This window comes from Rhinichthys klamathensis, unplaced genomic scaffold, assembly GCF_029890125.1.
Source record: "Rhinichthys klamathensis goyatoka isolate OS25496 unplaced genomic scaffold, OSU_Roscu_1.1 h1tg000169l_1, whole genome shotgun sequence".
NCBI lineage: Eukaryota > Metazoa > Chordata > Actinopteri > Cypriniformes > Leuciscidae > Rhinichthys > Rhinichthys klamathensis.
Genome location: NW_026606700.1, coordinates 2,420,729 through 2,492,817, shown reverse-complemented (window position 1 = coordinate 2,492,817; position 72,089 = coordinate 2,420,729). Strand labels below are relative to the sequence as shown.

At 38.2% G+C, this 72,089-nt stretch overlaps 4 protein-coding genes across 6 annotated transcripts; 2 read left to right on the top strand and 2 right to left on the bottom strand.

The window, feature by feature from the left end:
- Positions 1–2,478: 2,478 nt before the first annotated feature.
- Positions 2,479–13,670, bottom strand: ccdc124 (coiled-coil domain containing 124). The gene is made up of 5 exons (XM_056259679.1): positions 13,577–13,670; positions 12,251–12,422; positions 7,743–7,935; positions 6,790–6,895; positions 2,479–3,429 (listed from the first exon to the last, which is right to left on the bottom strand). Exons 2-5 carry the CDS (start codon positions 12,407–12,409, stop codon positions 3,228–3,230), a joined length of 660 nt encoding a protein of 219 aa, XP_056115654.1. The 5' UTR covers positions 12,410–12,422; positions 13,577–13,670; the 3' UTR covers positions 2,479–3,227.
- Positions 13,671–15,540: 1,870 nt separating this feature from the next.
- On the top strand, positions 15,541–22,193 carry slc5a5 (solute carrier family 5 member 5). Its single transcript, XM_056259529.1, has 15 exons — positions 15,541–15,977; positions 16,364–16,429; positions 16,674–16,725; positions 16,866–16,933; positions 17,273–17,427; positions 17,522–17,662; positions 17,842–17,971; positions 18,075–18,163; positions 18,244–18,356; positions 19,564–19,634; positions 19,732–19,818; positions 19,922–20,124; positions 20,257–20,351; positions 20,988–21,073; positions 22,185–22,193. Exons 1-15 carry the CDS (start codon positions 15,624–15,626, stop codon positions 22,191–22,193), a joined length of 1,719 nt encoding a protein of 572 aa, XP_056115504.1. The 5' UTR covers positions 15,541–15,623.
- Positions 22,194–22,819: 626 nt separating this feature from the next.
- Positions 22,820–49,013, top strand: jak3 (Janus kinase 3 (a protein tyrosine kinase, leukocyte)). 3 transcript variants are annotated; one of them, XM_056259678.1, is made up of 25 exons: positions 22,820–22,925; positions 29,339–29,545; positions 29,862–29,979; positions 31,288–31,405; positions 31,595–31,740; positions 31,889–32,189; positions 33,360–33,482; positions 33,675–33,832; positions 33,922–34,033; positions 34,934–35,114; positions 35,274–35,398; positions 36,507–36,638; positions 37,312–37,399; positions 37,618–37,742; positions 40,508–40,646; positions 41,228–41,376; positions 42,324–42,474; positions 43,204–43,337; positions 43,784–43,973; positions 44,055–44,179; positions 44,284–44,456; positions 46,596–46,713; positions 46,922–47,035; positions 48,188–48,347; positions 48,934–49,013. In XM_056259678.1, exons 2-24 carry the CDS (start codon positions 29,362–29,364, stop codon positions 48,305–48,307), a joined length of 3,324 nt encoding a protein of 1,107 aa, XP_056115653.1. In that variant the 5' UTR covers positions 22,820–22,925; positions 29,339–29,361; the 3' UTR covers positions 48,308–48,347; positions 48,934–49,013. The 3 variants fall into 3 exon arrangements, with proteins under 3 accessions (XP_056115653.1, XP_056115652.1, XP_056115651.1); XM_056259677.1 differs by having other exon boundaries at positions 33,922–34,096; positions 48,937–49,013; XM_056259676.1 differs by having other exon boundaries at positions 33,922–34,096.
- An 8,666-nt stretch (positions 49,014–57,679) lies between these two features.
- On the bottom strand, positions 57,680–58,839 carry LOC130091580 (N-acetyllactosaminide beta-1,3-N-acetylglucosaminyltransferase 3-like). Its single transcript, XM_056259523.1, has one exon. The coding sequence runs from the start codon at positions 58,834–58,836 to the stop codon at positions 57,694–57,696; it is 1,143 nt and encodes a 380-aa protein (XP_056115498.1). The 5' UTR covers positions 58,837–58,839; the 3' UTR covers positions 57,680–57,693.
- Positions 58,840–72,089: the final 13,250 nt, after the last annotated feature.

Below are 72,089 nucleotides of genomic sequence, written 5' to 3'. Positions count from 1 at the left end.
TATTGGTTTTTGATTTGATGTTTGTCATAGAAGTTACACTACAGGACTGTGCGTCAAATCTTCTGACACTTCCAGAATTTATTCTGAGGTACAACTTGATCACCTTGATCACAATGGTCAATAATCGGCTGTCAAAATAACGATCAAACACTTCAGATATTGGCCTAGGATCCGAGGAATTTGTCTCAGACGACCAAATCGCAGCCAAAATCATAGTGTGAACCCGGCTTAACTGATTCCATTCACAAACAACCAGAATCCCGACTGTGAACACGGGAAATCTTGCAAAATCTCTCCCAGTCAAACGTGACTTAGAGTAAACGAAGATGGCGGACGATGGGCAAGAAGAAATGGCGATAACAGTGTTTGGACTGCTTTTTACGGAAAACGTTGCAGGAAAAAAAGAAAAAGGTTTGGATGAAGTCATGGAGACGGCGTGAACATGGACTTTACGTTTTCGTTCCACGTGACAATCGTCAGAGTGCTTGCACGTTTCAATTTCTGATCGCAATTTTCAACATGTTGGATAGTCACTATTTGAGATCGGTGCGGCCCCGTATGGTGTACATGCGGACATTTCAGTCATGTGACTGAAAGGCATCATGCCTCAGACTAAAAGGCTTCAGAAACTGCATCGCGCCTCAGACCAGTGTTGCCAAATCCGGGGTTTTACTGTGGAATTGGGCTACTTTTACACAGTTGTTATTTTTAGTCTGCGAGTTGAAGCGGTTGCATGAAAATGCAAATCCACTCTCTGACAGTAGGTGGCACTTTATGTCTGACGCCTTTTTGTATGAGTCCATTTCGCCCGATGCCTTAATGTCTGATGCCTTTTAATAAAAGGCTGTTTCGTCTCATGCCCGATTGTATGAGACCTGACGTTGTTTTTTCTGAGACCTGAAGCCTTTCAGTCTGAGGTGCAATCCCCTTTCGTCCAATGGCTGAAGCCTTTTAGTTTGATGCATGATGCCTTTTCATCATATGACTGGTCTGAGGATGTCCTAAAATGTACACCGTAGTCCCGACATTCTTCCAAGCAGATTCAGTTACTCTTAACACACCTAACACCACAGGATGAGCTGATTCGGGAATCGGCCTGATTATCTTGTAGTGTGTGGGTGCCTTTAGATTCATCTTCTCATGCTGCGCAGATTATCAGCTCTTTTATTGAATTTGATCCTACGACATAACCACTCATTCAGCAAAGAATTTTGCTCTTAAGAAACCTGGTCTCCAAAACGATCTTGATAAAATGATCACGAGTCGAACCAGCGCTGCTAATAAAGATTAGCCAAATATAGTCATTGCCCTTGAGTGCAGGAAGGGGATGTTTTTTAATTAACACTCTCAGTGGGTCACAACTAATAATGTGCAAATAGGTTTAAAAATAAAACGACATACTTACGCAAGTAATATCTTTGCTATTAAACACCCCTGTTCAGAGATTTTTAGGTTGATTAAGAACAGCTATTGTTTCACAATTGTACTTGAGGTCTTCATATGTTGTCATTATGATTGTTTTATAGGAAGTCATGTCGAAGTTATGAAAAGGACACATTCATTAAAACATTGTGGATGGGAGAGATGTTTAATAGAAGGTGAGTAAACGGGAGAGGTTATCGCATGGCATAATCTCTAGATGACCTACAGTTCTTCCACTGTGACGCTGCTTGATGACACATTATGGTCATAAATTACCTTAAGTGGTAAAGAGTGTTCTTGCCGAGGATAAAGGTGGCTACTGGGAATTATCCAGCCTGCAGGCTAATTTCCTTTCCATCTGGAACGTCCCATAGGGGTCAGTGACCGTTTATGTCCATCGATTGTGTACCTGCAGAGGCGTTATTAAAAGCAAATCTACCTTCAGTATGTCTGAAGTATCACATTAGCAGCAAACGTGGTTGAACGAGGGGAAATGTCATCATAGCATGGCACTTTCCATACACAGAATAAGACCAGAAACTCTTTTTTTAAAAAAAACATTTTTAACAAATTAAATATTAAACATTTAAATATTAGTATAAAAAATATTATTAATAAATAAATAATAATAATAATACAAATATATATAATTAAATTAATATATAAAATGCTTATCTATATAACAAGGTTTGCAAGTAAGGGTTGTAAAGTTAACCTTGTAAAGCTAGCCTAAATTAAGCTGCAACAAGTTAGCTAGTTTAGGACCAAGGTTGGTTTGTGGTTCTCAGTTTCCCTTAAATTTAGGAAAAGTATTTGTTTGATCTATTTTTTTTTACCATAACTTGGGTATGAGGATTAAATGATTCAGCTTGACAAATGCAGTCAACAATCCAATATTTGTAAAAGTTAAATAAACTATGGATAGTCAAAACAGACAGCAACTTTTTCCAGAAAAATAAATGAAATGGGAGCCCAAAAAACTAGAGCTAAAAAGCTTTCCATCATATGAGGCCAATTCTTTTTAAGGAAATTAGAAAAAAAATGTGAAAGGAACTCTTTCTTCCTTCTTTATTTATTTTTTCCAAGTGTTTGTCCTCCTCCAGATGCGGAGCAAAGCATTGAGTGTGTTAACACTACTTGACACGCATGTATGGGAATCCAACGGTTATTAGTCCACTCGCTTTTGGAATGTGGAGACATCGTTCCAGGGTCCAAAGTGCAGTTTCAAAACAAGGAGTCATGTAAGATCAATCAATCAAAAAAAAAAAAATCCCTACCATCATCTTAACTAAGGGCAATTATCAGACCACCTTTCTCTTCTCCGTAAATCTCAAACCAGAAGCTGAACCCTAAAGATCTTCACACAGACACTTAAAAAAAAAAAAAAAATTGCCTCAGGTTAACCACACTCCAGCTCATGTGCAGCATATCAGATGGAGACATTAATAAATGGGCTTGACACTGCTGCAGTAAAACATGTTATGTGGAAGAAACATGTGCTAGCTGAGAAGAATCCACTCTGCATTCACTCCAAACCAAAACTAAAAACTTCCCAGCAGCTCTTGATAGTCTGTGGTCTAGCAGATAAGCAAATTAGGTTGTATGCTGTTCATACATCATGAGATATTTATTGAATAATTAGTTAAATAATCCAAGTTTGTCTATGAGTTCATGTAAGAGGCGAGGGGTGTGAATAGATCACCAGTACATGTGTTAATTGTGTGTGTCCAAATTAATCATGGTGCCTTTTTTGTATTCATTAGGATCTGCGTCGAGGGTCAGTCTTTAAGTGCCATTGTGTTGGTTTACTTGGAGTTGTAGGAGGCCACGCGTTGGTTGAGGGGGTTTTCCGGAGACTTCGTCCACTCCTTCTTAAGCTGCTGTTTTAGCTGGGAAAGTCGCATATTGGGGTTCTCCATTTTAAGGCGTGCCATATTTTCTTCTTCAAATGCAGCGTAGGCGGCTTTCATACGCCGCTCAGGGTGTCGATCCAGGTCTTCCTTAGTGCTGAAAAACAGAAAAAACAGGCATGAACCAAAAGTAGAATGGAATCTAGCTTTAAAGAAAGGCAATGCACAGATTATTGTGTTGATATTGATACTGGTAAAATCTTGGTTAAATTATGTTCAAAGTCTTTCCTTCCTGTGACAGGGCGGCCCAGAGAGAAGCCACGATAGCTTACGTCAAAGTTAATGCCAGATACAGTTTATTGAACAACCAAAATCAGAACATTATGTATAATGTGGGACTTTTAATTATAAACAAACCTGAAATATACTGTGACTCTTATTTTGAAATGTATATGCTTCACTACTTCCAGCTGCTTATTCAAAAATTTGAGGGAGATACAATATGCATTCTCACAACTATCTACAAATTATAAAGTAAAAACTGTTATAAATCATCAACAGTAAATCATAAGCATTCGCTTATAAATGTGCGGTATTAATTGATCGCAAACTGCTCTGAAACCACAAGCCTGTAGAACGTGCAACAGTGCCCCATTTTGAACTTTGAACTCACAGTTATTAATTAAATCATACCTTCTGAAGTTTAATCACATTAGGCTGTGTCATGATTCCTAATCTCCATCCTCAAATTCAAGAGCTCTTAAAATGATAATTAAGCCTTATGTTGTACATTTAAAGGCAGGATAGGTGATTTGTTCCAGAATATTTTTTTTGTTATGCTGGTTGAAAGTCTCTTCACATACTGATAGCAATCACTAAGTTAAATGGTCTAAATATTTATATTTATATATCGTCTGTGGAAGGTGTAGTAGGACCATAAAATGTTCGCCCAATCATTGCATTTGGTCTGAATGTACATATTTTCGCACCTCCACATACACTGATAGCGCAGACATCACACGTCATCAGCATGTTCCGCAAGGTTATGCAGAGTTAGGCATACGAGCAACAGCAGCCACCTTACACTGTTACTCATGAACCAAAACAATGAGCTTTCGCTGTGTTCATGCCATAACTACTGCAATTTGGAAGAGATGGAAACCCGTAACATTATACTCTGAGTGGTTTGTGACTCGAATTATATAACAACACTATCAACGGCAAAATGAATCTGCAGCAGTCAGGTGGTACAGGTCAGAGCTCTTTAAGTTGTTTATGCTCATTTTTACTGTAATGTTATGTGCTTTGAGGCATGAGGTAATTTAACAGCATCTCTTCTGACGCTTTTCAGACTCTGCCTGTGTGTGTTGTTACGTTCATGTGTTTTGAAGGCGGCGTGGCTTTGGAGACGCTCTGAAGGGAGGGTGGGACCTCATGCTTTCAAAACTAGCTTGCTATTGCTAGCCGCTCTGAAAATTGCCTACCCTAGTGAAAAATAAATATACTAAAATATATTTGAAATACATTTATTTGATGCTAAGTATACTACAAATACATTTACATATTACGTACTTAATATAAATACCCTGCAATTGAACTTTTGGTATACTAAATTGGTATACTTGAAAACTGTTAAACTAATTTTGTACTTAATGTACTTAAGTAGGGATGCACGATATAGGATTTTGGCCGATATTCGATATGCCGATATTTTCAGACTAATTTTGCCCGATACCGATATATTTGTGTGTTTTTTTTAAGTGCAAAAAAAGCTTATTAAAGCTTCTATTAAAGTTCTCAGTCAAGAGCAGTGAGTGATTTCCTCTTTGTGTTTTGTTGTTTTATTAACATTAACGAGATAGTTCTCCCCAAAATTTAAATTGTCATCATTTACTCTCTCAAGTTTCTTTCTTCTGTTGAAATTATAAAAGTTATTTGGAAGAATGTGGCTAACCAAACAGTTGCTGTACTTCAGTGACTTCCATAGTATATTTAAGCACAAGAAAGAAATGAATACAGGTTTGGAACAACATTAGAGTGAGTAAATAATGACAGAATTTGTATTTCTGGGTGCAGTATCTCTTTAAGGACAAGCGGCAGCATATTATACTGTCTCTTTAAGAACTGCACGCGACGCGTCTAATATACACGCATTTGACAAGCAGATTTTCTCTGTTTGCTTTCACTTTAGACATAACCAACTTTGTTTATGTAAACCGTGTGTGTATTTGACAGTATCAGCGCAATAAGACTCGAAAGATTAGTCCAGTATGCAGACTCTGTGACAGGCTTTTAGTTCCTGTGAGCGTCGGGTGTAACGCGCTCAGAAAAGCGGATGTTAGAACAGCGCATCAGCACGTGAATGATATGTTTACCTAGCAAGACTTTGACGCACATGCAAATAATGAACTTTTGTGAATTGCGGTGTCCCGTGACCGTGAGTGTAACTCTACCTCTGCGTTTACATGTGATGTGATGTGAATGTACGTCGCGTTGTACAGTATGTTGAGATGAAGGCGCCAGAATTGAAATGATAGAATGCACGATACTATGATTTTTCTTCAAAAGCAGATCGTGGAGACATTTTAATCGTCCACGATCAAAAACCGTGAGACGCACACCCCTAGTTGGAAGTTTAAGTTGCTGGCGCTCATGCTTCGTTCGCGTCACGTGCGCATAGGAAACATGCCACCCTATCGGCAAGGCTCATCGGCAGAAATATTCATAACGGCCGATGCCGATGATGGTCATTTTAAGCTTTTATCGGCCGATACCGATGTTGTCCCGATATCATCGTGCATCCCTATACTTAAGTATATCTTTAGTTGGACCTCAGCATTATTTCTGGATAACTAAAGTATATTTGATTGTGCTAAAGTGGAACTAACAAATATCTTGCATTTAAAGACTGGTATTATACAGAGATCATACTATCCTTACTAGTCAAGTCAAGTCACCTCCATTTATATAGCGCTTTTAACAATATAGATTATTTCAAAGCAGCTTTACAGTGATAATAGGAAATTAGATTGTTTTGGGTTTACAGCAGCTCTAGAATAAAGTTATTGTCCAGCTAAAGTTAGTTTTTTACTAATAGTGATATTAAAACACATGTTGGGCTTAATATTAAGAAATGTGCATTGTGCAATAAAGAAGTACTCCAGTTAAAGTTGAATTATAATTCTTATATCAGTAAGGCTCAAGCGATATGTCAGTAAATATGTTAATGGTTTTGTAGTATACTTAGTATGCAACAAATGTATTTTAAATACATTTTGGTATAGGTTTTTTTCACTAGGGTACCTTTAAGATATTTAAAACTTTTTATCACCATAAATTTGATACAACTGAATTTAATACATTTAAAGACATTTTAAGAACACACAGGGACCCTGTGACAACAGCAAAAAATGTTCAAAAATTGTGACTTAAAAAAAAAACATATTTGCATTTTCTTTGTAGAATAAAAGAGTCTCCTAATCACTCTAAAAATGTATTTCTCCAGAGAGCATGATACCTGAGAACTGCGATGGCATCCTCTATGGTTCGGGCCTCCACCGTGCCTTCTTCTGGAACTATCCGATTGATGTTCTCCTCAAGTGGCATATCCAAGTGGCTTTTTTCTGTAGATTTGAAAGGACACATTAGACTAAACGATCAGAAAAAGTACATTCAAAACAATTCAACAATATAGAGACACAAAAATAAGTGCAACATGTGGCTGTCATTCAGGTGTGCACACCTTGCTCAGAGGCTCGGTGTGAACAGTCTCGGTAGGAATTTTGACAAGCAATCAAATTTTGTTGTGTGACTATAAATAGGGTTGAATGTCAGCATAAAATGATAATACACCCTATTTATTTTACTAATGTAATGTTATTGATCTTAATGTGAACAATTCACCCATGTCAGACTTCTCCAATCATTTACTGTAGTCCGCTTAAACCCCGCCCCTTTCTTATAATCAACCGCAAGCTCGTATTCAGATCTGCCTCCATCCAATCATCAACCAATGGGTCCCTGCTCTACATTTTGTTTCTTTTTCCACAATCCGATGCATGACACGATACAGAAGAAAAGATCAGTTGCAACTTCAGTTTCATTGTGACTTTAACTTGTCAGGGTTTCCTTCATGGACGATTGGAATAATATAGTGTGACAAAAAAACAGTAAAACAATAACCCATGGTATTAAATGTAAAAAAAATAATAATTATATTTTACCTAATTTGTGTGTTTTATGTTTATTAGAATGTCATGGTTTTGGCTTATCAACATTCAAATGTAAAACTCCTCTGAAGTCAATGTGTGTCAAATCTCCCACACAGTATAAAGGGCTTTTTGTGTGACACACGCCATATACAGCACTGGAAATCAGTCACTTATGAGGTTTCATGATGTTTAAGATGTTGCCTACATAGGAAGCACTGTACATTTTGGAGCAGAGTTATTGGATTGGATTTGGCCTTACCTTTTTCCTTGGTTTCCTTGATTTCCTTAACATTTTGCCCTTTTTGTAGGTTCTCCTCGATCTGAGCTCGAGTCACTTTACTGGGGGCTTCTTTTGTCAGTTTACCCTTTATCTTGGCATCTTCTTCCTCAAGAAGCCTTTGCTTTTCTCTCTTCCTTTCCAGAGCCTCCAAACGCTTCTTCTCCTTATCATCCTATACACACACACACACGCGCACACACTCTTTTAAATTACAACAGGACCGATGTTATCAAGGCAGCCTGATGGTCATTAAGCAAATGTAAGTGTAAACTGCAGAGCAGAGTAAAGAAATTAGAGATGCCTCCTGCTCGCTCAGAGTCACTCTGTGTCAGCGCGGCAGTAAGTAATGGTTACTAGGTTCCGACATGGTCTTAACTGTCCACATCCTAACCACCCAGCCACCTTCTTGTTGATAACATCCCCAGAAATGGTGACACAACAGTAAGGAGATACGCATAATGAGATGACACCTTCAGATGTCGAGCAGAGGCTGAAATGTCATTCGCATGACACAGATAAGACGCACGGAAGGCCGCGCTTAAGAGCGAACCAAGATACGCTCCTCTCTCTTGACATTCTCACATATCTACTGGTGATAAATTATAGTCACCAAACCCGAGTCCGAGTCGGTGGCTGATCTTTAGAATATGTAAAGGATAAATCAGTGTGTTTCCAGTGCAGGTGAGCTTTCCCGAACACACAAAGCGGTCCCAGTGACATGGGGTATAATTAGCAGAATGGCTGCAGTGGGATAACAGCACGGCATGGGTCTGATAGGACGTCGGGGATCAGATGGCAGAGATGGGAGGAAACAGGAGGAAAGGAACAGGGTGTGAGGAGCTCCTCACCAGAGTGCCTTACCAAGTAGACTGGCACATCATGCCAGTATTGCTGACTCTCACTACATATGCCAACACTGGCTAAATAATGTCTGAAATAGAGGCAGGAGAGAGCCAGGAAGGGAGAAAAGGCACCGATAGCCTGCAAAGACTGCTTTTCAAATATTTAGACTACCAAAATATCTTCTAATAATTAAAATATTTAATCTATATCAGCCCAAAAAACATATCAAAATAGGTAAAGGGGATTTAAATTTATATGGCACTTTGCTATAAGCTTGTTTCCAAAAATATTTAACAAATTAATTTGAGAACTGGGTCAATACGATGCAATGCAGCTTGCAAATGTGTTAAAGGGATAGTTCACCCAAAAATGAAATTATCCTGGCATTATTTACTCAATTTCATGCCATTCCAAACCTGTATGGCTTTCTTTCTTTCTGCAGATATTCTTGAAGATATTTAAACTGTTTGTTTCCATATAATGAAAATCAATGGGGTCCAAAACAACATTGGAGAAAAAACTAAGGCATTTTTCAAAATATCACCTTTTGTATTCCACAGAAAAAGAGAAAAACATACAGGTGAGTAAATGCTGACTGAACATTTTCTTTTTTGGGTGAACTATCCCTTTAACACATTTGCAAGCTGCATTGCATCGTACTGACCCAAATTTTTTGGGTGAAATACTGATTTAAGATTATGCATGTGTTACAACAGCCTTTCAACCCTAATTAAATTCACCTGATCCAGCTAATCAAGTCCTTCAGGCTCATTTGAAAACTACCGGTATGTGTGTTGGAGCAGGGTTGGAACTTGTGCTGCGTTCATGCCATGTCGTAAGTACCGTAATTTCATGATGACAACACGTGACGTTCTACTTGAAGCTGTTTGCGTCCATGGATTGGGAATTATGTGTTTCTATGGCAACACTATCAATGCTAAATAAATCTGAAGCGGTAAGGTGGTACAGTGGTCACGTGGTCACAAGTAGGAGCTCTCAGAAAACGCGTAATTACGAGTTCTACGAGGACGTGAACGCTAAACACACTTTAAACTCTTTAGGCTGTGACCCTCCAAGAACTGAGTTTTACACCCCTGCTATAAGCCTTTGTTACATGTGTTAACGTGGATCACTTGCAATCTGGTTTGCTGACACTTAACATGGCATAAAAAATAGCTTTGGAGACATAATAACCAAACAATCAATGCATATCATAAGTCACAACATCCAAAATCATGCTCCATTACTGACAACGAACACTCATCAATATGCGGCATAATTGATAGAGGATATCAGAGCTTCTGTGATGGTGTTACTTTAACCCAGTAGGCTTCAGCTTTCATTTTATTCGTGGGGACCTCATTTCCTGAGCAACCCTAAACCTGACTTGCAATGTATTAATCTATTGTGTGCTACTCAGACTCATATGTCTGCAGCTTTAGCGAGAAAGACAGCTGTGTCATTTAGATACAAGATTAGCAGCCAATGACGGGAATGTTAGACAACATAACATGGGCACGGTGGGAATCAATTTTCTGTACATTCATTACAGAACTCAAAAACATTTCAATATCATAAAGACAATTAGGACCAAAGGGGCCAACGTTTGGGTGGTTAGCATCCAGTTCGCTCCAGCTGGTAGATGCTATAACTATACTGGACCATTATATGAGCAAAAAGCATCTTGACGGTGTCGGGGTTTTTTTTCATTCACTACCTATCAAAATTTTTCGGTCAATTTTGCTGTTGAATTAATATTTTTATTAAGTGACAGTAATGACATTTATAATGTAACAAAAAAAGATATTTTTAAATCCTTTGGATTTTCTTTATCACGGTTTCTACAGAAATATTAAGTAGCAGCACAACTGAAATGTTTCTTAAGCACCAAATCATCATATTAAAATGATTTCTGAAGGATCATGTGAAACTGAAGACTGGAGTAATGATGCTAAATATTCAGCTTTGCCATCACAGGATTTTTTTTAAATATATTTTAAAATGTTTTAAATTGTAATAATATTTCATAATATTACAGTTTTCACTGTATTTTAATCAATATTTTAAGAAATCTTACCGACCTCAAACTTTCGTATGGTAGTGTATAAATGCCAAATAATAAATATTTTCAGTGACTATTTTCATTCTGAAGAATTCAAAAGTGTGAAATGGACTAATATTTTTCCCTATCTGCTGCCTTTGATGTCACAGTTTAAGATGTTCGTAATTGTATGGTGCCATCAGCCAACTATCGTTGTGACATCATTTTCCTGTGGCTTCTAATGGATAGCAATCTCTATCCGGGTACTACTGACTGCATTGATTAAGGCAAACTATTTCACTGCCAAACAATTTAAAGGGTAAGGGTTAGTTCTCCCAAAAATGAAAATTCTGTCATTATTTACTCACCCTCATGTTGTTCCAAACCCATAAGACTTTTGTTTATCTTCGGAACACAAATTCATCATTTATCTTTTTGATGAAATCTGAGAGCTTTCTGTCCCTCCATTGACAGCTAAGCAACTAGTTTGACTCTTCAAAAAGTTAATAAAGATATTGTAAAACTAATCCTTATGATTCGAGCGGTTTAGTATAAAATTTTCTGAAGAGACTCGATCGCTTTATATGATTAACAACAGATTGAATTTAGGCTTTTATTCACATTTAAACATTCATCAACGCACACATCAGTTGTGGTAAACGCTTAAGCATGTTTGCTTGACGTGCGAGAACCAATGATGTTTTATGATCTCTTTCTGAACTTTTTGAAGCGTCGAAGTGGTAGTTGCGTAGCTGAAGGGACAGAAATAGCTCCGATTTCATCAACAAGATCTTCATTTGTGTTCCGAAGATGAACGAAAGTCTTACAGGTTTGCAACGACATGAGGGTGGGTAATAATAGTATTTAGAATTTTTGGGTGAACTTTCCCTTTAAGTGGATTGGAGGAACAGTCTTTAGAGAGGAAGATCTTTACTGCCACCTTGTGTTTATTCTACACTCTGTCTGTATGCACGCATTTCATAGAATGTGCTTCCAATTAGGTGTGGATGTGACAAAAATCTAATCACAGTAATGGTACATTTCAAACAATCCCAAAGCAGATCACATTTCCAGGGTTCCCACACCTTGGTTAACTTCAAATTCAAGGACCTTTCAAGGACTTTCCAGGTCCAATACGCTTAAATTCAAGGACTTAATGTGGGGACACATTTCAAGTGAGAGCAAGGTTACATCGTGTTACCTTGTAAGATACATTGTTACAGTTTTGCGCACGTGAACATCATGGCAACGTACAACACAAAGTACCTCACGTGGGAAACACTTAACGTAACGCGTAAATGCGCGTAACTAACATAAATAAAGCAAGCGAGTATGCATAGGCCACGAAGTGTTGGCGAAATAACACATTAGCGGACCGGAGGGAATATGGAATTTTTTCGAGAAAACTTCTTGCACAAAATAAATTCAAGCACTTTCAAGGACCTATGCATGTTTATTTTCAAAAACTTTCCAGTGCCTTGACTGTTTTTTTTTTTTTTGATTCACAAACTTTCAAGGATTTCAAGGACCCGTGGGAACCCTGCGTTTCCTGCTTTGAAGGACACAAGTTGTTAAACCAAAAAAAAAAAAAAAACAGTCCTACCTTCCTCTGCTCTTTCTTCATGACATGTTTGTCGTTATCTTGCCAGAGCGCATCCTCCAGATCCTTCTGTTTCTGTGCATCAGCGACTGCTTTGGCCTCAGCCTTCCTGGCCCTCGCTGTGGCCGATTTGGAATTCTCACCCTGGAATTTCTTCGGCATTCCTGGGACTTCCCTGCGGAGATAAGGTAGAGATGATGACCAGTTAAAAGTGGAAGAATACTGTATGTGCTGAGATCACAAAGGGCATTAATGTGTAGTGTATAAACATACTAATGAGAGAAAGATTAAAAACTAAACACATGGCAATCATGACCTGAGGCTAAATCATAGTATTTATTTAGGACCAGTTGTTATTGGGCTCTCTATTCAGTTTTGTGAATCTCATACATTTCACAGTAAAGTACATACCTCAATAAAATAAAATTAAAAATAAGGGATTTTTTAAGGCCCTTTTTCGGTAGCTATTTACTTCTATAGTATTTATTTGTTCCTACTATGAAAGTCAATGGTTACCGTCAACTGTCTGGTTACCAAAATTCTTCTAATCTTTTTTTTTTCTTCAACATAACAAAGAAACTCATACAGATTTGGAACAACTTGAGGGTAAGTAAATGATTACACAATTTTAATTTTTGGGTGAACTACCCCTTTAACATAATCTGGTATTAACTAGGCAGTGTTAAACTCTAAATATTTTGTTTACAGCACTTCCAAAAGAGAAGGAGATTAACAAGGTAAACGGTAAAATATGTATCCACTTTTTCCTAATTACCTTATATACTTTATTCTAATGTTGTTTGCGATATATATATATATATATATATATATATATATATATATATATTATAATTATTACGATATATATTATGATTTATTTTATATATATTATGATGTACATTTAGCAGCACTATGTGTGTGAGTATATATATATATATATATATCATTAACTTTATCATAAATTTTACACCTGCTCCTGTTTTTATTTTGTCTGTGTTCTGACAGCACACGTATCATCTGACAAGTCTCGTGGCTAGAAGATTTAATTCTCTCATTTCCTAAAATAGAGTGTCGCAAAGGGAAGATTCTGGAACTTTAGTAAACATTTTAACTGTAACAGTTACTTTTTCTTTTCAGAAACCTTCTCGTTAGCATCTTTGCTAATCACTCTGGTTTCAGAGAGTGATAGTATTCATGTACAAGCTTGTATCAGATACTGTCAGCTGAATAATGAAAGTAGATTTAGACGGGGGCGTTTAAAACATCTCATTTTATTAGTCGAAGTCATTTTCAGGCACTGAATCGAATATATAATGTAACAGCACCAACCTTTTCCTGCACAGGGATGATGTTCGCTCTTCTTCTCAAGCCGCTGCGCCACAGTTGAAGCGGTTTATTTAGCGCCCTCTGGAGGCTCGACGGTCAGTCTACTACACGCTTACTGTAAGTGTAAACAGCGAACACATAAGCCCCTTTCACACAGAGATTCCAGAAAATACACGGATAAAGTGACCCGGGATTTGACCCGGGTTCGTTTGATTTTGCTTCATTCATACTGCCAGTGATTTGCCGGAATGTATACAGGTACAGAAAAATCGCAATACGTGTGATACTACACGACAACATCCAGAGTCACTCTGTTAGTAGTCTAATTGCAGTGTAAACAGTAAACAGAGATAAACAGTGGGGTCCAAAACAAAGTCATGAGAAAGTCTTCGGTTTTATATCAAATCATTGCTTTGTTTGCGCAGGCTAGCCTACTTTCCATTCTAATTTGATGTGAATTATTTTATAGATATTTTTTATTATGAACAATACAATTGCCTTTTAATTTAAGAAATAAATCCTAGTTATAATGAGTAGGGCTATAACAAGCTTTATTTGAATTTCTGGATTTTTGTATTTCATTGATTCAGGACTTGTTATTCAGCATGATTTGAAAATAAAACAGCATCTTGTGTTTCAGTGGAATCTAGGATATTTGACCTTTTGTACAAAGGAGTTTACATGGTCAGTTTTACATATAATTGATTAGTGACCAGTTCAAAATCTAAAATATTTCTTCATTATTCCTATTTCATGTTGGGTTTTTATTAGGGCTGTCATATGATTAATCGTGATTAATCACATCCAAAATAAAAGTTTTTTTTACATAATATATGTGGGTGCACTGTGTATAATTATTTTATATATATAAATACACACACATGCTTGTATATATTTAAGAAATATTTTCATGTATATACTGTATATAGATTTATATATAATTTATATTATATGTAAATATAAATATTTTATATATAAATAATATTTTTTTCTTAAATATACATGCATGTGTGTGTATTTATATATATACAAAATAATTATACACAGTGCACCCACATATATTATGTAAAAAAAAACTTTTATTTTGGATGTGATTAATCGTGATTAATCATTTGACAGCCCTGGTTTTTATATAAAACTTTCCGTTTATTTTCCAAGGGAAAATACCAGATTTTCAATGTGATCTTAGACTTCTATAAAAAACAAGAAAGGAAAAGAACTCATTCAGAATAGATGTTTCTTAATCCTGCTAAACAACACTGTGCATCTTTACAAGCAATACCACATTATGGTAATTTGCTTAACATGTTTAATATTCCCATACATCATTGTATTTACATGGTACAGTATGACAAAGAATGTGATGGAATCCAACAAAGCAAAAAAGCAACAGGTACATTTTGTTTCTTTTTGTTCAGTGCTTATTAAATCTGTCAGAGTAATCAAAATATTAAATCATGACTAAAGAAAATGTTTTAAGATTTAAACAAAAATTAAGGAAAGAATCAGTAGTGTCAAATGACTCTGCTGTCAATCACAACATACTCCTCCCTCCACATATTACCGGTACATTAATTCCTAATTCCCCTCCCATCAGACTGCCTTCGATTATCCAAGTTATCAGCCCAGACAAATAAATCCACCTCTATTTGAAAGAATGCTCATTCACTTTCCACACTGGTCAGTGATAGTGAACATATCTTTAAACCAATACTTTTTTCTATCCTGTATGAGTTGATTACTGTACATGCTGGCCTGTGGAATTTGGTCTTTTTTCATACACTCATAAACTCATTTTGCATTGTTTTGGTCAAAGGTAAGTTGTTTTTCAAATATTTAAATAGTGTGTAAAAAATAAAAACTCAAGCTGCTTTTACCTTAAATGACACTTTGCACTGCATGAGCCCTAACCTCTGAAAGTCAAGAGAACATAACAGGGAGTCGATTAAGAATGCATTGTGATTTCTGAGTTTGTTGTTACAGCTGACAGTCTCTTGAAGAGAAGGACTCTACTCATTTAGGCTCTGGCAGAGTCTAAACAGAGAGCACTATGGCTTTGGACTCAGACAACTTGGGCTTCTGTTTGGTGGACTATGTGGTATTTGCTGCTATGCTGGGGGTTTCGGTGGCCATCGGGCTATTCCAGTCTCTGAGAAACACCCAGGGTCGCTCGAATGTGGACAACTTCTTCACAGGGGGCAGGGGTTTCTCTGCTGTGCCGGTTGGACTGTCGCTCTGTGCCAGCTTTATGTCAGCTGTCCAAGTGCTCGGTGTGCCATCTGAGGCATATTTATATGGCTTTAAGTTTCTCTATATGTGCCTGGGACAAGCCCTCAACTCCCTCATTACTGCAGTTGTGTTCGTTCCTGTGTTTTATCGTCTCAAAATCACCAGCGCACATCAGGTTTGGGTTTTTGTCCATTTATCTCTTTAGTTTTGCAATATGATTATATATATGCACACTCTCTCTATATATATATTAATTGCATACCATGAGTCGCATTGAATTTCATGGATTTCACAAAGAATGTGAGGACGAGTCATTTCTCTGTAGTATGTGATAAAAAGACACATGCAAAGATTTTAGGCCACTAGTGAAATTCCTTCTATTTAACTTTTTTTCTAATTAAAAGGCATTTTCCCAATTTCAGTTTTGATGCTTTTAATTTTCTGTATTTAGTAGAAGCAAAATCTAGAAAAGCAAAATGCTTTCCCCTAGAAGCATTTACATACTTTTGGACTACACTGTTTTTTTCATGTGTGTGTGTGTGTGTGAAATTTACTTGTCAGTATTTAGGAATGAGGTTTGGAAGAGGGATGCAGCTCTTGGGAAGTTTGCAGTTCATTGTAGCCACAGTAAGAGCAATTCATATAATCATAAAAAATATATAATACTATTTTTAATACTATTAAAGCAATACCCTGAAATTAAAATGTGGAATGCTGATCGATGAAGCCTTGAATCGTATCTGTATACTTTTAATTCCAATATTTAGTTTGCACAAAATATGTATTAGAAATAATAATAAAGTGTTTATTTTAGTTTTAGATTTGTGTCTAAAGGATACATAATGCTGATATTGTGTTGTTCTTCCTGTAGCTTCTCTACACTGGAATAGTGATCTTTGCTCCTGCAGTCATCTTGAATCAGGGTAAGAGAAATAAACTGATTTCTTAGCTTCATGTGTCCATATGTGAGTCATTACAAATCCATCAGTGGATCCCATATATATGACTGGGTGTTTGATTTTGCCCTTATTCTTATCAAGCTTTTCTTCTTTTCTGAATCAAGCCACAGGCCTAAATATGTGGGCGTCTCTTTTCTCAACTGGACTCATCTGCACATTTTACACAACAGTGGTAGGCCAGTGTTGTGAAATCTTGCCTGATTTGAATAATACAAATGGACTGGTGTCCAAAACAGTCTTTGCTTTATTGGTGGACTATTTTGACCCTTTTAATGTGACCAAATCCTATTTCTCATAAATTGTGTATAACTGTAGTCACCAAAAGTGATGTCCGGAGGGGATATTTGTTTTAAAGGGGGAAGATGTCAACTTCCCTAGTCTGGATATCACTTTTGGCCTGAATATTTGTATATGATTTGAGTGTATGTATTTGAATGATTAATTAGTAAAACAGTTGCATGAGTGTGTAAATGTTTGTTTGTGAACGTAACGTGTTTCCGTTTTCCTGCAGGGTGGTATAAAGGCTGTAATCTGGACAGATGTTTTTCAGATTGTAGTCATGCTCTCTGGGTTCATTGCAGTCTTCATTCAGGGCACCGTATTGGCAGGAGGGCCTGCCAGAGTTTTAGAGATCGCCAACAATGGATCCCGCATCAATTTTAATGAGTACGAACAGTAAATGTTTTGAAATCTGTTCAATTCTCAAATGAATTAAATGTTTATTTAGTGTTGTATTGCTCATTCCCTCTCTGTGTTACAGTTTTGCCATAGACCCTCAGAGGCGGTACTCGTTCTGGAGTTTCACAGTGGGCGGCACAATGGTCTGGTTATCCATGTATGGAGCCAATCAGGCCCAAGTACAGCGTTACATATCATGCAGGACTGAGAAACAAGCCCAACTGTGAGAGAATAAATCAGTCAAATCTGTCTAAAATAACTTTTTTCAGTTCAGTCTACTAAATTTAGTTTGGTTTGGCATTCAATTTCTCCTAATAATGATTGTTGAGTGACTCACATGCAGTATTTTCTGCCACTGCTCACTGAGATAGAGATCCACTGAGTGTCAGTCTTGTTCTGCAGGGCGCTGCTGGTAAATCAGGTGGGTCTGTGTCTGATTGTGAGCAGTGCAGCCACCTGTGGCATTGTGATGTTTGCTTTATACTCCAACTGTGACCCGCTGAAGACTGGCAGAATATCTGCACCTGACCAGGTAAGTGAATACATGCATGAACAGAATTAACTGTACCTACTGTATCCTACTAATCACTATTCAATTTTAAACCAAAAATCTGTCTTTATCTTTATTATCACAGTACATGCCGTACTTGGTTTTGGACATTTTCCGGAATCATCCAGGCTTCCCGGGTCTTTTTCTAGCCTGTGCCTACAGTGGAACTTTAAGGTGGTTGAAACTATCTTCAGTGAGGTGTTGATTACTGATACGTACAAATGTGGATAAACCACCTGCTTCTTTTTCCACAGTACTGTCTCTACCAGCATTAACGCAATGGCAGCTGTTACTATGGAGGATGTAATGAAGCCGTGGCTAATCACTGTTTCACAGAGAAAACAGCTCTTGCTCTCCAAATCATTATGTACGGTCAAAAGCCACTTCTTATTCTTTCCTGTGGTGCAAGTAAAACTAGAGTCGGATATATATATATATATATATAATGAATATATATATATAATAAATGTAATGTTATATAATATATACTTATTATATATATATATATACTACCATTCAAAAGTTTGGGGTCAGTGAGAATTTTATTTTTATTTTTTGGAGGAAAGAAATCAATACTTTTATTTATCAAGGAATAATTAATTTGATCGTAAGTGACAGTAAAGACATTTATAATGTTACAAAAGTCTTTTGAACTTCCTATTCATCAAAGAATCCTAAAAAAAAAAAAAACTGTACAACTGACAGACCAACAACTGTTTCAACATTGATAATAATAATAAATGTTTCTTGAGCATCAAATCCTCATATTATACTGATTTGTGAAAGATCATTTGACACTGAAGACACTGACACTGGTGATGCTGAAAATTCAGCTTTGATCACAGGAATAAATTACACTTTACTATATATTCACACAGAAAACAGCTGATTTACACTGGAATAATATTTAAGACTGATTTTTGTTGTATTTTTAATCAAATAAGCGCAGCCATGGTTAGCAGAAGAGAATTCTTTTAAAAGTATTTAAAATCGTACCGACCCCAAACTTTTGAACGGTAGTGTATATATATTCATTATATATATATATATATATATATATATAGAATAAATGTAATGTTATATAACATGATTATATAAAATTTGTATTTGTTTGCTGCCTATTAAATATGCTGATATGTATTTATTTGAAATGAAGGGAAAAAGATTATTTGAATATATTTCATAATGCTATATTATATTTACATAAATATAATATTATATATTTAATGTTATATTATATAAATTATTATCAAATGAATTAACTATAAATATATAACTATATAATGTTTGTATTTTAAATTTGCTGCCTTTAATATATGCTGACTTTAATAAAAAAAATATTCTTAATTGTCATAAAAATACATTTACATTTAATTCTATCTTAATTAAATGTAATGCTGGATATGTAATGCATTAAAATGAGATTATTGGTGAGATTTTTATATAGCACTTATTTAGCTAACAAACCATGATGTGATTCTGCAAATATCTGATGGAATCAACATGATAATGTTTAGAAATATAACTACAGTGTCGACTAATGTTATTATTGTTTGTTTACATGTGTAAAACAGCTCTGTTGTACGGGCTTGGCTGCATTACAATGGCTGCGCTCTCCTCCCTGCTGGACTGGGGAGTCCTTCAGGTGTGAACTATACTGGAATAACTGATTTCAATCAGGATGTATTTCAGTCTATGTGTCTGTGCTCTAACCAGCTGTCTTTTAACTCTAATAACCTCAGGGTTCGTTCACAGTCATGGGTGTAGTGAATGGTCCACTTCTGGGAGCGTTTGTGCTGGGCATGTTTGTTCCAGCCACAAATAAACCGGTAAGGCTCCATAAACATCACTGTTGTGTACACCATATATTATTCTATCCCTCCACTCGATGAGTAGCCACTAGCCATGTAATATTTATTTCTCACACTATAGGGGGTTTTCTCAGGTGTGGCTGTGGGTTTTTGTCTGTCTCTATGGCTCGCTGTTGGAAGCACAATTTATCCTCCTACACCACAAATAATGGGTGTTTTACCCACTAGTGCTGATCACTGTCTAGCAACTAATGCAACGCTCAACAGCACCACAGCAGTCACTAAATCATCTATCTTGTTATCATCAGTCCCCCGGGATTATGGGTAAGATTCTAGAATTTATTTCACATTTTATATGAACCATAATTGCATAGTATTTCACTGCTCTGTGACGTGAATTACTTGTGAAATATAGCACAAGAGTTAAGTTTTCTTTTTCCAACTAAATTCATGCAGCTTTCAAAATATCTATTCAATATCATACCTGTACTTCGGAGCCCTGTCAACTAGTGCAGTCATGCTAGTAGGTGTGGTGGTTAGCTACATTACAGGTGAGAGAAACTCGCTTACAGTATTGTTAAAGGGGTAGTTTACCCAAAAAGGAAAATTCTGTCATTAATTACTCAGCCTCATGTTGTTCCAAACCCGTAAGACTTTCGTTCATCTTTGGAACACAAATGAAGATCTTTATAATGAAATCTGAGCGATTTCTATCCCTCCATTGACAGTCCACGCAACTGACACTTCAAAAAGTTAATAAAGAGATTGTAAAATCCATATATGAACAAAATGGTTTGTTCTCGCGCATCAAGCAGCTAATGTTTATGTTCTCTGATCAATGTTTAGATGTGAATAAAAGACTAAATTCAATCTGTTCATCTTATAAAGCGATCGAGTCTCTTCAGAACATTTGGACTAAACCGCTCAATTCATATGAATTAGTTTTACGATCTCTTTATGAACTTTTTGAAGCATCAACATGGTAGTTGAGTAGCTGTCAATGGAAGGACAGAAATCTTCATTTGTGTTCTGAAGATGAAAGAAAGTCTTAAGGGTTTGGAACGACATGAGTAAATGATGACAGAATTTTCATTTTTGGGTGAACTAACGCTTTAATAATTAAAACAAATGAAAATATCAACAGATGTTATTTTACCTTCAAATGAATATGTGCTGAATTACTGCAGGACCCACCAAGAAGGATTCTATCAGTCCTGGTTTATTACGGTGGAACTTGGAACAAAAAACCTGCGAACCGTCCTGTCATAACTTGGTAAGTTAGATGGTAGTAGCCGTTCATTTACTTATTTTACTTATAAATGTATACTATTTATTAATATTTTTTATATTTTTAGTTTTCATTGGTTTATTTTTATTTTATTTTTTATATTCTTATTTAGATTTATTTTTATGTCAGTTAGTTGCCAAGACAACATTTCTAATTTGGTTAAGTTTAGTCTGTTTTTATCTAATATTTCATTTTATTTCTGCTAACGATAAAAAAAAAGAAAAGTTTTAGTTAACAATACCAACACTGCTGAAATTATTCTTGTCTCTACAGAATGAAACTACAGCACACAATCCCACCGAAATCCTTCTCAGTTCAAAATAACTATTTGCCACAGCTGATAAACAAGTTGTTTTACTGAACAAAGGTGAAGTTTAGACAGGTGCAGGACCCGCTTTAAAAGTCAGGTTTCAAACTAAATTTCCAAGAAATATGCAGCTTAATTCAAATTTAAAATGACTTTTTGTGGAAGAACTTCTGTGGCTTTGCAAAATGAAATGTTGAAAGACACAGCTTTACTATTTACATCATGCAAGGTACGCTCTCTGTACAGTCTCGCATATGAAATATGTCAAAGCCATACTGATTTGGTTATCTTCCTTTTTGATTGGCATTACTGAATACCTGACCATCACCACCTGATTCAAAGGATGATTCTTTGATCTGTATATAACAATAGTGCTTTCTTTCATAGTACAAACTCATGCACAATACGTTTCTGTTCATCACACACCTGCATCGCACCTGTTTGTCAGTTCACTTTCATTCCTAGCCAAGTTTAGAAGAGAAGAGAGCATAAGGACGCACACATTGAAATTTGTTTAATTAACAGAATGCTTTTAAAGGAGATATATCACTATGATCCAATAACTCTCTGAAAAGTATGAATGATTATTAGTATGAATTAATTAAAAGAATGTAGCTTAAATTGTTACACTATAAAGATCCATTTTATTGACCATGCTACAATAGATTTTAACTACACCATACCTACAATGAGAATAATGCATTTCATTAGTTTTTTGGCAGACAGGAATATTATTTGTCTGTCTAAACCTATAAAACAAGGCTCATTGATGGGATATTAATTCCTCAGCCCTTCTAAGATCAGGGTCCTAGACCTAGAAAAGTACATAGAAAAGTCCTAAGTCACCAGAATCGAGATGAAACTGTTTCAGTGTTTATGTATTGAATGATGTTGGCTGTATAATTCATGTATATTTTGAATATGTATTAGTATTGCAGAGATGAGCAGTAGAATAATGCACATTCACAATAAACTGCTGTCAACACTATCAGGTGCACATACTTTCTGATCAACATAGTTTAAATGAAAGTTTCATAAGCCACTGGGTTGTATCAGGCCAAACGGAAGAAAAACTACTCAGTTTTTCTCTGCAGGCGGAAATAACAAACCCGACGCTCACTAGCAGAGAAAGAGGAAACCACAGTTTCAGTCTTCCCACGTAAAGAAAGCAACAACCCCAGCAGCTTCAGCAAACCCCCCCCCCTTCTCTTTCGCTCTCATACTGTTATAAATACACTATTCTTGTACTTCATAATATGCACGGGGGGTGGGGGTGGTACTGTTGTCAATTTAAGGCCCGATCACAGTTCTAGAAACCGAGATGTCAGATGAGGCCAACCAGTGAAGAAACACCAAGTGGTGTCGATCTTGCTAAAGCTGTCAGGAAATGAGGTGCGTTTGTGGTTTGTCTCTTGCCGGAAACGAGTTTGATCCCTCCTACCAGAGACTCACAACAGCGAAGCCCGAGTTATATTTATGCAGCACATCACATCAACATGAACAAATCATCAATGTTTCTTCTTAAATAAGGTAACACCTCTTAGTTGTCTTTATTAGAATCGTAATATGGAAAAACAACTTGTAACTTTGCCATTTCAAAGAATATGCCAGTGGAAGTCATGTGACTACCAATGAAATATGTTTTTTGAGTGTGGCGTTGTTTCATGTTTGCTTGTATGTATTATTGTTATTGTGTTATTGGATAATGAATAGATGTATTTTTGTAATAGGATGTATAACTATAATATTTAACAGCAAATGACATTATAAAAACCAAACCAAACTTGTGTTACCTAACCTTAACTTAAAATCCTTAATATATATCAAATCCTTTACTGTTTGTGGCTTAATTTGGTAAAGCTCTTGGAAAACACCCATGAATTAGTTTGTTACGGAAAGTACAGATCGTCAACTTGAGAAACGATGACCTCACTTCTATCATTGGTATGACCACCATGGTTCCAAGAACCGGTGTTAATAATAATCCACTGCTTTAAAGTACAACGTCAACTTACAGTAGGCCTCAAGTTCTCTTAAAATGGGCTTAATTGTATTTATGTTTGGGATCTTGAAGACCCTGATGATTTGTGTCTAAAAATAATAATAACAATTGCAAATCTGGCCTTTCAAATTCACCTTTAAAAATGTTCTTTTGACTTAAAGCCCATTTGAAAGATATTGTTGAAATGTAACCCTCCGTTAAATGCCAAAAGGTTAGGCCTATATACTTTTCTAAAATGCAACATTATCAAAAATAGCAACGTTGCTTCAGTTTGGGGTAATATATATATATATATATATATATTTATATATATATATATATATATATATATATATATATATAGCTGAGGCCTAAGAGACCCCCAGAAAAAGTAATGTAACATTTTTAATTTAGGATGTGCGATAAAGTGGAAGTTTAATTTATAATCAGTATTCATATAGCAAAAGTGAACTTTAAAGTGCCCCTATTATCCTTTACATGCATCCAAGGTAAAAAAAACACTTTAATTTTCTCATCATATACATTGCACATCACCTCTTTTGACAAAGAATCAGTCTCTCTAACCAGGGCCGTCGCTAGTGGGGTGAAAGGTGGTGACAATTATAGGGGCCCCCGCTGCCCAGGGGGCCCCACAAAATCCAGCAGTTATACTATTTAGGCCCCTGTAGTATGAATAATTCTAATATTTATATTAGTTGTATGCTTGAGATTTAAATGAAAACCACAAAAACGTGCAATTTGGGTAAATATTTTTCCAAATATCTGCTTCTCTTACCTCCATAAAAATGGTTTAGTCCGACCTAAAGTATTTATTAATTATTCAGTCAGAGTCAGTGACAAACATCAGATGGACCCAATAAAATTGTAAGTCCCGCCCCAGCTCGTGAACAGAACCAATTAGAGTTGAGGCGGCAGCCTGAAGTTAATGATGAACTTGGTGGAAGAGCAGGAGACTGACTGACTGAAAAATGTCGGGGAAAAGAAAACAAATCAGGGAACCAGAAATGCCAGGAAAAGACGGAGAGGGAGGCAAGGAGAGTGGTTGTATCCCAGTCGATCAAGACGTTCTTAAAGACCGGTTATATATTGTTATTTCGCTGGGAATTAGAAAACTTCCGTCTACAGTCTGCCGTGTACAGTCATTTTTTATTATCGGTGCGCGCCGCAATCGACCGAATGATTACGTGGTCTAAATTCCGGTCTTTTTACAGTATTGTAACTAGAGTTTAAAAAAAAATTACACGAGTCACGACGCATTGCATTATGCATCTGACCTGCCGGCTGATGATATTTAAAACATCGAGAAAACATGAATACAACACACTGCACTTGGATGAATAAATGTATTCGCTTTATTTAATAATATTACCAGTTCCATATTATCTTTATTAAAAAAAAAGACAATGGATGCTTTTATTTTTTTAATTAGACTGCATTCTTGTCAATTTTTTAAATGTTTACTTTTTGATTTATGAATTATAACAGACTGATGGGGAAAAAATTATTACTTTTTAAAAATTGGTTTTATTATTATTTAACAATTTCTTGCTTTTTTGTTAGTTTTTATTAGTTGTAATTTTTATATAAACATTTAACTTTTAAAATAAAGGTTTTACAACAACATCACCATCTTCTGTTATGTGGGCCTCCATGTTCATCTATTGTACAGTATATGATATTGGTGGAGGGTGGTGGGGGCCCACATCAATATTTTTTCAGGGGGCCCCGAATCCTCTAGCTACGGCCCTGTCTCTAACCCTCTCCTTTCTGCAAGCCCACTCTGCTCTGATTGATTGGTCAGACGGCCCAGTCTGTTGTGATTGGCCTGCTCTGCTCAGATTGGTCAGAGCTGTGTTCAGCCCCGACAAAAACATTGCACAACGTTTTTTAAACAGAAACGGTGATGCGTTGAACACACTGTTTTGATGACGCAAGAGTTGCAACTATGGTAGCTGAGTAGGCCATTCTTTGTGTTCTTTGTAAAGAATTTTCGGAGCCTGATGAAGTCGGTATAAATATGTGTTTAATACTACAAAATAAGCCCGATGTTACAGTTACTGCTAGAGAACATCCCAATCGAGTGAAGGGATTGCTGAAACTGAAATGGAAGCACCCACATCAGACTAAAACACATCTATTTAGCCTCATATACTGACTTTTTTTGTAGTTCATACTGTTTTAATACCCTGTATTTTCTTTATCATTTTTAGGAAAAGCACTCAATTACCATTGTCAGAGCTGCCAACTTTTGTCAACACGCAAGCTCTTTCGCTCGCTTACCTCTCTGCCATACTGCGCGTGCGCGGTTAAGACCGCGCCGTTAGGAGCTCAACACATCTGTCTCGCATGCACGCTCGCTCTAGATTACAGGATATTTCAACTAGTTTGCGGTAAAACTAGTCGATCACGAATGGATCTACTGGTAGATCTATAGATAAACTTATCTTTCAGGCATTTGACCGACCGGGTTGACACTTCAGCGTGAGAAATCGGGGGTGTGGCGTGAGAGCGTGAGAATTGGCTCAATTGCGTGAGTCTCACGCTGAATGCGTGAGAGTTGGCAGCCCTTATACCAAATGTCATACACTTGCAATGGAGCTAAAAATATAAACAACTACATAATTATGTTGATAATCCTATATTTTTACAATAAAACTTACGACAAACATGTCTTCTAATATCCTCAGAGTTGTTGCGTATACCGAGCTACATCGAACACATTTGTAAATTACTTTGCTTGAACCCATTGTGTGAGTTCACTTTAATACCGCATGCTTTATATACATGTTGCTGCTGATTGGACTGCAGTTCTGACACACCCACCAAACAAGAGAAAACCCGTTGCACACCGGTACACGCCGTTTCCAGGAAACATGACGTTCAACCCGGAAACCGTAGCAAAACGTTGCAGCACCGTTTTGAACTTGAACGTGCTCCTGATGACCCATACTGCGTCCCAATTCGCATACTATCCGTGATAGGATGCACGCGACAGATCTGTCCGTTAAAGATGACGAAGTAGTATGTCCCAAAGCTTGCCTACTCTTTTGCTACACACTCAAAAGTATGTACTTTTTCTTCACAAAAAGAGTACATACTTTTAGGGCGTAGTATAAGTAGGCGAATTGGGACGCAGCACCAGTCTGTTGTGATTGGCCCACTCTGCTCTGATTGGTCAGACGGCCCAGTCTGTTGTGATTGGTCTACTCTTCTCTGATTGGTCGCACGCCGCTGGAGCAACTAGGGGTCTTGCTGCTACACATTGGTGTCTCACAGTGGATTCGAACCCGGGTCTCTCACACCAAAGGCATGTGTCTTATCCACTGCGCCATCACCACCCCTATACTCTGCTTTGATTGGTCAGACGGCCCAGTCTGTTGTGACTGGCCTCCTCTGCTCTGATTGGCAGATGGCCCAGTCTGGTGTGATTGGTCTACTCTGCTCTGATTGCTCAGGTGGCCCAGTCTGTTCTGATTGGCCTACTCTGCTCTGATTGGTCAGATGGCCCACTTTGTTGTGATTGGCCTACTCTGCTCTGATTGGTCAGGCGGCCCAGTCTGTTGTGATTGGCCTACTCTGCTTTGATTGGTCAGACGGCCCAGTCTGTTGTGATTGGCCTCCTCTGCTCTGATTGGTCTGACGGCCCAGTCTGTTGTGATTGGCCTCCTCTGCTCTGATTGGTCAGACGGCCCAGTCTGTTGTGATTGGCCTACTCTGCTTCGATTGGTCAGACGGCCCAGTCTGTTGTGATTGGCCTCCTCTGCTCTGATTGGTCAGACGGCCCAGTCTGTTGTGATTGGTCTACTCTGCTCTGATTGGTCAGAAGACCCTGTCTGTTGTGATTGGTCTGCTCTGATTGGTCAGACGGCCCAGTCTGTTGTGATTGGCCTCCTCTGCTCTGATTGGTCTGACGGCCCAGTCTGTTGTGATTGGCCTCCTCTGATCTGATTGGTCAGACGGCCCAGTCTGTTGTGATTGGCCTACTCTGCTTCGATTGGTCAGACGGCCCAGTTTGTTGTGATTGGTCAACTGCTCTGTTTTGATTGGTTAATGGGCCCAGTCCGTTGTGATTGGCCTACTCTGTTTTGATTGGTCAGACGGCTCAGTATGTTGTGATTGGTCTACTCTGTTTTGATTGGTCAAAGGGCCCAGTCTGTTGTGATTGGTCTACTCTTCTCTGATTGGTCAGATGACCCAGTCTGTTGTGATTGGCCTACTCTGCTTTGATTGGTCAGACGGCCCAGTCTGTTGTGATTGGCCTCCTCTGCTCTGATTGGCAGACGGCCCAGTCTGTTGTGATTAGCCCACTCTGCTCTGATTGATTACTCAGACAGCCCAGTCTGTTGTGATTGGCCTCCTCTGCTCTGATAGGTCAGACGGCCCAGTCTGTTGTGATTGGCCTACTCTGCTCTGATTGATTGCTCAGACAGCCCAGTCTGTTGTGATTGACCTCCTCTGCTCTGATTGGTCAGATGACCCAGTCTGTTGTGATTGGTCTACTCTTCTCTGATTGGTCAGATGACCCAGTCTGTTGTGATTGGCCTATACTCTGCTTTGATTGGTCAGACGGCCCAGTCTGTTGTGATTGGGCTCCTCTGCTCTGATTGGCAAATGGCCCAGTCTTTTGTGATTGGTCTACTCTGCTCTGATTGGTCAGGTGGCCCAGTCTGTTCTGATTGGCCTACTCTGCTCTGATTGGTCAGATGGCCCAGTTTGTTGTGATTGGTCTACTCTGCTCTGATTGGTCAGACGGCCCAGACTGTTGTGATTCGCCTCCTCTGCTCTGATTGGTCTGACGGCCCAGTCTGTTGTGATTGGCCTACTCTGCTCTGATTGGTCAGACGGCCCAGTCTGTTGTGATTGGACTACTCTGCTTTGATTGGTCAGACGGCCCAGTCTGTTGTGATTGGCCTCCTCTGCTCTGATTGGTCTGACGGCCCAGTCTGTTGTGATTGGCCTCCTCTGATCTGATTGGTCAGACGGCCCAGTCTGTTGTGATTGGTCTACTCTGGTCTGATTGGTCAGATGGCCCAGTCTGTTGTGATTGGTCTACTCTGTTTTGATTGGTTAAAGGGCCCAGTCTGTTGTGATTGGTCTACTGTGTTTTGATTGGTCAAACAGCCCAGTCTGTTGTGATTGGCCTACTCTGCTCTGATTGGTCAGATGGCCCAGTCTGTTGTGATTGGTCTACTCTGGTCTGATTGGTCAGATGGCCCAGTCTGTTGTGTGATTGGTCTACTCTGTTTTGATTGGTCAAAGGGCCCAGTCTGTTGTGATTGGTCTACTGTGTTTTGATTGGTCAGACAGCCCAGTCTGTTGTGATTGGTCTACTCTGGTCTGATTGGTCAGACAGCCCAGTCTGTTGTAATTGGTCTACCGCTTACAGTGTGTGTCTGAAACGAAACGTCTATTACTATACCTAAATTTAATTTCTGGAGGCTTCCTTAACACTCGATACACAGTGATAGAAAAAATGGTGACTTGTTTTTTTTTGTCAAAGAAGACGTTGTTTGCGGGCAGTCAATGAAGACTCATTACAGGCAGTTCAGAATTGATTTTTTCTTTTAGGAGACAATAACTTTATTTGTTGTGTACCCTGATCTTTAAAACCATTCACAAACAGCTATATTACACTGTGTGAAAGGTAATATTTGACAAAGCATAAAAGGGGCACTTTAATACCTTAACAATGTTATTCTTGTAAAAGTTGAAAAAGCTTCAAAAAAGCTCCAAACAGAACATGCAGGTTTATTTATCTTATTTTATCACTTTCTTAATGCCTCTAACATCAGAATAATTAACTTTCTGTCAGAAATAACCATTAGTCTTATTTTAATAACATCCTAATTTCAATTACATGCACTGTTTTGGCAAGAAAGAACAGTCAATAAACACCTGCATCTGTTGAGAAAAAAAATTCCAGTTCTTTTTGTCCAATCAGGAGATTGCTTTGGTGAGAACACCATGAGTGAAGAGGAGGTGCCCTTGATGAAGAGCGAAAGGGCCGGCAGTCAGAAGTCCAGCTGTGACTCTGCCCTGCAAGTGCATCTGTACTACAGCCCCTGCTTAAATTCAGAGACCACTTTTACTATCCCCACCATATACATCACAGCTGAAAGTGTGTGTATGCTAGCAGCAAAAGCCAGCGGTGAGACGTTTAACATGATTAATAATGATGTCTGTTTTTTAAAGGTCAAAAGCTTCTATTTTTAAGTATATACTCTTTTCATTTTTTTTTTTATCTGCTTCCTTTATAACATCTACAAAGTGTTTTAAAAAATGTTGCAGAGGTGTTGCTGATGATAACCTTTTATTAGGTTTCTTTTTTAGATGATTCAGTATGACTAAAGCATAAGTTACACTTTAAGCAATAATCTGCTCATGTGTAATCTTATAATAAAATTTTAAAATAGTTGTGCATCAACAATATTACAATAACCTGAATTGAATATTTATATTTTTAGGAATTCTTCCTGTGTTCCACAACCTGTTTGCTCTGGCATCAGAAGATCTTTCATACTGGTATCCACCAACTCATGTATTTAAGAATGAGGAGACCATCAAAGTTCACTACAGAGTGAGGTATAGAAACTGCTGCAATAATCATATTTTATTTATAAATAGATTCCTCTTACTGAATATTGGTTGTTTCCAATAAACTAAAATGTCAATATTTATCGTTTGAAAATGATTTATTTTGATGTTCACACACCCTTATTTGTGGTGTCATTTCCATCACAAACAAAAATGTTTGGTTACCAAGAAGACGATAGTGTCTTTGAAGAGCATACTTGAAGTTACTGGGTTACCAAAAAAAATTAAATGATATCATCATTTACTCACCCTCATGTCATGTAAGACTTTTGTTCATCTTTAGAACACAAATTAAAATATTTTTAATATTTTTAAATCAATAATATTTTTTTCTGTTTCTCCATAGACAGTCTATGTAAAGAATTACAGAATTATTCTGTGGTGCACTGAAATGCATTGTTGGCCATTGCTTGTGGATTTCCGCGGGAGATTCGAGCATGTCTTTGCGTCATTACGTCACATCTGTACACATAAAGAAAGAGTCTCGGCTAGTAGGCTATGAGTGTGAGGATGTGGGAGGTGGAGATTTATAGCCTTTTCTCACAGCACTTGATATAATTAAACTTATCAATTTGATGGCGGATCCAGAAAGGTTCAAACAACAATCACCAGTGACAACTAGAGATTCACTCGGTGTAAAATGCAAAAGACTTCGGAGTGGCTACAGAAAAGAGACTGCAACCGGCCCCATGCGAAAACAAGGATAAATATCGGAAGGGCATTAAATGTAGTCACGCAATGCTGATGTTGAACATTAACAATTTGAGAACAATGTATAATTTGCACGGTTTTACGTGTTATGATAAGCGATTGTTATATTTAATCAGCGCGATTTACTGCAATTATTTTTTTCCCTTAGTTGGTCAGAACCAGAATAAAAGTGGATGTTACTTACTTGTCCAGATGACATTTTCCGGTGAAAATTATTATGTTGGTCATACTTCCAAAAAGTAGAATCTGTGATTCATAATGACAGAATCCACACCGGCGCGGCGACTGACAGCTGCACGCTCTCCTCAAACATTGGATTCATCCGCGCTGTGCCGTGTCGAGGGTGTCGAGGCACAACTCAAGTAAAGTTGATAATTCCGCGAATAGCTGCAATTGAAGATTTCGAACAGAGATGGCGACAAAGAGGACAAACTGTGGACTGCAGCTTTAAACTAAAATTAAAATGAAACATATAAATAATAACACTGATTGCTAGTGGACAAATTAAACAGCGAGAGAGTGAAAGTTGTGTTATAAGAGATAATCTGTTTGTGTGATTGTAAAGCTTTTCTCTCTGTGTTAAAGATTTTTCTTCTCAGGCTGGTTTGGTCAAGGGTCCAGAGCATCGTACCGCTTTAGACTCAGCAGAGGACGAATCTGTGCTGCGCTGGACTACTGCGTCATTGATTACCTTTTTGCTCAGGTATACAGTATTGCACAATCATTTATCATTGCCTTCTCAAAAGGCAATTGAATGTTATTTTAAAAACCATGTGTGAATGTGAAATGTACACCCAGGATTATGTGCCTCTATCCTAATGATGTATCGATATAATTAAAAAAGAAAAGAAAAAAAAAGCTGGCATTAAAATGTACTGCCTCCTTGTTTCAGTCCCGCAGTGATTTTGTGTCTGGGTGTGGCGGGATTTCTCCTGCTTTGAGTTTGCAGCAGGAATGTTTGGGTATGGCAGTACTAGATCTGTGGCGTATGGCCAAAGAGAGGAACCAGAGCCTTGGTGAGATCTGCAATACAACAAGGTATGCTACAACATGAGAAACGGAGAAAGTCTCCAATAAATTGATGGATAGAACTATGCAGAGATTTTCTGTTCATTCAACATAATTGAAGTGTTTAAGCTGCATTGACCATGGTAAAAAAAAAAAAAAAAAAAAAATCTTATTCCAGCTACAAGTCCTGCCTCCCAGAGACTCACAGACGAGATATACAGAGCATGAGTCGCCTAGCGAGGTATCAGATCCGCAAAACCCTGAAGCGCTTCCTCAAGAAGCTGGGCAGATGCTCAGCTGGAGAACGCAGCCTGAAGCTCAAGTATCTGATGGAGCTGAATGTGGTGGAGCCGGCTTATGGTTCAGAAACCTTCACTCTGCATCACTCTGGATGGTTAGAGCAGAGCGAGCAGCAGAGGGTCAGAGCCGTTCAGGTGTCTGGAGAGGGAGGGATTCAGATACAGACCACGGAGAGCCAGGTAGGCTAGAAGCGTAGCCGTGTTGATATTTAGACAGTACATCTGCCGGTGTGATGATGTTTTAATACAAAAGTTCAATAAACAAGAGGCTAATTTTGAGTAACTTACATTTTAGATAAAATATTGCCAGTTACTTTGTCTATTTTTGCTCCACCAAAGAAAATAGTTCCTAACAAAGCCACAGTGGCATGGACAAAACACAGTAGGGCGAATCAGTGTTTTTGAACGAAACTGCTGAGTGAATGATTCATTGAGTCACTCGTAAACGCAGCCTCTTGATTTGTTCATGAATGAATAAGTGATTTGAACAAATCGGTTCTGTGAATGATTCAATGACTCCCCATAAAGCCAATAGATTAGTTCCTGAATGTACTCATAAATGTATTTGTCATTTGCTCTTGTCTTCACCTATACCGGAGTTAACCGGTTGTAAAAATATAAATAATTACGTAAATATCAAAAGTGTTGAATTGGAAAAAAATTGGAGAATCTTAATTAATTTAACATGCGATCTTGCTTATTTTGTCACGCTTTCAAAAATGTACAATCCGCTAGTCAGTGGCTGTTAACTTGAGACTGTTAACTCTTCATAAATCTATATCTATAAAACTACATTATTTGTTTAATTTTATTTCATTCATTTTAATTCATTTTTATACTTTTATTCAATTGTGGATGCATCAAATTGATCAAAAGTGGACAAGAGTTACAGACATTTATAATGTTACAAAAGAATAAAAACTTTGTATTAATCAAAGAAATATGTAACAATTTCTACAAAAATATTAAGTAGCACATTGTTTTTAACATTAATAATAATCAGAAATGTTTCTTGAGCAGCAAATCATCATATTCAAATGATTTCTAAAGGATCATGTGACACTGAAGACTGGAGTAATGATGCTGAAAATGTAGCTTTGCCATCACAGGAATAAATTACATTTTACAATATATTAAAATAGAAAAAAAATATTTTAAATTGTAATAATATTTCACACATTTAAAAAAAAAATTATATATTTTTTAAATTCCAATTTTAGCCTTGGTGAGCATAAGTTAAAAATGTAAAAAATCTTACAAACAATCTTACTCCAAACATTTAAACAGTATGTACAGTACATTAGACTTGCACTCTGTTATTTACTGAGCTACCTCTGGTATCATTCACAGGAATGGCAGACGTTCTGTGATTTCCCCCAGATCACAGACATTAGTATTAAGCGGCTTTGTCAAGAGCAGATGCCCCTGGAAGGAAGGGTGGTCACCCTCACACGCCAGGACGACCAGTGCATGGTAGAGGCATTGCATTCATTTATTAAATTTTTTTTTTTTGTATTAAAAATTAATCTACCATTTTGATTAACCAAGGTTTATGAAAGTATAACAAATTGTACCTTGTGTTTGTTACAAAGTTCTTTGTTGAAATCTACATTACATAGCCATTCATATAACATTTTTTTATTTTGTTTCTCTTTCCACCAATAGGAGGCTGAGTTTCACACCTTAACTGAGGCTCTTTCCTTTGTATCTCTGGTTGATGGATATTTTAGACTGACTACAGATTCGACTCACTATTTCTGCGCAGAGGTGGCCCCGCCAAGCTTACTGGAGGACATACAGAATTACTGCCACGGCCCGATCACGTACTACACAATTTCATATATACCCATTTGGTAAAACTAGAAAGGAAATAACTAAATTATAAGCAGAATTTTTGTTGTGTTTCCTAAAGGTCAGAATTTGCAGTGCACAAGCTTAAGAAAGCTGGAGCCAAAAATGGGATGTTCCTGTTACGTCACAGTCCCAAGGACTTTGACAAGTACTTCCTCACTGTTTGCATACAGGTACCAGATTTGCTGGACTCATACAAACATTATAAAGCACCAAGCATTGGGTTTTCACTAACAGTAAGTAACTAAAAAACAGCACATGACTCATAACTCCAAGCTTCAAATGAGTTTATATCGGATTCATGAAGAACTACATTTTATTTATCACTCCTTAGCAGTGTTGAGGTAACATGCATTACGTAATCAGATTTTTTTTATTTTTATGAAATGAGTAAAGTAATGCAATACTTAATAAATTTACACATTAATATTTGAGTTGCTTTTATTTAAGTAATGCATATTACTTTTCATTTTAATTAATTTGCTGAAAATGTATTTAAACCGCTGAATTAAAATGCTCTCTTCTCCATAAGGTAGTCACTTAGACATGCACACTCATGTGTGCACAGGAACAGGCAAAAAGTACAAAACAAATAAAAGAAAAGAATAAAGAAAATAATTCAATAAAAAGAGTTATACATTAGGCATTATAATCCATAATGTGAAGATATATTTTATACGGCATACATAGCTCTAGAGGTTAGGAAATATTCCAAGTGGGCAGAATATAATAATATTCTAAATGTATTTTTAAAAGAAACCGATGGTGTGTTATCTAAGATATGTTGTTGAATGCTTTGCTGTATTAAAGTAAAACAATAAAAATAAAAAACCTAGAAAAAGAGCAAGCCTCAACCAGGTGAGAAAAAGTAATGTAGCACATTACTTTCCATAAAAAAGTAACTAAATAATGTAATGAATTACCTTTTAAAAGTAACTTTCCCCAACATTGCTCCTTAGTATTATTATAATGTGAATTTTAAAACAACTCCAGCATAACCTTATTTTAATTATACACATTGTTAATGACTAAACTCCAGTGATATATTTCTTAACTTCTGGATGTTCCACCAGACTCCTCTGGGGATGGATTACAAGGACTGCCTGATAGAGAAAAATGAGAAGTTCAGCCTGGCTGGGATCCACAGCTCATTCTGCAGTCTAAGACAGCTCACAGACTTCTATCAGCACAGTACACTTCTCATGTCAGACATCCCCGTCACCCTGGGCAAGTGCTGCCCACCCAGACCAAAAGGTAGAACATTTCTGTGAAATATTTGCTTTTGTGCTTTGTGTTTTTCTACATATAATATTGAATCAAATAAATAATCGAAAAATAATAAAGTAACTTCACCAGAATATTGATATATATTTCAAGGATTTTTTTATGTGCTATTTCTTGTCTTCTCTGCAGAACTTACCAACATGATCATTGTTCGTAACAGCAGTATGGCTGAGATGCCCAGTTCCCCCATGTTACAGAGACAAAACCCGAGCCACATGCAGTTCCACATGATTAAACACGATGACATCACCTGGGTACATTTATACAAATTCATAAAGGGTTTAAATACATTTTCATGAATGTTTAGAGGTATCACCACTCGTTTGAGGGCATAAAAATGTATTATTTTATTTATTTTTTTAAAGTGCCCCTATTATGCTATTTTAAAGGTTCCTGATTTTGTTTTGGATTTGGAGATCTCCTACAATTATAGGTTTACATGCATCCAAGGTCAAAAAACACTTTAAAATGGTTTGTTAGAAGATTCAGTCTCACTAAGCCCCTTCTTTCCTCAAGCCCACTCTCCTCTTATTGGTCAGATGGCCCAGTCTGTTGTGATTGGTCTATCGCTTACAGCGTGTGTCGGAAACAAAACGGCCATTACTTTATCTGAATTTCAGCTCCAGAGGCTTCCTTAGCACTCGATACAGTGATACAAACACTAACTATGGCGTTGTTATTTCCGTATCAATTCCAGCGTGAGTCTAGCCTGGCTCCTCCCTCCTACGTACTTCCGCTCAATTTTCATTTTCCTTCAGTACTACGTCTGGGTTTGTGGTGTATTCTTTGGTGTTCTCCGTCAATTTTTTACTGGTCCAATCAGCGAACAGAGGGAGTGGCTGAGAACGATGATGTCTTGCGCTAGTTTGAGTCGTCATACGTCACGACCAAACGTTAGCGATTGGTTATGGCAGATCCAGAGTGGCTCTGGGCAGATCCAATCATTTTAAACTGTAACAGAGTACCCGCCTACAAGGAAGTTAACGCTTGTCAATGGAGCGAGGCCAGACTCTTTGTACAAATGAAATGTACGAGAGTCTGGTGGGACCTGGCTAGCATGAGTCCTCATCCTTTTGAAATGCATGAAAAGTGAATTTGCAGTGCTGCAACCAGCATCTTCTCGACATGTCGACAAACCAAACCTTTCCAGGCCTCACTGTGTGAAAGGTTATATTTGAAAAAGCACAATAGGGGCAGTTTAAATTTATCTTTATTATTTATTATTTTCAAAATTGACTGAAAGTGTTTTTAATTTTTTAATTTTTTGTATTGAATTTTAGGGAGGTCAAAAGATGAATTTTAACAACAAAATGTCTAACCTCAATACGACTCAAGTCAAGCTCCTTCCTTTTCTTTTAACAGAGGGAAAGCTTAGGCCAAGGTTCCTTCACGCATATCTTTAGAGGGAGTAAGACAGACCAGCGGGACGGAGTGACACACTCCACAGAGGTGCTTCTGAAGGTCCTGGATGCAAATCATAAAAACTGCTGGGAGGTGTGTTTTCATTCCTGGAACATATGCTGAACATGGTTGTGACATGTAATAAAGAGCTTGTGTAAATAATGATTACACAGGGTTCCTATGCAGTTTGGAAAGGTATGGAATTTTGATTTGGGTAATTTCCAGGTCTGGAGAAGTATGGAATTTTTTTTTGTGTTTTTAGATTATTGCCCCTATTCAGTTTTTTAAAATATAAAATTAAGAATTTCTAAATACAAGTGTATCATACAAGCTGGGTGTTTTCATGGCAAAAGTTTAGTGGTCATTTAATGATTGTCAAACACAAAATTTACATTACGCAAAATTTGTCTTTACCATCTTTTGAACTTTACTCAGACTGCACTTTGCTGTTTGGTAATTGTGCAAAATCAAACCACATTTGCAGTATCAAACTGATGAATATATGCAGGGCATAAAGTGTTTTAGGTTTCTTCTCAAAGTGACAATGGATGTTGTCACTTTGAGAAAACCAATGAAACCCTGAGAAAATAATATTTACAGTTGACTACTATACCAAATATTATGCTGAAAAGAATGCTGTAAGAACCATTTATGTTAAATATGGTCTGAAAATGTGAAAATTGAGATGGAAAAGGTGTAGGAACCCTAATTACAGCAATTTTGTATTTTCAGCCATTTAATTATGCCTTTTCTCCCTGTTTTAAAGTCTTTTTTTGAGGCGGCCAGTTTGATGAGTCAAATTTCCCACAAGCACCTTCTCCTGGTATATGGCATCAGCGTGCACAAATCCAAAAGTAAGTCACGTAAAAGCACTCTTAGGAGTCACTCTTTTATCAGTCTAAACACAAGAGGACAAATAAAAGCAATTAAAAGTCTGTGTAATGACCTCAGCTCTTTACATTTTCTTGAACTCTTGAGTAGGTCTGGAGTGTCGTTGGTGATGCTGGTTGCCTGTCAAAGTACCTGTGAATGCAACCATGTGACTAAAGTGTGTCCTCCCTGTCCCCCGCAGACATTATGGTGCAGGAGTTTGTGAAGCACGGGGCACTGGACCTGTACCTGAAGAGGAGCACGTCTGTCTCAGTCAGCTGGAAACTAGACGTGGCCAAGCAACTGGCCTGTGCTCTCAACTTCCTGGTGAGACATATCCATCCATGCATGATAAACTAATGACAAAATACAGAACTTTAAAAAAAAAAAACTTTTAAAACATTGAAAACTGTTATTTTTGGGTTAAATAATCCGTAAGGAGATTTTGAATATTGGCCATTTATCAGTCATAACATAAAAATAATGTCTTTTTGGTTTCAGCTAGACATTTAATATTGGTAGAGAACAAGCCCCTATAATCTAAGATACAATATACTCTACCATTAAAAAATTTGGGCTCAATAAGATTTTTTCATGTTTTTGAAAGAAGTCTCTTATACTTACCGGTACTTACCAAAAATATAAAACATATAATATGTTGTGAAATATTATTATAATTTAAAATAATTGTTTTATATTAGAATGAATTTTAAAATGTAATTTATTCCTGTGATGGCAAAGCTAAATTTTCAGCATCGTTACCCCAGTCTTCAGTGTCACATGATCCTTCAGAAATCATTCTAATGTGCTGATTTGCTGCTCAAGAAACACTTATTGAGCGTCAGCGTCAGTTCTGGCAGGCCAGGTAGTCAAGCCGCTGCTTATGCTATTTGCTATCAACACTGTCCCGTCAGCTGATCTGCTCCAGCTGAGCTGCATTAGCTGGTTAACTCCCCTCGCTGCACAATGGCCAAAGCTCAAACAAGGCGCCCTATTTAAAGCTCATTCACCTTGCTCATACATGCTTGCTGCTCGCTCTGCTGGCTCGCTGCTGCTGCAATATTGACACAGGATTCGACGTGATTCGTTTCTCCATTCATCTCTGAAGTTTCACGAAGCTAAGTTCCTTTTAATATTCATTGCTAAAAGCATCAGTGTGTTGGCAACATGCTTGTTGTTAATGCTATCCGTGTGGCATTTGGGCTTATCTAATAGTCGTTTTTGTAAAAATGCTATGTGATCATATTGGCTATGTGCGTTACTATTGTTGTCATTGGCAACTGATCGCGTTGCTCACGCTGGCTTTTACCACTATGCAGCGCAGATTCAAGCAGCTTGCTGTGATAGGATGGACTGCCTCCGGACCATGCTCCGGTTCCGGACCGTATACAGCTCATTCTTACGCATTGTGCAGCAACTATGGCGGCGACACTCGCTCCGGTTTAACCCTTTAAACTATGGGGCGGTGGTTTCTGCTGCTTACGAACGATACCTCCGTCCCGATGTTCGGGATACTCTTGACGCCCAGAAAGCCATGAGCTCAAGTCTCTGATTTGTTTCGTTAATAAAACACATTTGATCATTATTTTGCTCGCGCTCTGCTCAGTTAACGCCCCTGAATGCGCTATCAGCTGTTAATTTATTCATCTAGCTCGTTCTCAGAGGTGGATTAGTCATCTATCCATAGAACTTACACTGTAAGACAGAGCTATCAAACAGTTTAAAGACAGATAATCTAGGTAACAGCATGTTTTAGCTATTGCGGTCTTGATTAGTCATTTCAGTATTAATTAATATTTTTACTATTATAAATATTATAAATCGCTAAATTAGGGCGGCTCAGTCGACACTGTTCGAGACACTAAATTTTGTTTTGGGGGGAATAGCTCATGTAGTCAAATAAATCATCCTCTGTATCACAGAGGATTGCCAGGTGTGGTTTTGTTTGGGGGGATATTTTAGCTCTCACATTCTAAAACTGTGTGAGCGTTCCCTAATGCTGCTGCTGCTGTCCTCTGACTCTCTGCTATTTCATGGTGCTCATGAAAGGTCAGAGGACTCCCTGAACAGAGCCATACCGCCAAATTTCAATTCAGGAACATCAACCTGTTTGCAATCTATTCAATTATATTCTAAATTATTTTGTTTGTGTGTTCTTGATTTAATGGACCTGACAGAAATTGAGCGTCAGCGTCAGTTCTGGCAGGCCAGGTAGTCAAGCCGCTGCTTATGCTATTTGCTATCAACACTGTCCCGTCAGCTGATCTGCTCCAGCTGAGCCGCATTAGCTGGTTAACTCCCCTCGCTGCACAATGGCCAAAGCTCAAACAAGGCGCCCTATTTAAAGCTCATTCACCTTGCTCATACATGCTTGCTGCTCGCTCTGCTGGCTCGCTTCTGCTGGCTCGCTGCTCGCTTCTGCTGTCCGCCACCTCCCCAGCTCCTCCTTATGCATAATGTGGCATTTGCTTAGGTCATGTTGCCTGCTCTGTTCACAGGGGGATATTTTAGCTCTCACAGTCTAAAACCGTGTGAGTGTTCCCTAATGCTGCTGCTGCTGTCCTCTGACTCTCTGCTATTTCATGGTGCTCATGAAAGGTCAGAGGACTCCCTGAACAGAGCCATACCGCCAAATTTCAATTCAGGAACATCAACCTGTTTGCAATCTATTCAATTAAATTCTAAATTATTTTGTTTGTGTGTTCTTGACTTAATGGACCTGACAGAACTTATTATTATCAATAAAAGGGTGGATGAGTAAAGTTTTCTTTGATGAATAGAAAGTTCTTTGTAATAATGTAAAAGTATTTACTGTCACTTTTGGTCAGTTTAATGCATCCTTGCTGAATAAACTTATTAATTTCTTTCACAAAAAAAAAAAAAAGTGTATTTATGGTATGTATATTCTGGAAAGAATGCAACAAAATATACAGAATTGAGAAGAACCAAATGTAAAAGTTGCAGAGTCAAGAATCCTTCATTCAAAAACTCATATTGATTGACTTCAGTTCTCAGTATTTGAGGGGATGCATCCCAGCCCTGATTTCGGCAGTGCTTAAAAAAAACATTTTTCGTTTGTCTGTCATATGCAGGAGGAGAAGAATATTGCACATGGGAATGTTTGTGCAAGGAATCTGCTGTTGGCCAGAGAGGGTGACTCTTCCTCCGATAACTCACCCTTCATTAAACTGAGTGACCCTGGCATCAGCATGGCAATGCTGGGAAAAGAGGGTAATTATATTGAACAACTAGATCAATATCAAACCAATGAAGTTGAACAAAATCAATTTAATTTACTCTTCTAGAATAATTTGCATTTGAAATGAATACTAGAGAGAATAATAATAGATTCTTTATTTAGCTCTCATTAAGAATTAATTTCACCATGCATGGCTCGAAAATTCCCTTTCGGTAAGAACATGCAATAAAAAATGTGCATAATGTATGTTATAATGCATTATATCTTTTCATAAATAAGTGTAACCAAGGCATTATAATATTTGAAGATTTCTTGTTACATCTGAAATTGGTTGTTTGTCGTGTTTTAATGCATAATGTATTATGATCATGGTTACAATTACTAATGAAAATATATAATGCATTATAACGTATATATGAATACCTTTATAATGTATTATACATAAAGGCTTTAAGTAAATTGTTAGTAAAAATTAGTTTAAGCATTTTTCTCAATCATTGAGCTGTTTGCCCACTGGATGTGTGTGCTTTTTGTCTAATTCTTGCTGAATATTATATTACACCCTAACATGATTGTATATAAAAGAATAAAATGCACATTTCTGTGAATCCAGTGGTGTTGGACAGAATCCCATGGGTGGCCCCGGAGGTTCTGGATACACTTGAGATCGAACTGGAGTGTGACAAGTGGAGTTTTGGAACAACGCTGTGGGAGATTTTCAATGGTGGAGAAGCTCCATTGCAGGGCCAGGACCTCATACAAGTACATACACCTCACAATTAATATAGAATCATAAACGATGTTACGATGTTACACATTCTAGATAAAGATCACCACAACCTTTAAAAATTTGAGAGCTACGCACCCAGCTAACAGAATTTTGTCATAAGAACGTTCTCTAAATATTCAGTGTTGGTTCTGGGAACGTGAAAAATTTCAAGTTTTCTTGACGTTAGAGGAACGTGTTTTAAAAGGTATAATGTTCCTCAAACGTTCTTTAAACGTAATTTGATTAAATTCAACATGATAGTGATGTTGATTTCTAACATTCCAAGAACATAAAAATGTCCAGTTTCCTAAATGTTACTACACAGCAAAAACTCAAGAGTGTTAAAGACTCAAGAGTGTTAAAATTTGAGTTTTAAATTAACACTGAAGAGAGTTAAAGTTAATGTGCTATTTAAGTTATTGATTGAGTGATGATTGAGCATTATTGAAGACACCTGATGATAACAAGCAGAATCACTGAAGAAGAAAAGTCGAATTTAGTCACCATTATGGGGATCAGTGTTTGGTTTAGTTGGGCAGTTGACCTTTACATGTTTAACTTTAGATTTTTTGTTATGACAGCCAGATGAACAAAGAGAAAATGTGATTTTAATACTTTAACACTCTTGACTCTTTAACACTCTTGAGTTTTGGGAAACTGGACATTTTTATGTTCTTGGTATGTTAGAAATCAACATTATTATCATGTTGAATTTTTTTTATCGATAATTACGTTTAAAGAACGTTTGAGGAACATTATACCTTTTAAACGCGTTCCTCTAACGTCAAGAAAACTGGAAATTTTTCACGTTCCCAGAACCAACACTAAATATTTGGAGAACGTTCTTATAACAAAATTCTGTTAGCTGGGCATATACTCAGGCAATGTGACTCCACCATTGTTCTGTGGCTGAACAGCTGCTGTCCTTTTTTGTATCCAGAAGCGGCAGTTTTATGAGCACTTCTCAAACCTGCCTGCGCTGGAGTGGACTGAGCTGGCCGAGCTGATCGCTCAGTGTATGCAGTACCAGCCTGAGCTCAGACCGTCCTGCCGGAGCATCATCCGACAACTTAACAGCCTCATCACTTCAGGTAACACACAGATGTACATCAGCTCCCTTCTCACAATGACACTGATGTTTGTGATCTGGAAGAACACTTTCCTTTTCACATATGAAACTGTTATTATCCCATTTATAAAATGAATGCAAGTTATTATCCCATTTATAAAATGAATGCAAGTAATAAATCTCTAATATAATAAATGTAAATGTAATTAATATTATCATTTTATCATTAAATACATGCTTTAAATGAATTATTATTTTCCACTTATTTATTAAATAATATATAGTCCTCTTATATACATAATACATATATATATATATATATATATATATATATATACATCTCTTATATAATAAATATGAAATGTTTAACTAATACAAAAGCAATTTAATAAAATGTCAATATTAAATATAATATTTAATACATAATGATTTTATTAGTAAGTGTTATTTATTAATGTTTGACATTTAAGGGGTATATTAAAATATGAAATATGCAATCAATTTACTTTATTGAATACATCCATTATCATTATTATTATTGTGTTATGTTGATATTACTTTAATAATAATTATTTCCATGAATTTTAATTAAAAGATTTCATTGCTACTCTGAAGTTGAGCTTTTTATTGAGGAAGTTTATTTATTTTATTGTTTATAAAAAATGACTCCTACATCTGGGTTAGATTTGTCCTAAAACATGTGGGAACATTATGATCAGCCGTCATGACAGTTCTAATCGTCATTCTGTAGATTATGAGATCCTTCATGCGACTGGCACACTCCCCAAGAGCGATGGCTTCTGTAGAAGACCGAACATCTTCAAAAAGCAACAACAGGATGTTTTTGAGGAGAGATACCTGCGATTCATCTCTATTCTGGGGAAGGTACAATGTGGAGAAATATTCCACCCATAGAGGGCGCTGTTGTACATTTAATAACACAGCTCTGCAGCCGGTTGCAGCAAAGCCTAGCAGTTTAGAATAGCCTTAGTGATAATAAACTAAGTGTTTTAATGTACGTAATGATCTGACAATCTAACAAGTTAGTCATTTAGAAAAGACTTTCATAACTTTTTTAAAGCAGTTACATAAAAAGGTAGATTGGTCTAATTTGAATCCAAAAAGTAAGACCCATTGATTACCCCTTGGTTAGTTCTTAAAACACAGTCTTAACATAGTGGCTATGTTTATGAAACTGGCTGATATACTTTGCTATTTCATACATTACAGCTCGCATGTAACTAAACGTGATGATTATGACTATTGGTTTTCTGAGCAAAAAAAGAAAAGAAGATTGATGGGTTTTAACTGTGTGCATGGTGTGTGTTTAGGGTAACTTTGGCAGCGTCGAGCTTTGTCGATATGATCCGTTCGGTGATAACACTGGAGATCTGGTTGCTGTCAAGGAACTTCAGGCTAACAAACAAGCCAACATGGCAGACTTTCAGAGAGAGATCCAGACCATCAGCTCCCTGCACTGTGACTATATTGTCAAATACAAGGGCATCTGCTACAGTGCAGGTCAGATTATACATTTGATAATTACCAACCAATTACCAATCTGTACAGCCTGCCCATTCCTTATTTTTGAACTCGTCACAGGTCGACTTAGCACAAAACTGGTGATGGAATATCTTCCGTACGGCAGTCTGATCGGATATATGGAGAAACACAGACAGAATGTGTGCACCCGCAAACTGTTGCTCTTTGCCTCACAAATCTGTAAGGTACAAACAGACTTTTTAAAATCAGATAACAGGTCAGATTAGCTCAATTGAAATGATTTGTGGAACTTTACACATCTAACCAGAAATGTAACTCTCTTTTGTAGGGAATGGAGTACTTGCAAAGCATGCGTTATGTTCACCGTGATCTAGCTGCTCGCAATGTCCTAGTCGCCAGCGACTCACTGGTGAAAATCGCTGACTTTGGGCTTACGAAGATCATCCCAGTGGATAAAGAGTACTACCGTGTCACGCAGCCAGGAGAAAGCCCTATTTTCTGGTGACAATTACTTCAATCTCTTGGGAATTCAGACAGACAACATGATAACTGATTAGGGTAACACTACAATACAGGTGCACTAATATGCATTAATTCTAATGCATATTAGACTAATGTACCGATAATCTTGAGTTAAAGGAGAACTCCGGCGCAAAATGAACCTTTGGTCTAATTACACATTGTTACCTAGTCAACCGTTATCTGAGATTTGTTTTCATGATTATTGAATGTAAATAGTTTTATCTCTAAAAACAGTTTAGCCTATAAAGCTAGTATAACGCTAGTATATTGGGCATAGTGTAATGACAAATAAAAATCGCTTGTTAATACCACTAACAAGGCTCAAAATAGCCCCACACTAGCACGGTAGCATAATGAGGGTCCCTACCTTCAAACCGAAGCATTGAGAACTTTGTCAGTGTCCAGACAGTTTAATAAGAAGATATTTTAAACATACAGTCAACTTCGCGTATACAGGCAGGAGCCATCTTTGAAATACAGCCTTTACCAGTCGATCTACGAACGCCGATCCAAGCCTGCTGTTCGCGCTCACCTTATCACAACTTATAGCTCGTTCACATCTCACCAGCGCACTTGGATCGGCGTTCGTAGATCGACTGGTAGAGACTCTTTTTCAAAGATGGCTTCTGCCTGTATACGCGAAGTTGACTGTATGTTTAAAATATCTTCTTATTAAACTGTCTGTACACTTACAAAGTTCTCAATGCTTCGGTTTGAAGGTAGGGACCCTCATTATGCTTCCGTGCTAGTGTGGGGCTATTTTGAGCCTTGTTAGTGGTTTTAACAAGCGATTTTTATTTGTCATTACACTATGCCCAATATACTAGCGTTATACTAGCTTTATAGGCTAAACTATTTTTAGAGATAAAACTATTTACATTCGATAATCATGAAAACAAATCTCAGATAACGGTTGACTAGGTAACAATGTGTAATTAGACCAAAGGTTCATTTTGCGCCGGAGTTCTCCTTTAATGTATGACTCATATGATTCTTGTATGCTGATTTTTGTGTGCAGCCCAACTTACCCATCCTTGAAACACATTCTCTGACATTACATTCACTGTGCAACTGTCCCACAAATCTCAAACGTTAACGTGGATGTCAATACCATAACCATAATGCCACATTACTTAATAATGTGTCTCAGCAAGTAATCATAACATGATATCAGCTAATGATTTGCAAAAATCAAAACTGTCATCATCAGCTAATGAACACAAAAGAAGATATTTTGAAGAATGTCGGTAACCAGACAGTTGATGGACCCCATTGACTTCCATAGTAGGAAAAAAAATACTATGGAAGTCATCAACTGTTTGGTTACTGACATTCTTCAAAATATCTTCTCTTGTGTTGAGCAGAAGAAAGAAATTCATACAGATTTGAAACAACTTGAGGGTGTGTAAATGATAACAGAATTTTTATTTTGGGGGTGAATTATTCCTTTAACACATTCATTTACACTATAAGTTCATACTAGATGTTTATAGGGAATTAATCCGTGATGACACATTTAATTAATAACAATTCATATATGACTTAATCTATTAATCAGATAGACTCTTTAACAGGTGCTGATGTGGCAATCATGTCTTAGTTCTTCATGAGTTATAGGCTACTGTACATTAACTCATTATCTGGGCATTAGTTAAGCATGAAATCATGCATATTAGTGCACCCATATTGTAAAGTGTTACCTTGATTTGTGTGCATTTAACCCAACAGTGAACATAGCACTGAATGTTAATGTTCTAATTGCACAAATACTGTATTTTTTTTTACAAACAACAAGTACACATAAAGGCCAACTCACACTGTGCCGACAGACAGCAACCGTGTCATTCCGTGTCAGCTCAACCAGAGGTCCCCGGCAAAATTTTTAGAAAGAAATGCATAAAGAGGAAAGCCAAAATGTTAAATGTCATGGATGTATATTTACTGAGTAATCCACCATTTAATAGTTTTGGAGCCAATTACAGGGGTATAAAAATTACTTTAGAAAGATGGCAGCATCATTATTTCATTTTTGCACAGAGATTGATTGGTCTATTAGTTAAATCGGTAAAACGTTGCGTTTCATTCCTTTTGTTTTTCCATGTGCTGTTCCCTGTTTAGGTATGCACCTGAATCCATTTCAGACCTGAAATTCTCCCACAAGTCAGACGTATGGAGTTTCGGCATTGTTCTACATGAGCTCTTATCTTATTGTGACATCAGTCGAAACCCCAAACGGGTGAGTAAATCAAACTCCATGTAATGGTATTACTGTATGAGGAGTAGATGAATGACTGTCACCGTGAGCTTCAATGGCCTCTTTTTGATGTTTAATTTCAAATTAAAAAATAAATAAATTCTGTCATCATAGACTCGCTGGATGTTGTTCCAAATCTTTAAATGTATTAACTTTATAAACCTGCTTTATTGTAAATCATTTCATGCAGTTGTGTATCCAGAAGATTGGAAGTTATGTCCAGAGTTCATCCATGGCCATCCATTTTCTTAATCTTCTCAAGAATAACTGGAGGTTACCGGAGCCCCCTCAGTGTCCACCAAAGGTACAAATAAAAACAGATTTGAATGCATTTGTTATGGTCACGTTAACCAATCGAATTTTGATACATTGTACATAGACAGCAAGTCCAAGCAACAAACATATACATACAACCCCATTTCCGTAAAAGTTGGAACATTTTGTAAATCAAGAATCTTTGATTTGATAATTCTCTTGAACCTTTATTTAACTGACAAAAGTTTCCACTGACCAAATTAATTGAATTTTGATGGCACTGCATGAGAAACCATCATGCTACGGTGTTAAATACAGCCACATGGGCTCGGGAGTTCTTTGGAAAACCGTTTTTTTTTTTGTCTGTCCGTCTGTCGCTGTATCAAGAAATGCCACTTGAGTCTCTGTTACGCAAGGAGAAAGCTATACATCTATTCAATGCAGAGATCCTGCCAAGTTCTCTGGGCGTGAGCTCCTCTCAGATTATCCAAAAGACAGTGGAAATGTGTGCTGTGCTCAGATGAGTCCACATTTCAGCTTGTTTTTTGGAAAAACTGGCTTCGGGTTCTTAGTCCCTAGAAGACGAAAAGGACCATCCAGACTTTCATCAGCGACAGGTGCAAAAGCAAACATCTGTCATGGTATAGGGGTGCATCAGTGCAAACAGCATGGGTGACTTGCATGTGTGTGAAGGTATTGACATGGAGGCGTAACCTATATTGGGATTGTACAGAGACATATACTGCCATCAAGATTTTTCCTAGGAAGCAAGACATCCAGTATGGATGTCAACCACAGACAACCACAGACTTTTGAGCTGATTTGTATCAGGCGAGATTGGGCAAAAATTCAACTTGCAAAAATGCAACAATTAGTATCCTCAACCAAAAATTAAAAAGTGTAATTAAATTAAACGAAAAGGTGATGTGACATAGTTGTAAACATGCCCCTGTCCCAACTTTTTTGGAGTGTGTTGCAGCCATCAAAACAAATATGGAGTATATATATATATATGGTGAAACTAACCAGGGAGGAATCAGTATCTAAGAAAACAGGAACTAAACCTCAAGGAAACACAAGACACATGAACGAAAACACAATAAGACTAAACATGACTCTGACACTAATGTAGTCAACTAATGTTAACAAATGAAACTACTTTATTGTAAAGTGTTACTATTTTTTTTTATTTTTTTTTCAGGTGCACAATATTATGATGCAGTGTTGGGAGTTCAACAGCGAGGACAGACCGAGCTTCTCCACTCTACAGGACCTGATTGAGAATATCCTGTTAGATGAGAGAGAGGGATGTAAGGGGTAAAGTCAGAGTTACCCTAAACAGACCACTGTATTTTCAACATGTATGTATATTTAAAATATAATTGAGTAATTTTAGGACATTCTTACAGTAGTAATTTTACTGTTTAGTACGTTGAACTTCAGACCATATAAAAGTTTGTATATTAGCAGTTTCCAGCACACATACAGAGCTGGCACTACCCTTTTAGTCATATTCCTTCATAAAATGCTTTGGATTTCCTCTATCACAAAGAAATAGTTAAGGCATCACTTTTTATTTTTGTAATTTTATTTGGCAGTGAGTGTAGGCCTATTCAAAGGAGTTCTAATTAAGTGTTGTAAAAAGGCAAACCAGTTTTTCCTGTATCTTTTAATGGCACTATAATAAATGAATACTGAAATAACCTGTCAGCCAATGTCATATCAAATGAATGTCAGATGTTTCTGGAGTAAATGTACAAAGCAGTATCTATTCCTGTCTTCATTGTAGTTAGACACGCAATAACTTAATGGGAAGCAATGGTTTCAGGAGCAGACAATAGCTTCAAAAACTGGCCTAGGCAGGACACAGATCACACTTTTGAGAAAAGGTTTCTCATTGAATGAGTTCTGCTCTGCTTTTATGCTGCTTCCCTCCCGGTTGCTAAGCAGGTCCAGCTGGGGGAGCAATCAGGCTTCCTGTCAGCGTGGAGGAGTGGGAGGAGCCAAAGGAGAGCAGGAGACACAAACCAACAACAAAAGAAAGAGAACATACCACAGTACACCCTGCAGATATCACAAAATATACGTCTTAAATATGATCTTCACTCTTTAAAGACAGGACAGGTATTCACCACTTCATGAAGCCACACCAAATGATGTCAGCTAGTCATTCGCCTAGCATCACAGAGAGTGCACTCAGAGCATGCAGGATGGACAACACTTCACACATGCAGTCAGAATGTGTCAGAGTCAAGCTACTTGCATCACCTGAAATGAGTTTTTTTTTTTTTTTTTCATAATTATGTGCATTGTAACGGAGTTAATATGTTACAAACTTACTCAAGAGACTATTACTGTAATAAAGAGTTATGATTTGTTCAGGTTAAACTTTCTTGGTTAGTTTGTTGTCATGGATGTTAATTTGATTTGTCATTCTGTTCAGATGTGTTTGATTAATTACCTTGTTTGACTGTTGTATTTAAGTTCCTGCGTTTCTGTTAGTTGTTTGGTCCCGTCTATGTTATGATTATGTTTTGTTTGCCTGCCTGGCTTTGATTATGTTCACTTTAGATTATTAAAGACTTTTGAACTTGATTCCCTTATCTTTGTGCATTTTGTATACAGCCAAGTTGTGACGTATGCAAAACCTGTGATTTTATTGCATACGTATGCAATAAAAGGTCGAGCCTACACTGTACAAACTCAGTAAAAAAGGTCTTAACATGGACGCTATTGACAATGAAATTGTCACTTGGTGGAAAACAGTGGGTAGTAAGCAGAAGAAATCAAAACATGGTGAAATAACTGAGGCTTTAAAATTCATGAGTTATAAACGGCTAGATAAGTCAACAACATTTCTATCTTTGCTTATGGATGTTAAATGTGAATAAGTGCATTCTAAAAATGCAGAGGCAAAAATGTCTGAGGCAAAGATTCAAGATCTTCAAACACAGCTAGATAAATTACTAGCTGAGGAATTAGCCCTGACTGAAAAGTGTAAAAATCACAAATACACCATTGCAGATCTTAAGGCTCAACTAAATGCTAAAAAGTCCATGTCTCCCAAAACGCTCAACAGCGATGGGACTAAAAATGTGCACTTCTTAAATGAGCCAGCCTGCTCTAATAATCCTGTATCTTTTCAGACAGGTGAAGCATGTGATAGAGTTTTGAACAGAGTGCCTGTTTCAGCCTTTAAGGTGATACGGCACCCAAACGGCACCGAGTCAACCATTCGGCGTCCTCTAACGGTAACTGAATGTAGCTTGTTTAAAGCAGAGATCGGACCATTGCCTTTGAAAGGGCCATTCGAACCATGGTGGAGACGCATTGTTAGCCTAAAACATGCATTTCAGCTTGAACCAAAAGATATTTGGCAAATTGTTATCAGCTCAATTCCAGATGTTCTGAACTACAAGATACCACAGGCTTTGATGACAGGCAACATTGTGCAGTCAATGTATCAAAATGAGCCTGAGGGTGAAATCTTTAATAGACTAAAACAATGTCTTCGCGATCTACGTGGTTGTAGTCCTGTTGGATGGGAACTGATTTTCAATCGGAAACAGAGTACTGAAGAATCGTTCGAGACATATGCAGAAAAAATGTTTGAACTGTTTGAGGAGTATTCTGGAATTGAAGGTGTTAACCACAACAATGTAACTCTCTTTGAATTACTACTTACAAATGCAGGGCCGCGTGTACAGCAATCGGTCATGTATGGTGCTTCTCCAGCAAAAAATACATTCGAAGGTATTGTTAGCTGGGCAACAAGAATTGAGTCACGAAAACAGATGCATGGTGAGGTAGCTGTGTTAGAATGTCATGAAAATCCTCCATTTACAGGAGAATTCAGAAAACCATACGGTGAAAAACTGAGCAGACTCTGTAATTCCTGTCACAAAACAGGCCATACAGAGGAAAAGTGCTGGTCATTGGGCAGAGGCAGACCTCCACCCTATTTAAAAAAACGCAGACAACCACACTCTGATGACACAAACCAGCGCTCTGCAAGTAACCAAAGCTCAAATGCATCCCTCACTGAGCTAACAACTTTGGTCACTCAAGGCCTTCAGCTATTAGCGTCATTTGCTAGTCGGGTAGCAGCCCAATAGCAAATGACTTAATAGTTTAACATCTAAATTCATTGAATCTGTCACATTTTTCCTTCAAATGTATTGACACGAGAACGAGCAGAGACTCTTCAGAGACCACAAACAATATAATTTCATTTATATTCTTAAATTCTAATATACATTATATTGTAATCGCCAAGCAGGCATTAATTGGAGAAGTGTGACATTAATCCTTACAGTTCGATTTCGTTGACCTGCTACCCAGTGCCAAAAGGGCGGAGGTGTGTTTTAATTTTTTGCCTTTAAAAAAACACTCCCAGAAGTGTGGCACAGGTAATAGCCAACTGATCAAGGAAGCAAATTTAGAAGGAGGGTGTGAACTAAACATCAGACAGACCACAGCCTTTTGCAGGTAACTGACCTGCACTAACCAAATGTGTGAACGACACCACAACACCGAAACAGGTGAACTAATTCATGCCCACAGATCTGGCTGTGATGAAAGCAACTTGACGTAAAACCCGAAAACTGGGATCTCTAAAGCTGTGACACAGCAGACTGTGAAGGCTCGACTGCAAGAGCAGCTTTTAGGTGTCACACACTGCACTGAAGCAACAGCAATAATTCAGACCTGGTCAATGAAAACTCGGTTTCATGTGACAGCTGGAATTAAAATTGCAATGGACATGATAATGGAGCAAGCAAAAGAATTCCACATGTCTGAATTTGAAACTGTTGAAAACATCAGAATTAACTGTGGTTCTCTCTGTATTTGTTTCTGTCAGGTTTACTTCTGCAATTCCTCAGGGGACGGATCCCAGGACGGCCGGACCTCACGATTGTTAGAACATAACCTGAGATTCGGGAGATGGGTGAAAAGACAATTCAAGAGGCCATTTACATCTCTCAATAGCACATCACTACATTAGCTTGGCCTCCCAGTATAGAACTGGAACTAAAATTGCAACACAATTGTTATAGAGTAGTTTCCACCCATCTCCTAGACATGAACACTGAACACACTCCTCCATCACTACACCCTCACAGCATCATCACCTGGAATAGATCAAGTCTATCCAGGCTGAACAGTACACATCATGAGAAGATAAAGATGACATAGAATCCAAAAGTGTCACTTCACTAAAGATCTATTGTGCATCTTCACACTAACAGAACCGAATGGCTTCACACACATAGGATGGGAAAGCTGATCCCATGACATAGCATACGCTATACACAACACTCTGCCAACTCATGGGAAAACACTGTAATATACATATGAATGGCTACCGTCACAAATCAATGATGCAAAAACAAAATTAAAGCAGAGGCAGACCTGCTATTAAATTTAAAAATGTTTAAACTTTCTGATTGTTGTTAGGGTGGTTGGAAAATCATAGGGCCAATGATTTCTCAACAAACCACTAATAACAGAAACATCATAAATAACAAATAGATCTGAAGTGTGAGCACTTCAATCAATTACAGAATTGTACAATTTAACCCTGTCATTGACTGTGACTTAGCCCCCCCCCCCCCCCACACACACACACCTGTTGCAAGGAATGAACAATCTCCATCCTTGTATGAATAAGCATGTTCCAAGTCACTTCTTATATCTGCATAAGTGGCTTACATTGGAAGATTCCTGAACAAACAGTGATTCTTCATATATATTTTTTAAATATTATTATTGTTATTACAAGACGTATTGATGCATACCATTTATCTGTTTATTTGAGTTGCACCGACTTCTTGCTGCATTTCCTTTGAGTAAGACCAATAATATTTTCAATTCTACTACCATTTAATATCATCACAATGGTGAAAGAATTGGATAATTAAAAATGGGACCATCTTATCTGACCTTGAGAAACATATGAGGCCAGATGTACCACTCACACTTGCTGACATGAACATGACGTGAATTTGTTTTGTTGCATTATGCGTTCTTATGCATTTCCTTAAGACTCTTCATATGTGCTCAATTGTGAAGCGGACATTTAAGATGCTGTTCAGGTGTCTCACACAAAGCAGTGTGGAGCCAAGGAGAACACCTTCATCCACTGAGGTCTGCCCAGACAACCGCACCGCTGGAGGTGACAGGATTGGTCAAGAAGGGACAGATTATCATCATGGGGAAGGTGAAGGGATGACACGTCAACTGAACAAGTCAAAAGGTCCAGATTGACTCTATGAACTTTGCTTACATCACAGGAAGAAAACCTGAACGCATTCATCCACCTGCTGGACTCAAGCTACATACACCTGGGGAGACCAAGTGTTCTGCAGGGGAACACAGCCCTCTGAGCTTCTACAGATGCTGACATTGCAAAGACAATTTTGAGTTACATCTCAAAGAGGCAAAGCAGTGACACACGTCGTATGTGGCAGGGCATGCAAGCCATCACCAACTATAGGCCAACATCACCTGCATGTGACAGTAATACCTCCCTCCCAGATGTGCCGAACCACTACACGTTTTGAGGCATAGAATGACACCATGGCGAGGAAGATCAACCCCTCCTCCCGAATCTGACGACCAAGTTATGTACTGTGTACCAGGGAAGGCTGCAGGACCAGACAACATTTCTGGCAAAGTGCTCAGAGGATGTGCAGAACAGCTGGCAGATGTTTTCACTGACATCTTTAATGTCAGTTGTTACGTCCATAGGGATGTAGGGGTTTATTTTTTGTTAGTGATTTTGTATATGATGTGGGGCTTGTTTCTGTGTTGCTCTTGCTCCTCCTAATGTCCACTTGGCATGATCAAGAGTGCCACCTGTTTCCTGACTTGTGTAAGACAAAAAGAACCTCAGATACTTTGATCTCCGGAGATATGGACACCACAAACACATACTGCCATTTGAGTGAAGTGGACATACACACCCCACAGAGTGAAGTTGCAGGAAAGCTTCTTTCCCTCCTGTCCTTCCTTAACATTTGTTCCTTCTCCCCCCTCTTCTTTCCCTTTACACATTCGTCTCTTCACTTAGAAAGATTATATAAAATTATAATGTTCTATGTCAATATAAGTGAACTAACAGAAATGTTTAGGTATCATTTAAAATGTCTCAGTGCGACTGGTACAATGGTCTCGTCACCACAGAAGTAAACCAAATGGTAATAAGGGTTTAGAGATACTTTGCTTATTGGGTGTGCACTTTTTCCCAGGGTCCTTCCTCCAAACTACCTCCTGTTCCTCGCCAAGGTTCCCCGCCCTGTGTCTATAACTCTACAACTACAACGGTAACTATGAGAAAGGATAAACCATTCGCAATACAATGGCTCCCTCTGCTGGTCACATAAATAACTAAACCAAGCCGCTCCGAGAGGTGTCAGGTGATGACCAGTGTATGCGGGAAGCACGCGCCCTATAACCGATTCACTGGTTTGAATGCAAATATCACCACTATAGCTTACAAACTATGCACAGAAAGTGCTTAACTGGTATTTCACAATGTGTAACCAAAGAATAATGCCCGAGTGGTAACTTATCAATAGAAAGAAGCATCACGACACGAGGCCTAGCCGAGCAGGAAAGCCTGAGCTTACATTTAGCCACACTAAACAGATGAAACACTACCAATCTAACCTTTGCAATGACAGTAAAAGAACAACAAAATACAGATTCTTACTTGTAAAGACGCAAACAGAATAAAGCAGCCTACTTGGGAAACCATGATTATACAAAGAAACCATTAGAAGTAATTAAGTTGGTTAGCTTGTTTCTATGGTAGGCTAATGGTCTTGACCTCTGGTTAGATATAATCTTACCTTAATGAAGTGTGTTCAGATCTATGGGGACTAAATCATATATTCTAGACTGAGTGAGTAGGCTGTCTAGAATATTAGTTAATCGCCTCTGTTAATGACCGAAACTGACGAGCTTATGTTTAAGAGATCGTATACCCGCCGGGTGGTGTGAGACTCAAAACATTATAGGAATCCGGATGAACGAATGTACTTTCAATAAAGAGTTAAATAGAATAGCTAATCAAACATTCACCTAAATCATCAATTAAACAAACATCAATTAAACCTTTTTCATTTTTGGAGTCAGAAGAAACAAAGAGGTAATTAAATTACTTTGCCACACTGAAAAGACAGTAATGCGCAGAAACCTTCACCTGCTTATTGGAAACTGTCGTTGGACCGACTGAGCAGGAGTAGCCTACAAACGAACCCAGAAAATTCCAAACCAAAACCAGTATTTCCTCTGAGAAACTGCCATCTTCCAGTCCCCTGACTTATTGTTTTCATTGTGTAGCAGCCTATGTTGGTTAACTTGTAATTAAGTGAACACAAAATAATATGCTGTGAGCTAACATCTGTGTGAGTATGGTAACCCTGTGTTTAGTTACCAGTTGAGTGTGTTAAAGGTATCCCTTTGTTGTTGTATCATGCTTAGGGCTGTCCTGTGTGGTCCTTTAAGTTAATACACAGTTCAATTTTGTTATATCTTTATCATGGGATCATATAGGGAGGTTGATGCATTTACTTTGATAATTCCTGTTTTCTCCTGTTTTTAAATAGAGAGGGAGTAAGGGAAGAGTTTGTCTTTGTCTTTTACTTTTGAAGCTTAGGGATAAGGCCGGACATACACTGTGTGATTTTTGTCCGAATTTCAGCCGAATTCGGACTTGTACGACTGTTTTTTTTTAGTTGGGCCAAATTTCTGCTTTGTCATGCAGTGTTCGTGCAGTGTACAGGGAGAAAAGAGAGGCAATACTCGCACAAAAAGTATTCTCGTTGCTTGATAAACTTAAGATTGAGCCACTGTAGTCACTTGGACTATTTTAACAATGTCTTTAACTTTTCTGGACCGGTAAGTTTCAATCCATTGAGAAGCCTATGGAGGAGTGATCCAGCTCTCAGATTTAATAAAAAATATCTTAATTGGTGTTCCAAAGATGAGCGAAAGTCTTACGGGGTTGGAACAACATGAGGGTGAGTAATTACTGACAGAATTTTCATTTTGGGGTGAACTAACCCTTTAACATCCAGTTCGCATTGCAAAATGGAAAAACCACATTACCCATGTCTTCCAAGCCACCGTGTAAGCTACAAACACCGGCGCCTCTTTTAATAATTTATTTGATCATTAATTGAGCCCCAGGGGTTAAAGCAAAAAGAAAAACATTTCTCGGCCAAACTCCATTCCACAGCATGTCACACACCCAGTTTAAGAGCAGTTTTTTCTTCTTCTTACCGGTATAGTGAGTACATGCTTTAACTTCACAAATTAAATACTCAAAGAACAGTTGCATTTAAAGAAAGGCCATTTTGAACTGAGTTTCTATTATTTACACACTTTATGAAATTTAAATGTTTTCAATCTAATGCTTTAACAAGAGTTGTACAAATAATTAACCATTTGCATGACTTTAACAGAAGTTTTTATTTCTCAAATAATAAAACCCAACAGAGCTTTTGCTGAAAAGTGAGCTAATATCAACATTCGTTGTCTACAAACCGGAAGGTTGGTGGTTCAATCCCCGGTTCCACCTGACCAAGTGTTGAGGTGTCCATGAGCAAGACATTTAACCCCAGCTGCTCCCGACGAGCTGGATGGCGCCTTGCATGGCTGACACCGCCGTCGGTGTGTGAATGAGTGAGTGAATGTGAGGCAATATGTAAAGCGCTTTGGTGGTATCCCTTTGTTGTTGTATCTGCTTAGGGCTGTCCTGTGTGGTCCTTTAAGTTAATACACAGTTCAATTTTGTTATATCTTTATCATGGGATCATATAGGATCAAATTTCTGCTTTGTCATGCAGTGTTCGTGCAGTGTACAGGGAGAAAAGAGAGGCAATACTCGCACAAAAAGTATTCTCGTTGCTTGATAAACTTAAGATTGAGCCACTGTAGTCACTTGGACTATTTTAACAATGTCTTTAACTTTTCTGGGCCTAGCTGCTAGTGGTGCTCATTCACTTAGAGCGAAGTGAATCCATAATAGGGGCCCTTTAAATTTTGTTTTGTATAAAGCCTTACTTTAAAAGTGAATTTCGTTTTGTAAATAAATTGTATCTTAATTTGAATCAATGTTTTATCAACCAATTACCTAGATTTAATAAATGAGAAGCAAATAGCAGACAATATAATCAGGACATGGAGGCGCCGACGTGATATTGCATGCACATGAACTGGAGCGCGTCTCATAAATGAACCGAAACACAGCGTATATGGCTACTTCACTAGGCATGATTTATATATATATATATATATATATATATATATATATATATATATCATGCCTGATGAAGTAGCTTAGAGGTTTTTTTTTTAGAAAGCGTGAAATGTCTAAGCAAAACAATTCAAAACGAATAGAAACAGACTATTCTCTTATGTAATCTGTTTAAAATGGGCATTTCCCTCTATATGCGCGTTCACTACATTTGGACGTTTTTGTGTAATTATTAAACGTGTAGAATACTTTCCAAACTGTTACATATAGTTTTATAAATGTTACATATAGTATTATAAATGTTACATATAGTATTATAAATTCAAACGTTCATGATATAAAAAAGAAACATATTAGAATAATTTTGAAAATCACTTCCAGCAAGCTATTATATTTCCCTTTAAAATTAATCACACACTCTTTTCTTTTGTTTATGGGCTTCCCTAAAGAGAGGAATTTGTCTTTCCACATTGCAAATGTGGGTTTTGTATTTCATCCCACATCACAAAAATCATGTGTGGCAGAAATCTGTGGACTAAAATGATTTCTCTGTAATAGCAAGGGTGAAATTTGTCAACGTTCTCAGCTGGGATATCCAGACCAAAGGTTCTTACACCAAAGTGGGATGTAGGTTTAAGGCCAGCCTTTTCCAAACACATTCCCATGTAAACATCATCAATGGGCATTATAATTATAGAGTGAGACATGTTGTAGATTGTTCTGGCCGTGAAGCCTGAGAGAAGAAAGCCTCCTCCACCACAGTAAGGAGGATAGCTCTCAGACTCCTGAACCTGCACTGGGACAAAGTATTTACTTGAAGAGTGTCTAGCAGGCTTTTCGGTCAGGATGAGGTTCCCGGTAAAGAGATGTTTACTTCCATCATTGTCCTCTTGACCTTGAAGATACTCAATCATGTTAAACGTATTGGCAAAGACGTCATCATCCCCGTTTAAGAGAAATCTAGCCTGTGGGCACCATCTTTCCATCCACTCTAAGAAAAGGATCTGCTTCAGTGTGAGGTTAAAGAATGAATCATTGAAGTCCCACTGTAAAATGTCCTTGTTCTCATTGTTCTCCAGCTTCAATAGCCTATTCAACCTGCGCTTCTCGAAGCCAGTTTTAGTTGTTCCGATTATGAAGACTCTACGGATCCACACACCTTTGTGCAGTCGTTCCTCAGCCCATGTTTTCCGCAGGACTTCTCGCCGCTCGTAGTTTTCTGGAGAACTCTTGATGACCAGCAGAAGGAAGACATCTGCAGAGTTCAGGGGTCCACCACACTTATTAGGCAGGTCGAGCAGCATGGGAAAATTCCTACAGTGTCGGTAAAGCAGGAAATCTTGGATGTGACCCGGCAGAGTAGAAAATCCAGTCACCTCATAAGCCGACATATTCTGCTGACAACGTGAAGACAACGGCTGGAGAGTTTCAGATCTAGGCAAATGGATTTGATGATGGAGCATCTCATATGTGTCTTTCCTATTTGATGTCATGTCGTCTTCAGTGTTGTTTTTGTTCATGATAATGAAGAGGCACACAACACCTATGAGACTTAACACTATTGTCTCCATGTATTTCATTCTCATCTTCGCACCTGTTTAAGAACAGAGACACAATTCGCAGTATGAACACAAAAGTTCTCTCTATAAGGATTTTCATTTATATATATATATATATATATATACAGGTCCTTCTATAAAAATTAGCATATTGTGATAAAGTTCATTATTTTCCATAATGTAATGATAAAAAATAAATGTTCATATATTTTAGATTCATTGCACACCAACTGAAATATTTCAGGTCTTTTATTGTTTTAATACTGATGATTTTGGCATACAGCTCATGAAAACCCAAAATTCCTGTCTCAAAAAATTAGCATATCTTGAAAAGGGTCTCTAAACGAGCTATTAACCTAATCATCTGAATCAACTAATTAACTCTACACACCTGCAAAAGATTCCTGAGGCTTTTAAAAACTCCCAGCCTGTTTCATTACTCAAAACCGCAATCATGGGTAAGACTGCCGACAGGGCTCCAGACTAACTTTTTTCACCTCCGTCCTGGAACCGTCCTGAAAACCAATTTGAACCGTCCTAAAGTGAATGTCAACCGTCCCAAAATAAAACTGTTGTTTCTGTACTTTGTTATTATGATCTATAGTTATAGTTGTTAGTAGTTTTTTTTGTATTCATGCAGAATAAATATTTTTTTCCCTTTTTTTTTTTTTTTTACATATACGAAAATTAAGAGAAAAATACATACAGCTCAAAACGTTTTTGAGTTGGTTGAGTTGGTTGGATTAAACAATAACAAATACATACTGGTGATGACTAAATATCTCAAAGTGGTAATGTGTCATAGCTGATCATCTGGAAACGTGTAATTAAGAGAAAGGGCTTTAAAAAAGTGTAATATGACTTCTCTAGAACACAGAATTTGGGGAAAATTCTGTCTCCGTCTCAGTCTTTGTACTGAGATCTTCGAGAATTAATGATATATGCATTCTTTATAACTACTTGCACACATCATTCTTTTCTTTCAAGCAGCAGACATAGTTATTTGAATGAACTAATTATATTAAATATAAAGCTATTAACGAGCAGTGAATGCTTTTCTCTTTTTCTTTTGTTGCTTGATCAATATTAACGACACGGACCGCATTAGGTTTATTGCCCACTGTCACTTTAAGACGTCGGATCATGTCTAATGACATGCGGATACAATTGCACTGATGCACATCCGATTCTCTCACAACTGTTTAAGACATAGTTTACACGAATACTCTCCAAAACGGACATTTAGACATAATGTTGTGTGTATTTGTCCACTCAGACACGAAAGAGAGCTCAATCAGTCCTCGCGCGCTGTATAGGCGTCTATGTGCATGGCTGCACGCTTCGGTCGTGTGTGTGCGCACAGAAAACCGAATAGAGCTCTTTGCGTCGTCACTCTTATTCAGATATATATATATATATATATATATATTATATATATATATATATATATATATATATATATATATATATATATCTGCTCTACTCATTCTCCCAGACGTTTACATATTTTAACGTTTTATGAAACATGCAGCGCATGTCAACCCGTGTCCCGCTGGGTAGATCAGCACGTTACAGTACAAATGTGCGCATCTACACGCAGAACATCAGTAATGACTTGATCGCTTCCCAAATCGTCACTATCTAAAATTTTTGTCTAGCTTTTATTCGTTGAATATCTGTTGTTTAACCAGCGCAACATATTTACGATGTCATTAAGCCATTTGATAGATGTATCGCGGAACAAGTCTCTGGGTGAGTAGCCGGTGATAGTAACGTTAGTCTATAGTAAGCATGAGAAGACGCGCTCCGTTGTAGTCAGCACTTGGTCGGTTAATTTTGACATTTTCTAAGTAAGTTAGCCCAATAGGCTAGAAATAAATGAACACACATTCAAAAATATCTTTCGTCCTGTAGGCGTCCTGGAGAATATTTCTGTTCGTCCTAAACACATTTTCTATCGTCCCCAGGACGATAGGACGCCGTTAGTCTCGAGCCCTGACTGCCGACCTGACTGCTGTCCAGAAGGCCATCATTGACACCCTCAAGCAAGAGGGTAAGACAGAAAGAAATTTCTGAACAAATAGGCTGTTCCCAGAGTGCTGTATCAAGGCACCTCAGTGGGAAGTCTTTGGGAAGGAAAAAGTGTGGCAAAAAACGCTGCACAACGAGAAGAGGTGACCGGACCCTGAGGAAGATTGTGGAGAAGGACCGATTCCAGACCTTGGGGGACCTGCGGAAGCAGTGGACTGAGTCTGGAGTAGAAACATCCAGAGCCACCGAGCACAGGCGTGTGCAGGAAGTGGGCTACAGGTGCCGCATTCCCCAGGTCAAGCCACTTTTGAACCAGAAACAGCGGCAGAAGCGCCTGACCTGGGCTACAGAGAGCAGCACTGGACTGTTGCTCAGTTTTGCATGTCATTCAGAAATCAAGGTGCCAGAGTCTGGAGGAAGACTGGGGAGAAGGAAATGCCAAAATGCCTGAAGTCCAGTGTCAAGTACCCACAGTCAGTGATGGTCTGGGGTGCCATGTCAGCTGCTGGTGTTGGTGCACTGTGTTTTATCAAGGGCCCTCAATGCAGCTAGCTATCAGGAGATTTTGGAGCACTTCATGCTTCCATCTGCTGAAAAGCTTTATGGAGATGAAGATTTCATTTTTCAGCATGACCTGGCACCTGCTCACAGTGCCAAAACCCCTGGTAAATGGTTTACTGACCATGGTATTACTGTGCTCAATTGGCCTGCCAACTCTCTTGACCTGCACCCCATAGAGAATCTGTGGGATATTGTGAAGAGAAAGTTGAGAGACGCAAGACCCAACACTCTGGATGAGCTTAAGGCGCTATCGAAGCATCCTGGGCCTCCATAACACCTCAGCAGTGCCACAGGCTGATTGCCTCCATGCCACGCCGCATTGAAGCAGTCATTTCTGCAAAAGGATTCCCGACCAAGTATTGACTATTGAGTGCATGACTGAACATAATTATTTGAAGGTTGACTTTTTTTTTTTTGTATTAAAAATACTTCTTTTATTGGTCGGATGAAATATGCTAATTTTTTTAGACAGGAATTTTGGGTTTTCATGAGCTGTATGCCAAAATCATCAGTATTAAAACAATAAAAGACCTGAAATATTTCAGTTGGTGTGCAATGATTCTAAAATATATGAAAGTTTAATTTTTATCATTACATTATGGAAAATAATGAACTTTATCACAATATGCAAATTTTTTGAGAAGGACCTGTATATATATACACACACACATATATATATATACTATACTATACCTTTATTTCAGACCCAGTCACAAAATCTTAATTTGAGGCTGTCCGAGAAACTTCTTTTGTGATCTGCAGAAGTCATACAGATTTTATAAAAATTAACATGAGGATTATCAGAATTTTCATTTTTGTTTGAAAATGGATACACTGTGACACACATTAATGTCCTTAAAGGGGTCATGAACTGAATTATTTTATTATTTTATAATGTTTCCTTTGGATGCCCTTATAATGTTAGTATTATTTGTACATCAAACAATTTCATAAATTAGAAATAAAAGGCATTTTTCTTAGCCTGATTTTAGCCTCTGATTTGAATGCTCTGTTTGAAGGGACGTGTCTGCTGTGAGACTGCAGTGTAAACACCCACTGCTGTGATTGGCTTACATGTTTGGATATGAAATAGCTAGCATTATACATGTGGAAATCTCTCGAATACTTTTACTACGTTTTTACTATTACAACTATTGAGATTAACGAATCGTGAGAAGTATTTAAAGCATTATATTTAGATATTTTCCCATCACATGAAAGGTTGCAGTGATGAGCATTGAGCAGATGACAGACAGTCTGTTGATCATGTGAATGAAAAGATCTTATCATTGCAACGCAATTTCTGCACTCTCACGAATACTTTCACCAAATAACAATGCAAACACGATGTAAATACAGTAAGACAGAGCTTCGTTGTGCAGTGTAACAGTGTCATTGATTTCATAGTTTTGGCAAGTGTCTAGATAAACTCGCATTGTATGATTGACTGCTTGGGCGATTGAAAAGGGAGCGTTCTTTGATCGCTTTCTGTATATACAGGTCCTTCTCAAAAAATTTGCGTATTGTGATAAAGTTCATTATTTTCCATAATGTAATGATAAAAACTAAACTTTCATATATTTTAGATTCATTGCATACCAACAGAAATATTTCAGGTCTTTTATTGTTTTAATACTGATGATTTTGGCATACAGCTCATGAAAACCCAAAATTCCTATCTAAAACAATTAGCATATTTCATCCGACCAATAAAAGAAGTGTTTTTAATACAAAAAAAGTCAACAAAAAAAGTCAACCTTCAAATAATTATGTTCAGTTATGCACTCAATACTTGGTCGGGAATCCTTTTGCAGAAATGACTGCTTCAATGCGGCGTGGCATGGAGGCAATCAGCCTGTGGCACTGCTGAGGTGTTATGGAGGCCCAGGATGCTTTGATAGCGGCCTTAAGCTCATCCAGAGTGTTGGGTCTTGCGTCTCTCAACTTTCTCTTCACAATATCCCACAGATTCTCTATGGGGTTCAGGTCAGGAGAGTTGGCAGGCCAATTGAGCACAGTAATACCATGGTCAGTAAACCATTTACCAGTGGTTTTGGCACTGTGAGCAGGTGCCAGGTCGTGCTGAAAAATGAAATCTTCATCTCCATAAAGCTTTTCAGCAGATGGAAGCATGAAGTGCTCCAAAATCTCCTGATAGCTAGCTGCATTGAGGGCCCTTGATAAAACACAGTGGACCAACACCAGCAGCTGACATGGCACCCCAGACCATCACTGACTGTGGGTACTTGACACTGGACTTCAGGCATTTTGGCATTTCCTTCTCCCCAGTCTTCCTCCAGACTCTGGCACCTTGATGTCTGAATGACATGCAAAACTGAGCAACAGTCCAGTGCTGCTTCTCTGTATTCCAGGTCAGGCGCTTCTGCCGCTGTTTCTGGTTCAAAAGTGGCTTGACCTGGGGAATGCGGCACCTGTAGCCCACTTCCTGCACACGCCTGTGCTCGGTGGCTCTGGATGTTTCTACTCCAGACTCAGTCCACTGCTTCCGCAGGTCCCCCAAGGTCTGGAATCGGTCCTTCTCCACAATCTTCCTCAGGGTCCGGTCACCTCTTCTCGTTGTGCAGCGTTTTTTGCCACACTTTTTCCTTCCCAAAGACTTCCCACTGAGGTGCCTTGATACAGCACTCTGGGAAAAGCCTATTTGTTCAGAAATTTCTTTCTGTCTTACCCTCTTGCTTGAGGGTGTCAATGATGGCCTTCTGGACAGCAGTCAGGTCGGCAGTCTTACCCATGATTGCGATTTTGAGTAATGAAACAGGCTGGGAGTTTTTAAAAGCCTCAGGAATCTTTTACAGGTGTTTAGAGTTAATTAGTTGATTCAGATGATTAGGTTAATAGCTCATTTAGAGACCCTTTTCATGATATGCTAATTTTTTGAGATATTCGGGTTTTCATGAGCTGTATGCCAAAATCATCAGTATTAAAACAATAAAAGACCTGAAATATTTTAGTTGGTGTGCAATGAATCTAAAATATATGAAAGTTAAATTTTTATCATTACATTATGGAAAATAATGAACTTTATCACAATATGCAATTTTTTTTAGAAGGACCTGTATATACACAGATCAGGCATTAGAATAAACATGGTTACTTGCATGTTTGTGGCATTGCTGGCAGATCCATATCGTAAAAATCTGTTTGAAAAGCCTGCGTCTAAATTGCGACTACCAAATAATTCAAAAATGGTGTGCACATCCCAAACACCCAAATTGGGCTCAGGTGCAGGACAACTAAGTAATATAAACAAATAAAGAAGTGTGAAGTCCGCACACTGAAAATTACTGCTCCAAAAGAATTTATTAAAAGGCAACGTTTCGATCCTCAGGACTACCAAATAATCCACAGTGAAATGCACTGAATACAGGGATGGCCCGATACCGATACTGGCATCGGGGATCGGGCCGATACTGTCCTAATATACTCGTACTCATAAAAATTCGCCGATACCACGCACCGATACCACGTACATATTTGCAAAACGAAACTGGCCGCCGCGAGTGCTTTGTCGAGGTGAACTGAGGCATAGGAAAGTATAATGTCGGCGGTTTGGGCTCATTTCAAGATAAGGGGTGATGACAACAGCAAGGCAGACTGTGAGTTATGTTCAGCTAAGGTGTCGAGAGGAGGGAAAGAAAGTACATCGTTTAACACCAGCAATCTAATTAAACATCTGAAGACGCATCATAGATCTGATGGCCGAGCGCGCGGGCGGTAATGCACTCACTCTGTGTGTGCGGGTTACGGGAGAATAAAACGATTCGCGGGACTCCCGCAAACTAGAAATATCTATGAATAAAACATAAAAACTAAAAGATTTTTATTCATCTCTTGCAGAAAAGCAACAAGAACAACTGCAACAAAATAGAAACGATTTACAGGCCAGAGTTTCTATTCATAACATGGTTACAGCGTTGAGCGATGTAGCCAATCACAGACATATGTGTTGATTTCTTGAACGCAATGGCCAATCAGAAGCATTTAAGATAGACTCCCCTCACCGCTCAAAACAGACTTTTTTATTCAGTGCTGAATTCTGTATGCTGGCAAATCCTCTAATTATAACAAACAAAGTGTGGATATTATGAAAGATTGATTGTGCAGTCAGCTTCATTGATAATAACAGAGATGTGTGAGATCGCGATGAACTGTCAGCTTTTAGGATTTATTAAGGGAGCGCACTTTGCGCGCATTCAGTCATGCCAGACCATGCACGCAGAAGCCTGCTTGCTTTTATGTTAAATTAACAGTGGTTTGTGTGTTAATACATTTATTATTTTACTAATTTTTATTTATTTTTAGACTTGTTAAAACAAGCAGAGAAGAAAATAAAAACAGTCTTCTAACCTGTGTTCTAAAATAGTCGTCTTCTTTTCTGGGAGCCTATTACTTTTGCGGTAGAAATATCGGTATCGGTACTCGGTATCGGCAAGTACACAAATGTAAATACTCGTACTCGTATCGGTTTGAAAAAAAATGGTATCGGGCCATCCCTACATGGTATTGATCCTGTCGTCGTCGATCTTTTCTCGTTCTCATGTAACTATTCACTAACGCGCCAGTGGGCGGAGCAAAGGCGCGCTGATGTGACGTATGCGTTGATATTTTTCTGCAAAGGCGCTTCCCTGTGACATCATAAGTCTCCACTTTTCAGATCCTGTGTTTTCTAGCCTTGGTTTCAATAAAAGCAGTTTTTGGAATAGCAAGGAAGTTTTGAATTTTGAAACTTACAGGATATTTTTATAATAGCTATATAACGAACTCTTAACTGTCAAAAGATCAAAGAAAATTTTAATTCTCAGTTCAAGACCCCTTTAAAGTCTCTGCAACAAAATGAGGAAGGAGCACAGGGTTGAATAAGGAATGTTGAAACTCAACAACAAATGTAGAGCACACCCTACAAGACATCAGTATTTCCAGTGAAGTGTTTACCGGGCAAACATTCTGTCACTTAAGCCCCTTTCACACAGAGATTCCGGAAAATACACGGATAAAGCGACCCGGGATTTGACCCGGGTTCGTTTGATTTTGCTTCATTCACACAGCCAGTAATTTGCCGGAATCAGAGAGCGCGTTCACACACAACCCGTGTATGTTCCGGAAAGACACGTGACATCGATGTGACATGTAATGTCTCAGCAACGTGTATAGTTTGCTTATGAGCTGCGATTTCTCTCTGGGGAAACCACGATTGTGCATTTTTTTCTCTGATTCGATCATAAACTAGCGCATTACGTACCGTTTCACTAGCCTGCTTTCACTTCACTTCAGCGTCATCATTACGACACGGCATTGGTTACGGCTTTTGTTCACACAGCGCGCGTTCCGGGTCTGAACACGGCAATGTTACTAGGTCCCCAACCCGGCATCGATCCCGGCATCAGTCCCGGGTCGTGTTTGCGTTCACACAGAAGGCACTCTGGCAATTTGCCGGCAATTTGCCGGGTACAAAGCGCTGTGTGAAAGGGGCTTTAGCCTATTACCCAGCTGTCCAATCACTGAGGAGGGGCTGGACAAAAACCACACCGACCAACCACCACATCCTGCTTATTGTCCACCAAATTGTTTTTAGGCAACTGAAAATGCCAGGCACTCTTCTGAAAATGCTTTGCTGCAGGTGCTTCAGTGTTTCGGCAGTACAGCGGTTGTTGTTTTTTCAAGGCAAGTTTATTTATAGGCGTAGCACATTTCATACACAATGGTAATTTAAAGTACTTTACATATAAGGAATAAAAATAATACAAATAATTGCAACAGATGCATAGGAATTAAAAACAGCATGCATAAGAAATAAGAATAACAATAAAAGTTGAGAATAAAAATTTAGGAAAAAGGAGGATACATTAATCAAATTTCGGACGTAGCATAGTGCTTTTTCAGTAAATGCACAGCTAAACAGATGTGTTTTGAATCTGAATTTCAACATGTATGAGAAATAAAAATAACAATCGTATAAAATAATGATCGTATTGAACTAAATCGTATACTAAAGGCCTAAATACTGCCTTTTCAGTTAGACACTTTGGTTGATACAGAATATAATATGCGTATGTGTTACTAGTATCTATTTTCACAGACAGTCTGTTTTACGTATGAATATAAAATGTTGATACATTACATTGTAAAGTATTTGTTCTTGTTTTAAAGTATTTGTTTCATTGTTGTGCTTGTTTTTGTCAGTTGGCATTGTACAAGCAACAAAAAACGCCAAACGCCCTGCGCTCCTTCTCCTTTGGCACTTCTAAGTGTGGAGGGTAAAGGTGGAGGGTTTGCAGTTGGATCGATACTGCGCCTTCGGGATCAGTTAATGGGACAGAACTTAATTCATTCATTACTGAAAAGGATTGATTAAACAAGGTTTAATTATTTTAACTCTGACTAGTATTACGCAGTTAAAAGTTTGACGTCAAACTCTACTGAAATATATTGTGACTCTAGTCTCATGTGATTTGTTTGAGAAGTGCTATTTGTATGACACCTGAAGTTGCTGCCCCTGTACAGCCTTCCAAAAGGTCATGTGAGGATCAATGACAGTTAGGACGCTGTCTATGAAGGCAAAAGCAATAATGTTCACTAGGGTTTGAACTAAACTTTATTTGAGAGAAAAAAAACACCTTTTATTTTAAAGACCCCCTGTGGAGAAAATCAAGTTATTATTGTTGTTTATATGTCTATGTGGTGTTTTTAATATGCTTTTAGACAGGGGTGGCGAAAGAGAATTTTTAATGCAGGTGCTGAGGGTGTGCTAGATCATTGACAGGGGGAGCTGCGCAATTATATATTAATACTATTTATATATTAGCAAAATTTGGCCACTCAATATTTAATATTCAATTATTTTAATTATTACAGTGTAACCCTGTCAATTTTGCCCTAATAAGTCCTGACCTTTAATGCAAACACTTAAAATTAGAGTAAAGTGCAATATCTAGTTTGCCACTAGGTGGCAGTGCACAATGAAACGTTCTTCTTCTGCTGTTTTCTGGCATTCGCGTTGTCTTAAAAAAAAAAGCCTGGAAAAACCATAGACAGTAAAAGAAATGGACACAGCGACCCCATAGACTTCAACGGAGAAAAGTGAAGTCAAATAGAAGCACTCACTTCCTGATTGCCAAGCGCACTGCGCATGCTCAAACTGAGCTTGAAGACGTAGTTGTGACGTGAGCAACCTGACTGACAGTTGTACGTCTTCTAGTAGCTGTGCCAAGAGGAATCTGAATCATTCCCTTCTGAATCTTGCAGAGCCGGAGATCGTGAGTATTAGCTGTCCATGAGCTAGCAGCAGGAGCAACTTTATGACTCTATGGGCTTCTCCCTTGACTTTATGCCTCCACGTCCCCCGATTGCGCGTGAGCTTCTACATCTGTCTTTACGGTCATTTCTCTTCTATGCGACAGAGAGTCACGTGTTATGACGCAATCGTTAGCCTATTTTTACAAAAACTGCTTCTACGGGGCCACAACGTAAGATACAAGGTAACGGAGCATTTTATACATTGTTGTGTTTCTTTAGAAATAAATAATGGACAAATGGAGTCTTTAAACGTCTCAGATGTAAAGTTATTCGCTGTCAAAGTGACGCAAAAATAAATGGGAGTCAATGGGATGCTAACAGCAGGTGAAGGCTTGTTAGCCAATGGCGGCGCCCGGGGAGACTTCAGTTTCCGGCTGGTGGATTACCCCCTTGGGAAAAACGGGAGCCAGAGCAGAAGTAAATATTAAGATTGAGATTGTCTTATCATTGTCTTAAAATTGATGAAATTGATTTAGGAAACGAAATATATCCTCGAGGTTGAACTACATTGAAAATTAGACGACACCTGTTGTAAAACAAAGTTATCTCGGTGAGTGAAAACTATAATTTTGTGTTGATTAGCTTGAAGCTAAAATGGTGAAATGACTAAAAAGGTGTACATTTCAACGTTACAGTGGATTACAGTGGATAAAAAAAAAAAACAGTCTGGCTATCTACAATAGCAGTGGATGTTACCTAACAGGTACATTTTTGTTGTAAATTCTACTTTTGGTACAATGAAGAATGCATTTTGAAAGGAAATAATTTTGTTTTGTGTCAAGTATGCCAATTTTGAGTTACTATGCTATACTGTACTTTTGTTTGTCCAATTCCATTTTATTGATTTTTATTTTAAGTTGTATTATTGAACATATGGACTTTTAAATGATGAAAGATGGAAAAAGGACATTTAGTTGAACATTAGTTAATTTTCTGCACAAATCTGTGTAGACTGTTTTTTTTTAGGCTTCTTCTTGTCCCGGATCCCTTGTGTTCTTTCCACCGAAGCTGGATTCCTCTCTGTTCGTCTTGGTGCCTGGTTCCCTGGTCCACTGCCTCAACTAACAGCGCTGCAACAGTTCCATTGGGTGGTTGATATGGACGCTAAGTATTGAAGGGGTGGTTGGACAGTTAAAATATTTGAGTGCACTCAAGGGTAACTAATTTTTCTTTGGAAGATTTTCCCTTTTGTTTTTGTTTCATTAGATCTCAGAAGTTGTGACTAATCGGTAACATCAATGGTACTAATGCTGTGTGAACTGAACTAAATGTTGAATTTTTGAATAAGAAAATAAGAGAAATAATTTGAATAAGAACTACATCCAATCTTTAATCTATTGTCCTGTGCTTCCTTTGGAGTGGAATCTATGGGTCTTTTGACCATTTGATTATTACATAACCGACCTCCTCATCGAATCTAGATTTAGATAACTCTTACAATAGGTTCTTAGCCTGCCTATAAGCAGAACTACCACCGGAGGGTTACAGTCGTGGCGAGCCAGAGCCAGGAGGTTGGTACAGTGTGTAAAATAGACTCCACCCTAAGCTGAAGTACACTAAGATCGTGTTTACTGCAAGATGGATCTTTGCAATCAGTATAATGTGCATGGGCCTAGTTGTCTATATGTCACAGGCATAGATGAAGCCTATTCTGATGATGACATTACAGAGTTCTTTCAAGTTAACGGGGACATTAAGAAAGTAGTCAGAGTTCCCAACGACCCAGAACAACCCAGAGGCCGTGCACTCATTGAATACACAGCAGAGCGAACAATATCGAGACTTGACCCAGTACAACTAGGTAGCCTGCCCAGTCCCAATGATCCAGCAGTTACCTGGTGTGTCAAGACAGTCCGTGAGCTATGCCAAGAAGAACTAGGACGAGAACTCGCTCAGAAATGTTTAGCTAAATTGAGCTCTCTTGCAGAAATTAGTAAAGCTGGTTTTTGGGAAGCACTTCAAAGTGAACTGCAGAGTGTCCAGCCCCAGACAGAACTTGCCCCTCCGCAAAGCCCAGATACTCAGCCACAGCCCTCTGAAAATCCTGTTGCTGTTTCCACAAATGGTAGCAGTGCAGATGGTGATATGCAAACCAACAATGATATTGCTAATCCAATTGATGCAGTCACCCGCAAAATCCCAACTACTGCTACAAGGAGTCCATTTCTTGATGAAGGCACAGTTAACCCACCTCATGTCCAAAAAGTTATTGTTGAACATTTCATTCGCAGTGACTCCACACCGTCTAGCTACAGTCAAAGCAGAATCCGTACATTCTCGGGGCGGCTTCCAAAACCAAATGGAGAAGTATATTATGATTCCTGGCGTACTCAGGTAGACCTACTTCTTAAGGACGCGTCTGTCTCTGATTCACAGAAATTAAGGAGAATATTGGAGAGCCTCCTCAGCCCAGCAGCGGACATAGTTAAGCCGCTTGGGACGGATGCAACCCCTCAAGCTTACCTCACCCAGCTCGAGTCAGCATTTGGAGTGGTTGAAGATGGAGAGGAGCTATTTGCTACCTTCCTGGGCTCGAACCAAAACTCAGGTGAAAAACCCTCTGTCTATTTAGGCCGTCTCCATACTCTCCTCACCAAAGCCGTAACCAGAGGGGGAGTTTCAGCTGCAGAGTCTGACAAGTACTTACTTCGGCAGTTCTGTAGGGGATGCTGGGACCAGAGTCTGATCATTGGCCTGCAGCTCGAACACAGGAAACCCAATCCCCCCTCATTCCCAGAATTGTTGTTGCTTTTGAGAACGGAGGAGGATAGGAGAGCAGCAAAGATGGATCGCATGAAAAAGCATCTTGGAAGCACGAAAGCCGCTGTACATGTTCATTCAGTTATGAGCATGCCAGTATTCGAACCTGAAGCTGCCCCCACTACAACAAAGAAACACGAGACAGATTCTAAACTAGAAAAGGAAGTTGCAGAGTTGAGGATACAGGTTGCAAAGCTAATACAGCAAGGAAAGAAAGGGGAAAGGTATGAGGGAGTGCAGAGCCGTCCACCCCAAAGTGAACCGCCTGCTAAGACTGAAAGTTTACTCGCACAGGTTTCCAATAGAGACCCAAACCCCCAATCTCCGACACCACCTAAGCCCTGGTTCTGTTTTAAATGTGGGGGTGATGGCCACATCGCTGCAAAGTGCACTTTTGAACCCAATCCGGGCCTCGCCCGGAAAAAGAATGCAGAGCTCAAAGAAAAACGAAGCAAATTCTGGGCCAAGCAGGCAGCCAACAAAACATCTTTAAACTTCTAGAGGCTCCTGCCTTGGGGCGACCAGGAGCTGAGGACAAAGAATGTCCCATAGCAATGACTCACAATGAGTGCTCTTCTAAAAGCAGTAGTTCTTCTGGCTGCAAATTGCCGCCT

Bases quoted from the DNA above. Each gene is read 5' to 3' on its own strand.
- ccdc124 (XM_056259679.1), bottom strand. From the start codon at position 12,409: ATGCCGAAGAAATTCCAGGGTGAGAATTCCAAATCGGCCACAGCGAGG. The intron at 7,936-12,250 runs GTAGGACTGTTT...GTGTGTGTATAG, and splicing joins TGAAGAAAGAGCAGAGGAAG to GATGATAAGGAGAAGAAGCG. The intron at 3,430-6,789 runs GTATCATGCTCT...TCTGTTTTTCAG, and splicing joins GATGCCATCGCAGTTCTCAG to CACTAAGGAAGACCTGGATC.
- LOC130091580 (XM_056259523.1), bottom strand. From the start codon at position 58,836: ATGAGAATGAAATACATGGAGACAATAGTGTTAAGTCTCATAGGTGTT.
- slc5a5 (XM_056259529.1), top strand. From the start codon at position 15,624: ATGGCTTTGGACTCAGACAACTTGGGCTTCTGTTTGGTGGACTATGTG. The intron at 16,726-16,865 runs GTAAGAGAAATA...TTCTGAATCAAG, and splicing joins TGCAGTCATCTTGAATCAGG to CCACAGGCCTAAATATGTGG. The intron at 17,428-17,521 runs GTACGAACAGTA...TCTGTGTTACAG, and splicing joins TCCCGCATCAATTTTAATGA to TTTTGCCATAGACCCTCAGA.
- jak3 (XM_056259677.1), top strand. From the start codon at position 29,362: ATGAGTGAAGAGGAGGTGCCCTTGATGAAGAGCGAAAGGGCCGGCAGT. The intron at 31,741-31,888 runs GTATGCTACAAC...ATCTTATTCCAG, and splicing joins GAGATCTGCAATACAACAAG to CTACAAGTCCTGCCTCCCAG. The intron at 37,400-37,617 runs GTAAGTCACGTA...TGTCCCCCGCAG, and splicing joins CAGCGTGCACAAATCCAAAA to ACATTATGGTGCAGGAGTTT.